This window comes from Mastigoproctus giganteus, chromosome 13 (genome assembly GCF_048544385.1).
Source record: "Mastigoproctus giganteus isolate SK-2022 chromosome 13, ASM4854438v1, whole genome shotgun sequence".
NCBI lineage: Eukaryota > Metazoa > Arthropoda > Arachnida > Uropygi > Thelyphonidae > Mastigoproctus > Mastigoproctus giganteus.
Window position 1 is genome coordinate 130,056,521 of NC_143587.1, and position 72,089 is coordinate 130,128,609.

Consider the following 72,089-nt stretch of genomic DNA (forward strand, 5'->3'; position numbering starts at 1 on the left):
TGCCCTCTTTTGAATGGAATCTAGAAGCCTCAGAGAAGTTTTGGGGGAAAGTGTGAAGTGTATTCGTATCAAACGGCACCAGGGGTTTTCCCCCATCTCCGCGTAGTATACATTGTCATGTGAAACAGAACACTGTTGAGGCCAGAGATTTAAAAGTGTATAGATTTTGTACATGTGTATGTCGTGTACCGTTGTTCATCTCGTCATTTAGCCGCTGGACCCCTACTGAGGCCCAACGTTGCCCACACTTGGCCCCGTGGAGGCAGACCAGGTACACCAGTATTACATTATTTACTCTGGCAGGCCCTGCCACCTAATTTCCTGAGATTTCAGTGCCTAGGGCCTATGTAAAAAAAAAAAAAAAAAAAAAAAAAATGGGGCAGACACGAGAGGTTTAGATAAGGCCGAGATATGTTTTAAATGAAGGTTAGGTTTAATTTTCCACATTGAAGTTTAGTAGCTTGCAGTGGGGCATTCACGGTCGGTAAAGGTAGAGTGGGGGAAGACGGAAGATTGGGGGGAACAGGTAGAAGTATGGGAACGAAAGAGAAGGCGATCCCAGGAGTGTCACTGGAGCAAGCCCCACCAGGGAGAAAAGGGGGGCAGGGGAGGGGATGAGACAGAGGCCCATCTCTTCCCCTTACCTGCCTAGGGATAGGGTTTTAAAAGTGAACTGGGAAAAGGTGCCCAGTTCAGAACGCCAGGCGACGTGCTGCAGCAGAGTTGCTGTGGTCATGTGGTTCAGTCGTTGCGTCGCACATGGGAGAAAGAGTCCCGTCCAGAGAGAGATCATTGTCTAGTAGGAGTCCGCATATATGGTGTCGGATCGTCTATCATTTGCGATGGATGTTCAATCCTAGGAGAGAGAGTGAGGTCCCACCAAAACGGCTACAGTCTGGTTCAGTTTGGATGCTCATGTGCAGGGAGCTTTGGGCTAACGGCGTGCATTATTGATTGCAATTTGTGTTCTCCTTCTTGCAAATAAGTCTTGTGTTTGTTTGGATTTTTTGGCGCACTAGGCAAATAAGTCTTGTGCAAATTTGGCGAGCGCACTATATTCATCGAAGCTGTCCAGGAGATGGTGTTCTCGGTCCTGAGGTAAGTAAGTTAGTCTGGTGATTAGGATTCCACGTAGGTCGTCGTATAGTGGACATTGGTGCATCAAATGTTGCCAGCTCTCGCGTTCCCCACATGGACAATGTGGGTCCTCCATAAGCCGAAAGGCTGCAAGTTTTTCATTGAAAGGTCCGTGACCCGTCAGGATGTAAGTGGAGTGCAGTCCTGGGTGGAGCCAAGGCGGTGATTTAGGGTACACTTTGTGTATGTCCCGAAGAAATTTCCTTGTCACTTCTCCTTTGGTGCTGTTTGTCTAGCGGGTTTGCCATTCTTGTTTTAGATGCCCCAATAATCGGGTCTTTTCTGTCTTTCTGTCATTTCTAGGTTCGATCGTGTACCCCATGAATGTGACGGGCATCCCTTTAGATAGGTAGTATGACAGGCCACACCTGACAATCTCCAGGTCCAGTGGGAGAACCCCAGCCAGCACCTGGAGCGCATGCGTACTGACAGTCCTGCATGCACGGGTTATTGTTAGAAGGATTGATCTCTGGATTGAATAAGAATTCTTTTATTTACGGCCATGGCTGTCTTGTGGAACCAGATTGGAGCAGCATATGAGATTGCTGGTATAAATGTAGCCTTATAGTAGAGAGAGAGTGTTCGCTTTTTCAGGCCCCAGTCACGCCTTGTAACACGGGCAACCAGTGCAGAGTAGTTTCTAATTTTTATTCTTAGTTGCTTGAGATGAGGTTGGAAGGAGAGATTGTTGTCAAGGATGACACCTAGATATTTCATTTGGGTGGTAAACTTTATCGTTTTTCCTTTTATTTTAATTTGCGGAGGTCTTCTGATATTTAATGATCCTTTGAGAAGGATCGACGTTGTTTTTGTCGTTCAATTTGTAGGAAGTTTTCTTCTGCCCATTGTTGTAGGATCTCTAGGGCATGGTTTGCCTGTATCTCCAGTTCGGCCCTGGAGTCTGCCGCCACCATCAGTGCAAGGTCATCTGCGAAGGCTTGACACTTTACTTCCCCCAAGTTGGTGTCAAGGAAGTCGTCGAAGACTATATTCCAAAGCAGGGGCCCAAGAACGGACCCCTGCGGGCATCCTCTGGATATTTCTTGTTATTCTTTGGAAGGGTGCTACGACTTCAATTCTTTGGGACAGGTATGCTTTGATAGTATTGTAAAGGTTTATGGGCGCATGCGCTTTGCGGAGTCTGCCAAGGACGCTTGGCCACCAGAGAGAGTCGAACGCCCTAGCAAAATTCACAGCGATCACCAGAAAGTATTTACTTTGGCATGCATTGACAGTATTTATAAGGTTCCTGATGGCTTCGATTGTTGACAGTCCCGGCCTGAAGCCATATTGGTTTGCTGCCTCGAGGTTTGCTGTGGAGTAGTACTGTTGAATCCGCTTGTATAAAAGTCTTTCATAGAGCTTGCAGTTTTGGGGGCACCGACCCAAATGTGAGAACAATATTCTATGGTAGGGCGGATTTGCGATTTGTACAGAGTGAACAGCTATTTACAAGAAAAGTAACGCCGAGAGCGAAAGAGAAAACCACGTTTTTTTTAGATGCAGAGGAAACAATATTTGTAATGTGCTTGTGCCAAGAGATGATTATCATCATCATTATCAGTTTATTCAACAAACACCCCTGTATAGAAATTATCGAGGAGGGGAGGCTCATACGTACATCCAACTAAACTTATTACAGTGAAACATAGAATAAATTATCAGCAAATACATAAGAAAAATAAATATAGAGTAACAATTACATAGATACAGAAATAATACATTCATAGAAAACTTTTGAAGTCAGGGTAATCCAAAAGAGATATCATCTTGCCTAGAATTCGGAGCCAAAGATAATCTTTGGATAATCATCGGAAAAGAAGAATCTTTTTGCAAGATATAAGACTAGAGTGAGTTTTAGAAGGATTGAAATCAACTAAGTTGTTTTTGCCCCACTGGAGATCGGCATTTAAGGAATTGGTAGCAGTTATTCGAGAAGTTGAAGCTGATTGAGCAGGGCAAGGTTTCTCAAAATGGAAGGTGAAATGCAATGCGCTGTAATTGGCAAAACTATGGACAGGATTTCAATGGTAAAAAAGTCATTAATATACAAGAGGAAAAGAGTGGGGGGAAAGAACTGAACCTTGGGGTACACCAGCATTAGTGGTGAAGTTAGAAGACAGAGAGCCATCTACCATCACCCTCAGTGAGTGATCAGAGAGAAAACTGGATAACCAATTACTAAAAACAGTTAGCAAACCATAAGATGGAAGCTTCTTTAGAAGACCTTTATGCCAAACACGATCGAAAGCCTTCGAGTTGTCAAGAGCAACTGCTTGTGTTTCACCGAACCTTTCCTTTGAATTTGTCAATAAATGGGTAACATAAGCCAGAATATCTCCAGTGGATCGACACTGACGGAATCCATACTGGCGATCGTTGATCAGACGGAAAGTTTCTAGGTAGTTTAAGAGTTGGCGGTTAAATGATTTCTGCATTACTTTATGAAGGGTAGAAGTAATTGCAATGGGACGATAATTGGATGGGAGGGATTTGTCACCTTTTTAGGGACTGTCTGGATATGAGCAAATTTCCAAACAGAAGGAAAAAACCCCTTTGGAATAAGAAAGGGAAAAATGCGGAAAAGAATAGGAGTAAGTTCAGGAGCATAGGTTTCGAGAACTAGTGGAGAAATACTATCGGGACCTGGAGCTTTTTTTGCATCAAAATTCATAAAAATCCGTCCGACATCCTTTTGACGGAAGACCACAGGAGGCATTGAATGGGGCGAGTTGGGAATGGTGGAAGGTGTTTTACCAAGATTATTAATACATGATTTGGAAGAAAAATAGGAAGCTAGCAGGTCAGCTTTATCCTTGGGCGAAGTGAGAACAGAACGATCTGGTTTTTACAGAGGTGGAAGCAGAGATGGGCAAAAGTTGCGGCTAATAGCCACCGCAAAAGACCAAAATGCTCGGCTAGCATTAGGACAAGAAGAAGTTTAGTACTCTTAGATTGTTCAGAATGTAGTTGGGACTGATTAATAACTGCTTTACAATTGTTGCGAGCTTTGGAAACAAGCCAATTACGATATGCAACATTCTCCTGAACTTCCTTAGCACATTTATTGAAAAATCAAGGTTTAGATAAAGGACAAGATTTTAAAGTAGAATGTGGGATAATGGATTCCATTCTTACAAGAATAATTTCACCGACACGATCTGAGCAAACACTGATATCAGAAGTTTTGAAACTGTAATGCGACCAAGGAAAAGAAATCTCGCAGGTCATCCCATTTTGCATTCTTGTAATGCCAAACAACACGAGGTTGGGAATAGCCATGAGATAAAGGCTCCATTGGAGAAGAGACAATCACCAAGTTATGATCTGAGGCGCCTGAAGGTCCACTCGCTTCGACCGTGTACTTAGAAGGGTGTTTGTGAGAAAAAGATCAAGCCTGTTGGCTGTATAATTGGATTGTCTGATATTCTTGTAGGTAAATGAACAATCTGTGCAAGGTCATTAGTACTTGCAAAAGGTACTAAGGTGCAAAAGTGTCAGCATCTCGACCAGCTGTGTTGGTGTGACTAGAAAACGGAAGCCAGCTGGAGTTCTGAACATTAAAATCACCAAGGAAAATTACCTCACTGTTAGGAAAGTTGGACTGGGAAAAATCAAGTTGCAAAGAGAGGAAGTTAAAGAGCTCCAAGTGATTAGTGGAGTTGGGAGAATGGTAGACAACAGATGAATTTGACACAGTGAGGTATATATGTACAAGTACACACCTTTGAGGCGAAAGGAATCGTACAGCGAATAATTTGGGCAACTGAGATGAGCAGTAGTTGAATCAACAGATAACTGAGATTCTGTCAGAAAAAGAGTACATGGGGTTTGGTAGACTGCAAGTGGAAATGTACATCGGTAAGATTAGAATTGAGACCACGTATATTTGTGAAATGAATTAGGAAGTGTTTGGGAGGTTTGGATCTTTTCGCAGATAAGCTTAATCTATTAGTTTGACAATTCATGGTGTATTCAATAGTAAGAAAAAGTGGGAGGGAACATGCTGTATGAAGTGATGAAATTTTTGGATATGGCATACACATGGTAAGAATATACCTCCTTGACATAACGTGGCCTCGACAATGCCCCCCGCATACACCCTACTCGGACTCACTCCATTCACTATCTGGCAGGGGAGAGGTAGCAAGATTATGCACTAACTGATCCGGAAGCTTCCTAAAGAGTTAGTAATAGGTTCAGTCCGGTGTACTAACTAGCGGCCGGCCTGTTAACACCGTTTTAGAGCTGTACCCTCGAAATGTAAGGAAGATTGGATCTCGCCTTTATTTCATCATAACCTCAAAAGTCAGTCATACTGCGTGATGGAAGAAATTGAGAAGGGTTGATCGGAACTTAGCTCTGAAGACTAAACTTGGGTTCCACCGATTCAAGCCTCCAGTAAGCAAAGTGGTGGTATTGGGCCGGTTGATGAGAGTCCTCTACCACCTAGTATTGCCTGGTAACACAGAGGGGCGGCATTGCTCCGTGTGGTATTGGCGGCTCACCTCGACCCCTGCTTACGTTGGTTCAGACCTGTGTGGTCACCCAATGTGGTTGTGCATGTGGGGTTTGCCCTTATAACGTCATACTAGTCTACAAATGGATTTCACTAGCTATCGAGTTGTAAAAATTCCTATAAAAGTATTCCGAAGATGGCTAACTCCAGATGAGGGGGAAATCGAGAGAAGAATGCAAGAATAAACGCTTCAAAGCCACCGAAGAAGCTTCCCATGTCGACAAAAGAAAGAGTTCAAAAACAAAGAACGAAAAAAAAAAAAAACAGAGTTTAATAAAATCTGCTTCTCAAGATTTCGATCAACATCAACATTCTACATAGACTTCTCATCAAGAAGGTAGACCATAGACATCACAAGATTATAATTAAGAACTTCCTGAAAATTTCTATCTAGAAGATTTGAGTTCAAATGAACTACCTGAGGATTTTCAATTGATTCCTGAACCGGCTAGACAGAGTATACTGCAATATCCTGCTTCGATTGGATCATGCAAAAAGAATATTCAAGATTGTTTCTTTCATGCAAGAATATTAAGAATAAAAGCTTCAAAGCCACCGAAGAAGCTTTTAAACTAAAATCTGAAACGGTGTTCAGTTAACTGACGACGAACAGGAACTTATTGAGTACAGATTTGTGCGCAAAGAAGAAGCGGACAATGTGTTCTGATGGTGCTCGTTTATATTTGAAAAATAAATCTGTGAACGATTTATAAAATCGCAGTATTAGACGCCGGTGGATTACCGTATGAATTTACTTTACTTATTAAGTATGGCAACCCATATTTAATAACCACTAATATTGGCGTGTCCGAAAGTCTGGCTAACGGAGTTTTAGGAAAATTGGTATGTATTGAATATGACGAAGAGACTAATTGTATTAAAACGCCTTTGGTTGAAATTTCCAGGATCATCTGCTGTGGGTTGACCTGCTAGAACGAAGACCTATCGGTTTGCTATGGCTAGAGAAATCGATTTAGAAGCCGTACTGATCGCAAGACGTACGAGTGTTTCGTTGAATAAAAACAGAACGATCTCGGCTAAACGAAATCATTTTCCACTGATACCGGCTTGTGCTATTACCATCCATAAATTTTAGGGAGGTACTTTCAATTCCGTAGTTTATGAATACGAGAAATTTCATAAATAACAACTAGCTTATGTTGCATTATCTCGAGTTACCGATATCAATGATTTTTACGTTATTGCTGCAAATGGAGAAAAGAAATTTTATCATGGACTGAGAAACACTGCATCCGCTCTTGCATTTCAAGCTGAAATTACCAGGTTATCGAGTAATCCCCTATTTACCATGCAAGATACTTTATACGAGTTCATCAGTAAACGACAAGATCTTTTCATTCTTACGTTAAATTATCAAAGTTTACGTGCTCATTGTGACGATCTCACTGATGCAGTCACACAACAATCCTATTTACTTCTACTTTCTGAAACGTGGCTAAATAACAAATAAGCATACCTAACTTCGATTGGTAGTTCAGTTCAAACGAGATCAACAAGCTGGCGGTGTAACAATTTATCATAAAAGGAAAACGTACTCGTTACTTCCCATATGGAAGTGATTTATCGACAAACTGTTGGCAAATCCGTGAGTTGTTAGACCTGTTGGCAACAGTTTGTTGGCGAATTTGCCAACAAACTGTTGGCGAATTCGTTAGACCTGTTGGAAACATTTGGGCAGCTGAATGCCTTCTTCCTGATGGCCAAACGATATTGTCGGTAGTCATTAACATTTCACCTAACCAAAAGATCGAACATATCATTGAATTCATCCATTTCGTTTTACTTTCTTACACGATTGATGGAGCTGCATTGCTACAACAATTTTCTCACAAGAAATGCGACCGAACACCAACGATATTTAGTGGAGATTTCAACGTTGATTTTGCAGATACTCAATCCAAACCCGACTGTTTCTAATAAAATAAATTTGGACTAATGTTAAATACTTCTAGATCTGTATCTACTACTAATCATGGTAGTATAACTGATTGTTTTAAAGATATTTAAACTCTTTACAATATCAAGTGTATGGTATAAATCAAGTGTATGGTATCATATTTTAGCTATCACAAACCCATTGTAAGTAAATTACCTATTGAACATGGATTGCAAACTGAAATTCATGAAACTGTCGGAAAAAAAAAATGCTTTAAAATGTTAAACGTGTTCAGATTCTTTTCATGCTAAACCCCTTTAACCTCGTCCAAGCCAAGGAGGTTTTCGCATTAAATAAAACATCTTTCGCGCGTGCAGGGTACACAGGGTGTTTTTCTTTTTTTTTCTATGACGTGTACCGTTTTTTCACAAATAAGTTAAGTTGATGTCAAGAATTGTATTATTGAACGTATTAAGTTAGGAGTAAATGCTAGGAATTTGTACACTAAATCTTCACATTTTGGCAACACTGCCTTCAGTCATTTGTTCTTAACCTTGAAAGCTCCATGCAGTACCGTTAACAGTGTGACCTCAGTTTATTTTTAAGGTTATCGTACCAAATTTGTCCTGAGAAATGAGTAAAATATCTTCAGGCAAGTGTTCGAACAATCCGAATTTATTTTATATTTGTGGAAGTTACGTATTACTCAGGCAAAGACATTACAGAATTTACAAAATAAATGTGTACTGTATTGTGCTTATTTTGGAGTGGCCTCTGTGACCAAGATAAGCAATGGGCTCAATTCTTATGATTCGGTGCGAGCTTACAAAACACTGATGACTATTACTTTCGCTAAGTTAACGTAGAGGGATACACTGCGAAGCGTATGAAAGGCATTGTATATCCTAATATTCAATCTGCCATTAGATCAATTCCACAGGGAGATAACTTTCTGATTCCATGCCCTCCACTTATATTGGAGAATGTAGCAGCAGACAGTACCGACAGTGAACTTCTGAAGATGAAACTGAAGTCTACACGTCTGGAGACAAGAGTCCAGCCCTCAAATGTTTTCACAGTATGAACTCAACGATCTAGTGAGATTTAAATTTACCAAATGAATCTGCAGAACTCTGATTCTAGACTTCAATAAAAAAATATATATATTCTAGAATATGGGATGCTTTTCACATGGTACAGCAGAGAACGAGAACTAGTCCCCTACATTTCTGAGGATGATTCTGTTTTTTTTTTTTTTTCAGTAATATAAATGACTTAATGAACTGTTTAGGAATTAGTTAGAAACCTAAACAGTGGAGGGATGAAAATAATTCCTTAACTTTTTATTGGCTCAAAGAGGAGTATCAAAAGTGTGTTGCTCAACAATGGAAACAAATATTGGTCAATTCCGTATTGACCCATATTTCAAGGAAACGTGAGACCTTGAAGTAGTTGACAAATATTAAGTATGAAGAACATGGTTGGTTGGTGTGTGCTGACTCTAAAGTGATAGGCATGCTAGTTGGACAGCAAACTGGCTACTCGAAAATGCCTTGATTTTTGGGTGAGTGGGGCAGTCAAGCGAGGACTAAGAATCGGGATGTCAAGGTCTGGCCAAAGAGGGACATTGTTGCCTGGGTCAAAGAACGTAGTTCATAAACCACAGGTAGACTACAAAACTGTTCTCCTACTCTTGAACAAACTGGGTTTGATGAAACAGTTTGTGAAAGCTTTACCTCAGAAAGGCACCTGCTTCAACTACCTTTGTACTAAATTCCCATCAATCATCCAAGAGACTAGGTATTTTTGTTGGACCTCAAATTCGCAGACTGACGAGGGACCGAGATTTTAAAGGAACTAAGAATAAAAGAGAAAAACAGGCATGGATTAGCTTCAGGTCTGTTACTGAGAACTTCATAAGGAACAAGAACGATTTAGACTACAAGAATATAATTGAAAATTTTGGCAAACTTGAAGAAGCTGGGCTGCAACATGAGTGTCAAAGCAGCACATTTTTTACGCTCCCGCATAAACTACTTCCCAGAAAATCTAGGAAGTGTTACTGAAGAACAGGGTGAGAGGTTTCACGAGGACATTAAAGACATGGAGAAGAGGTACTAGGGCAGATGAAATTTCCATATGATGGCTGATTATTGCTGGATGCGAAGAGGGATTGTAAAATAGGATTTGTAAGAAAAATCAAAGAAACGAAAGTTTGACCCATCGTAGATTAGTTTTTAAAATGAGGCAAGTGTTTAGTGGATTTTTACCACACTGTCCTTTTAAATAGTATTTTTAATATGAATTTAAATATAAAGTCCCGTTAAAGTAGCATTTTGTTATAATTTCAGTGCACAAATTCTACCAAAATTAATAAAACATTTTGAAAAATCTTGCGTGATTTTTGAAGAAACCTGACGCAATGGAAATAAACGGAAGTCATTTGTCTCACCATTTTCGGGAACCTATCTCCGATGCATCGTCCCAGATAATCTCATAGATAGTAGTGAGACTCATGTCCGGGGAATATATGGGACATAAGTGTTACATATTGCTGAAGCAATATGTAACACCTATGTCCCATACGAAGTGTATACAGATCTTAGTCTGTTGGGGAACCCATGCACATGTTTTTCAATCTCATTTGGTGGTTTTGTTCAAAATTCGGTTCACGGTCCTTTGTCCTCGTCAATAAAGTAACCGGGGGTCCTACCTACAGTAATGGCTTAAAATTAATCCAGATAGTTTTTGGATACCAGTTGAAGCCATACCATGTCGAATTCTGGCAATAATTCCGAGGAGCGGTAGAGTGTACCAGTAACAATAAATATGAAATACACTTCACAGTACATTAATAAAATGTTCTCTTAATCTGCAAGACTATGCGATCATAAGAGTTCAATACAAGTTATATGGCGATGAATATTATCATTATCCGTATTGTGTTCATATGGATTCCTCATAGAGAAAACTCAATGTGCAGCTGAGCACTACATGTGGAATTGATCACTCCGCAATGTTGGGAGTGACCAGCAAGAAATGGGACATTGATTAGCAAATATTTCCTGATCGTGGGCGAATATGCGGTTTACAGAATTTCAGAAAAGATGAATTACCATTGCAGCTCCATCTACTTAGTAGCTTATACAATTAGCCCTTCTCCCAATGTTTATAGTGTCCATTTGCTCACGTACGTTTTATGGCTATGATAGATAAAACATGAACCTTTGCAATTTCATCAACATATGGAGAATTTCAAGAAACAACTGGCCTTATGAGTGCTCTAAAGAATAGCCTCTGATGTTTACATACGTTTAATATATGTTTATTAAATTAATTTAAAAAGTTAAATTTATTAAAATGCCAAATTAAATTTGGCATTTAATTGTTTGGTATTACATTCCAGAAAAAACCCACAGACAAGAAGTGCGGTGGGTTACCCATAAATTCGCCGTTCAGTTTATGGCTCCAAGTCTAGACATTCAATAAGCCGGAAAGCTAAAGAGAAAAAAAAAAAGTTGTTAGACTTGCATCCCAGGGTTAAGAAAGTTCTTGTATGAATTCTAGTCTGGTTCGCATAATTTAAAGTTTGGGTACAGCTAGTTGAGGAGAAACAATATTTGAATAACAATAAGGCCCTGGAAGACTATAAAACATAATGGAAAAAAATAAAATTCAAAGCTTCAATGATTTAATTTAATCTATAGCACGTAAATGAAATGATAAGGAATAGCACCAATTGCAAAAATGTCAAAAGTATTTTGTCAATATACTGCTGAAATTAATATAAAAAAAAAAAAAAATCCTTGTTGCACGAGAGCCCGTGAACATACCTCTCGTGAAGTGGAAGAGGACGCTTGCCTTTTCTATAGTAATAGATGTGGAAGAACTGCACCACTTACTATGTACTGATATCGAGACTGCATTCTGTAATAGATTCGTGCAGCAATGAATTTTAAGGGTAGAACAAATTTGACAAACGTTCCATTGTGCCCTGAATGGTTGGGGCGAGGTAGTTAATAAAAATATTGCTTCGAAGACAAAATTACGTTGTTACAAGTATACATTAATGAATAAGAACTTGAGTTTCCTCGAAATCACGTAATTTTTTTAAAAATATTTTTGCTTACTGGTAGTTATATCATTTAACGACATTCCTTTGTTGCTTTTCAGCGCGGTGAAAATGCGAATAGCGGAAGCTACCAATCATACCTATACCCTTTGACAACTCTTGAATCAATCAGATTGGTGACGACTCGCACCACAGCGGATTGTTTTGGATATGCATAACAGCCCATGCTATTATAAGAAAAGTAACCCAACCGAAGAAAGACACTTAAACTAAGAAATGCCAAACTACTCGCAAATCATCTGCGAAATACCATTCGCTGAACACTATCATAGAGCTCAGCATATTAACCACTAGTAACGAATAGGTGCATCCATTTCCAACGTTCCGCCTTTCCTGACAATAGCCAAATTCTGAATTAAAATGTAGATATATTTTTAAGTGTTCAATCAGAAGTTTCAGCTCTCAAGATACTATGAGGAATGTGTTTGATGATGTTTAATTACAATCTCTCACGAACACCACTACATTTCTATTAGCGATTTACAATTACTGCCTTAATTGAACGATAATGGAATATTGTTTGTTTGAAATATAACACTGGCTGAAATTAAACATAGAATTTCTGAAATATAACCTGTAAAATTGCACCCTTTTCATAATCAGTATTAAACGGCGCTTGTTCATAATTACATTATTGAATGACTTTCACAACATTACAGAATCACGCTATAAAATAGAACTGATTTTCATACCTTTGGCATTTTAGGTGTCCAAAAATGAACCGGTTAACGTTTAAAATACTAAAAGATCGTTTGCAAGATTAGCCTTCAAAAGTTTCTTATAGTGCTAAAATTATGTGGCAAAGTATTCACTCGGGTAGAAAAGTGACATGCCCTCTGGCGTTAAAAATTTATAAACATGACCATAATAACACCAATTATACATGTATATAATTACACCAACTATACATAATAACACTAACTATACTTTGCTGTGGTCACAGAGTAACTTTTAGGCTCACTTCAAAAAATAAAACTCTTCTTCTCTATAGAATTCAAAGCCAACAACAACAAGATCATTCATTTTTGAGCACTATAAGACATTTTTGAGCATTATAACGCCTTTGTGTATATAAGAACTACATCTACATATTAGGGTGGATAAGGGTACAGAATGATTGTAGCTCTTAGATGGCACCATAAAATACTTAGATGGTCTACTAGCACAGTTAATATTTGTATTCTTGCATCCTTGATTGATAACCTCTTACACTGATTTATTACTTTAGCATGTGATGATGTGGACAGATTGGCTGCATAAAATTACAACTAATTTAACCATGCGTAACAACTCAGTATCGTGCACCTCCCTCCAGACTTCGTTAGATCGAATGCATTACGGTAAAGAATTTCCGTATACGATCTTCAAATCCCATCCATGACCTTTTTACCAGATCGCTGTGTAGCACAACTTGTTTCCGGGAGTAAAAGAGTAGCACAACTGCAACCTAGAATGATGTTGTATTAGACTTGTAGGTTAATTAATCTTTATTGTAAAAAGTAATTTGCACAACATTCCCTCGCAGAAAACGTGGCCAGATTTTATAAGATATCGAATAATTATATTCGATATCCTGTAAAATTATGGTGGTAGAGAGTAATTTCGTGGTAAGAAATTTTTGATTACATGATGAATCTGGGACGGTTGGAAAGGTAGTAGTTGTGCTATGTAGTTAGGAAGAAGAATATGCTCCTGGAGTTTAAGGAAGTTAGAGGCTTACTCAGCTGGATTGAAATGATGAAACTATATAGTCAATTGTTTTTTTACTGTTGACACAACGTAATATACATGCCTTTGTAAAGAAGTTCTGCTGTAGAATTCCATCGAATCCCTCTATCAGTTGGTATTTGATAACTAATTGAAGGATATCATCATTATCGGTACCTGGAAATATTTGAAGGCTGCTTATGGCATCGACCCTTTATTGCTTTCTGATCTTAATGCTCGCTAAAACATCTTAGCGATTGAAGCTTGCTGCACCCACCCGTACAGATTAAAATATTCTGGAAATTGAGTAAGATGGCATGCACTGAGTGAGAGCCTTTATTAAAGGTGACAGTGAGTTGGTAGTTCTTAGTGTAAAATAAAAATAAATTTTCAGTCTCTCTTTCAGAAAGGGTCAGATGAATTTAAAAAAAAAATAAAAGTACAGTAAACTCACATGAGTTCACCGTACTCGCATTTAAGCACTCAGTTATATAAGAACTGTTAATCAACAGTAATGTTTAATTAACACCCTAATGTTTACCATCATGTGATGACCAGATTATGATTTATTCTAAGCGAAACGTCCTACCTGTCGCAATTTTCGAACTTCGACTTTTCCACAGGGTGTAGAAGGGCAATGATCGTGACCACTGTGGTAACTATGAGTGCTGCCGATTTCCGTTATTGACACAGATCTGTCCTTGGTTTTGCTGATGATAATACAGTACGGTACATTCTATTTTCTGGGATGACAAGCCTTACGCTACTCAAAAAACCACAATTGCTTTATTACCTTAAATTCCTTAAATTTATATAAATTTTGATTTCAAATAGGAGGGAACTTCTCCTGTATTCTGTCTTATCGCATATGAAAATCTGCTTCACCATTCCCAATTTTAATTAATACCCATTTATTCATTTACAAAACGAAGGAAAATGATACTGTGAGGCAATTTTCTGTTTTATTTGCGATGTGTTTCGCTTCGGCAGCCGTTAACTCTGTACAAATCTCAAATCCACGTATTCATGATTTCAACATCTTCACAGTCCTCTCCCATGCCGGGTGGAAAAGACCCGGGATTGAATCCTGTCAATGACGAGGAATTTTTATGAACATTTTTCACAAGATGGCTGAGTTATTCGGTCTCAGGCGAGGGTGGCTTTGTTTTTTTTCTTTCGGAGGATGACAAATTAAGGAATATATTATTATTAAGTTATTGATTTGAAACGTATTAACGTAAATTTACCAAATTCTTATCACCGAGTTACTGGTTGTTCTGTTTCACTGCAAGCTTCATCATAATTCTAGTTATTTGAAGAATTGCTGCTAACCTACCCTGGAACGTGTTCTGTCACTGGTCAACGGTGTTTCGAACGTCTCCGTAATCAAGCGATCACTTTATTCCAGCGGCGTCGATGCCTAGAGAACATCTTTCTTCAAGCAAGATGATGCTCCACCCGACATCACCACACCCATCAGGAACTTGCTCAAGGTCGTAGATGTTTATCGATGGCTATGTCATAAGTCAAACTGTTTCCCACTCTTTGCCTCCTCTTTCGTTCGATCTGAACTGTTGTGACTTTTATGAGACTATTTAAAGGAACTCGGCTACTCTAATGATGTATGCAACGTTATCTGATTCAAATATAATCATCACGTATCATATCAGTAACATTATCCCAGACAAGCTACTCCCAACGTGTATCGGGCGATAATTAGGTTTTTAAAGTCTATTAATATTTGGTTTACCCTTTTAAGCCGAAAATTCCCAATTTAGAGAATAAAATGATGATGTTATTCCTACTTTACTCTTCTTGAGTTGATTCCGTTGATCTCTTCTATTGTGTCAAAATACGGAGCCCATCTTTAATAGCGGTAAATAGAATGACGGATTTATACCGTTTCCCCAACTGAAGTTGTACAGATAGGTTTTGTAACTGAAACCATATGAGCACATCGTTGTGAAGTGAAAATAATCTGGGTTTAAATTGTGCTTATATGGTCAATCAGTTCGATTTATTATCCGATACCGACCACTTCTAAGTAACTTTCGTAGTAGTACAACACAGACGTGAGTGACTTAGTATAATGGAGAGCAGTTTAAAAATGGAAGTGGCCAATCTCAGGAGGAGGTAATTAGGATCTTGAATGGCCTTCCTTGTGTGATATCTCGATTCTTGAGACCGTTTCCAAACCGCGACGAATAGTTGTGGACCAATCAAGCGTCATAATACTTATAGATGATCACTATCTGTCCATAATGTCCCATGGTTTTGATTTCGCACATCCGGTGATTAAATTAGCTTGTTTCTAATTCTTCAGTTTCATTTTCTGCCTACACCAAAGCTCGCAACAATTGTAAAGCAGTCATTAATCAGTCCAAACTAGAGTTTGAACACTTGCTTCTTGCCCTAATGGGAGCCGAGCATTCTGGTCTCTTGCCAAAGCTATTGGCCGAAACTTTTGCACATCTCTGCTCCTACCTATGTCTAAACCAAATGGTTCTGTTGTCACTTCGGCCAAGGATAAAGCTAACCTGCTAGCATCTCATTTTTCTTCCGTCTCATGTATTAATAATCTTGGTAAAATGCCTCCCACCATTCCCAACACGCTCCATTCAATGCCTCCTGTGGTCTTCCGTCAAAAGTATGTCAGAATGAATTTGACGAATCTTGATGCAAAGAAAGCTCCAGGTCCCGATGGCATTTCGCTACTTGTTCTCAAAACCTGTGCTCCTGAACTTACTCCTGTTCTTTGCCGCCTTTTTTCACTTTCTTATTCAAAAGGGGTTTTTCCTTCTGCTTGGAAATTTGCTCATATCCAGCCAGTTCCTAAAAAGGGTGACAAATCCTTCCCATCCACTTATCGTCCCATTGCAATTACTTCTACTCTTTCTAAATAATGGAGAAATCAATTAACCGCCAACTCTCAAACTATCTAGAAACCTTCCGTCTGATCAACGATCGCCAGTATGGATTCCGTCAGTGTCGATCCACTGGTGTGATATTCTGGCTTATGTTACACATTTGTGGACAAATTCAGTGGAAAAGTAGTTTTCAAAGATGCCCTTGACATCTCAAAGGCTTTTGATCGTGTGTGGCATAAAGGTCTTCTAAACAAGCTTCCATCTTATGGTTTGCCAAACTGCAACTGTTTTTTGTAATTGGTTATCCAGTTTTCTCTCTAATCGCTCACTGAGGGTGATGGTAGATGGCTCTCTGTCTTCTAACTTCTCCGCTAATGCCGGTAACCCCCAAGGTTTAGTTCTTTCTCCCACTCTTTTCCTCTTGTATATTAATGACCTTCTATTGACTGGAAATCCTATCCATAGTTTTGCCGATGATAGCACATTGCATTCCACTTTCCATTTTTAGAAACCTTGCCCCGCTCAATCACCTTCAACTTCTCGAAAATCTGCTACCAATTTCTTAAATGCCGATCTCCAGGTAATTCTCCAGTGGGGCAAAGACAACTTAGTTGATTTTAATCCTTCTAAAACTCAGTCTTGTCTTATATCTCGCGAAAAGGATTCTTTTCCTATGCTTATCTTTGGTGACACTCCGATCTCTAGGCAAAATGGTATGTCTCTTTTGAGGATTACCCTGACCTCTAATCTCTCTTGGCACAAGCTCATTACAAATATTGTTTCCTCTGCATCTAAAAAACTTGGTTTTCTCTTTCGCTCTCGGCGTTACTTTTCTTCCAAACAGCTGTTCACTGTTTACAAATCGCAAATCCGCCCTACCATGGAATATTATTCCCACATCTGGGATGCTGCCCCTAAAATCTCTCTCAAGCTTCTTGATTCCATTCAGAAGTGGGGCAGATTATGACTCATCTCTAACAGAGGGAAGACTCTGCTAGAGATGAGTCATAATTAATGACTCATCCCGAACAGTCTCTCCACTCGCTGTCTCATAGACGTACTGTTTCTGCTGAATGCCTCTTCTATAGATACTTCCATGCGTACTGTTATTCTGAATTGGCTTCTATAATTCCCGCTCTCTTTTTTTTTCAAACAGTCCGAACACGTGCCGCCACTAGCCAACATCCATTTACTGTCCAACTTCAAACTCACAGAACCAACTTTTCATCTTTCTCGTTTATTTATTCAACTGCCGTTTTCTGGAACAACCTTCCTTCATACGTATTTCCTGAAAATTACAGTCTACAGATGTTCAAGTCCAATGTCAACAAATATCTTCTTTCATCTTCCCCACCTCCAACCAAGCACGGTACTAAGTACTATAGGTTCTAATACCTCTCGTGTTTGGGGTTTACATAAAAAAATAATAATAACCTTTCATTTTATAGAAAGTCTCTGACCTTATTTAATTCCGTTTTAAATTCATTATCTGATTATTCTGCAAAATAAGTTATTGAAGACATCTCGTTCTTCACAATCACTTCTTCCTGTGAGGTCCCACAGGATTCTCCGTTGCTGTTCTTTTGCAACCTTTCTTGGTTGCCAAGAACAGCAACTTCTAGGTCTGCTGTTCTTAGCCCATATACAAGTGGGAAGCTGCGCTTTGGAGTGATAAGTCACAGTACAGGGTCTGTCAGTTTGACGGTTATGCGTGGGTGTAGCAGATGCCTGGAGAAAGCTGCCTGCCGTATTGCCTCGTCTAGGCAATGCATTTAGCGGAGGCAACGTGATAGTTTGGAGCTAGCCTTCATGGTTTCTCCTGGGACCATTAGTTTTTTTGTACAAAACCATTAATACTGATGTCTATCTCGACATCCTGGACAATAATGCTTTACCTGCGTTGCGGCAGCACATCAGGGAAGGCCCATATCTGTGTCAGAGGTATAATTGTTGTTTGTTATTGGGTTGTAGGCGAAGGACAGAGAATAAGGCATATTGCGCTATATATAATGTCTGTAAATTGCGTGTGTTCTTTGGTTGGTTTCCTGTTTGCGGACGAAAACCTCAGTTTTTGGGAGGAAAAACTATACTACCTTCGCTTGAGACCGACTAACTCAACCACTTTGTGATAAAGTCCTATAAAAATTCCTCACGCCATCGACGGGATTTGAACTCAGGTCTTGTCACCCCCACGTGGAGAGGATGACGATCCTACCAACTGTGCTACCCGCTAGGGCCAGGCATGGAGGAAGTCCCTGACAATGCTCCCTATCATAGTGCTCGCATTGTGACAGATTGGTTTGGGGATCGTTTTTCTCGGCCTTTTAGCTAAGATAAAAGTGTAGATTGGTTTGAGGACATGAGTGTTGAAAAGTTAGGCCGGCTAGCCCAGAGCCCTGACCTCAATCCTATAGAGAATCCCTTGGGGTGAATTGAGGAGAGACTGCTCAAAAACAGAGCTGACCTATTCACCGCCATGAAAGCCGAATGACGGAAAATATCGTAGATATTTACAAAAAGCTGGTAAAAAGAGTATTCCACGGAGACTAGATGCTGGCATAAAGGCTAAAAATTTCAGCACACAGTCTTGATGCAAATAAAAGGTTATTTATAGATATGCAGGTATCCTGATATTAATAGGCAGTAAGGCAGCGTATATATAATTAGTGACTCTGTCACCGTAGCGTATGTTATCAAATAAATAAAAAAAATAAAATAAATTTATCCTATGTTTCGTGAGAGAGAGAGAATTTGTACAAAGACGATCTATGATCGTTTTACGTTCTTCTCGTGTTCGTATAGAGAAATACCGTGTTTAACTGATATCTGATACCAATTAACAGCAGCACATTCCATTATGTGTGCGTTTTGCTTACAATTACTCTCTCCACATCAAGGGATATAACTATTTCTAACCTCCAACAGCAATATTTTACCGACATATTGAAACATGAAAATTATTGACAACCAAAGTTTCTTTACGGACATATTTTTAGCTGATATAAAGATAACTGAACATAGCATAATAATATGAAATAGGATAAGCGTAAATCCAGTAAATATCTTTAATTATGAATACTTTGATTCATAATTAAAGATATTTACTGGATTTACACTTATCTTATTTCATTGTACCACGGATCTCAGTACAACAGACCCATTTATACTTAGCATAATTCCATAAAATTTAACAGAAAAAGTTCTAAATTTAAAAAAAAAAAAAAAAAAAAAAAAGAAACAAAATTATGTAAAAAAAAATGCGTGGATAGAAAACAACTTGCCGGAGAGGTGCCTCAGAGTTCAGGTGCCCATGAATTAACGGGTTTCGACTACTCAGGTTGTCTGTCCAACTGTCTAATAAAGTTTTGAGACTTTAGAACCTCCACATATTTTTTGCACTACTTATAGTGAGCACAATTAAACACATGTATTTGTTTACGGCTATGGCAAGACTATTCGACAATAATTGTTGGTAAGATCGGGCCAGTGTATATCGAGTACTGGAGTGTACGATATTAAATGAATAGTGCAGAGCGCCTTCATTATTCAGTTTACTTTTGGATCTGTCACCATATCTGTAAAAATTGAACTGTAAAACTTCCATCAACCAAAATTTAAATCCTATTTTGAAATATGCATAAATAGTGGTAAGAAACTGTTCTTGCTCTCCGTTTCCGCGAGAACCCATGCGGCCGCGAACTTAAACATTTCATCTGTTTTGGCCCCAACCAAAAAGGTTGGGCGACCCTATTATAACACTAAAATTAATCTCATATTTCTTATCAAAGTCTATCATGAGATCCAATGAGGATGGATCTGATCTCTTTCTGTACCCTCTCCATCAGGTGGGTGCGGAATTTGTGCACAAGGCACTAAAGGTGATAGTAGACCCAGACTAGGCTGCTTGTGCCTGGGGCAAGCGGCTGCCTAGGTGTTGGCTGCTCCCTTGTGGCAAGGTGGACGTACACAAGCGATGCACCAATACAAAAAGCTTTGCAGAGTTTCTGCACCAACACAGACGTGCAAGGTGGAGATGGGCTTAGGCCTAGGAGCCACCCTTGATACAGGTAAAACATACATGTGTTCATATATAATATAGTATCCTATATATGTATAATGAGAATGCTAATGTATATAAATCTTCTTTGTAAGTTTTGTATATAATTTGGAAATAATTGTGTGTACAAATAAATGGAATGTACCCTCTCCATCAGAATCGCTCAATACGTCATCATGAATGTAATGTATGATAACAGCATCAACATAGTTATCAGAACGAAAGTATTTAAGAAAATGTGCTAAATTACTTAGTGAGTTTCGATGATTCTGCGATCATCGAAAATACTCCAAAAGCAAAAAAAAAAAAAAAAAAAAAAACCCCTGATCAGAAGTTCCTTTTTCTAGGTACAAACAATAATGATGAACTCGTTTCAAACTCCTCCAGAAGATTCACTTGTCTTCTGCAGCGATATTTCTAGATTAATTATAGTCTTAGAAGCTTCTAAACATGAACCAAATGAGTGGAACCGTACATGATTTCTTCCAAAATTAGCCCTGAAGGAGAGGAGTTTTTTTACAGGAAGATTTATTCTTCTGTTTTACTGGCACATTCAGTCCCCTTAATACAAATGTATAAGAATTTGGAATTCCTTTATACCGTGAAATATAAAAACAAATTGGCTGCTTTGTGTGGACTTCAAGGTTCTCTGTATTGTTGAATCAAAAATAATGTATGATTACACTCAAATATGTTTCATACGTTATTGGGACAGCTTAGCTGTGTTTTTAACAGATGAAAAACTTGTCGAAACTGCGAGTGAAGCGGAGTGGTATGTAATTACCGATAATGAAATGACTCACCGCTGTTTATTAGAAACACTTCGGAATCTAAAGACAAAGAGGCTACTATGGTTAATGGCATAAACCCCATAATTTTAAGGGCACCTTTTATAGAGGGCATGAAACCATTCAGATTAACCATGAGGGCATCCCTCAATTCCGGTTTCACTGTACAATGTGTCGCCTCTTCCATAAAGGCGTCTCTAAGACCAAAGCAAGTAAATGCACACAACTCAGCCTAACTTCAGCGGTTGAGAAAATCGTTGAAATGAAACGCAGGGACATTTGGATAGACAGAGTAAACATAGCACGGCTTTTCAGAGGGATATTGATTAATTAATGTGGTTAATTTTTTTTTTTTTTGCTTATTTGGACTTCAACAAAGCATTTGACTATTCTGCACCGAGCCTCCATGATAATTCAGCGGTTTCCCTAATTGTCTGGAGATGCGACTGTAGTACTCTCCTAGACGGAAGGAATTTCTAATGGCTTCTTCCTTAGTGACCGAGATTAGCCAATTTCAGGCGAATAATTTCTCTCGTTAATTATTCATAGTTTTTCAGCCGCCAAAAATTCAAATCGGCCCATAAACGCAATTGTACAGACAATACAAATATGGTTTCAGTAGTTCATGCGCCTAAAACCCATCAACACCACGGATCGTGGAATATAAACTACATGTTAGAATTAAGGGTAAATCCTTAAATAGCTGCAGAGCAGTCTGACTAATGAATATTCTTCAGATTGAGCGAGTTGGGATGCATATAGGATCGGTGCTTGGACCATTATTTACAATATTCTTAAACGAGATTGGAAAAGGAACACGGCGAAGGCAATTTTTGGAAGATATCAAGAGTCGCCCTGAAGGAGTGCTACTTGGTGCTGTTCTATTACTAAGCATGGCTCTTTCCGCACAATTGGAATATGCTTTAGGGATAGTCAGAAAGTTTAGAGCTATGCTTTACTGTTCTTCGCCCCAAACTCTGGTTTCCAGTCCAGAAAAAACATCCAAATAAACTGGAAAACGCTCGCAATTTACTAACATAATACACATTGGCAGATTTGTTAGTTTTTAGGTGGTCCTAATAAGACAATTTCTTAGGCTTTGCTCTTGAAAAGGTTTTCCAGCTGGCAAATAATCCCTCCAAAAAAAAAAAAAAAAACTTATTCATATGGGGGGGGGGGGGTTAAGTTAGACAGTGGATGAGAGCTTAGGATCCAAGCTGGCCTAAAGCTCTCCGTGTTGCCGCTTTACAATAAAGTTACTTTATATTTAATATATAAAGTTATTGTATATTATATCCTTACTTTTTATTTCTAACTAAAGGTTAAGTATGAAGGTCATAACTGGCCGCTTTTTCGACGACAGTTTGATCAGCAGTTAGACTGAAAGGCCATGTGCGATTGGAATAGCAAAACATGCGATAGGAAAAGGATGCATAGACGGTCTTTTACTGAACGAATGCAAATTTGATAAGGAAAATGTTTTCACACTGCATATAAAATTAGGGTTAATAAAACAATTTTAAAAGCTTCCAAACAAAGAATAAATTCTTTTAAGTGTATTACCAGTTGCCAACTTGGTTTCAAAAAAAGTGAGACATTTTCGTTGAGCGACAGGCAATTTTAAGGAACAATGAATAGTTTAAAAAGCATGGATCGACTCTTGAAGCTTTAATTTTAGAGAGCAGGATGCCCGTTATAAGAGTCACTTCCATAGACTCCTTTAAGTCTATGGGAGTGATGCTCTTATGGAAGTATCTCTTAAACCCAAGAATAAATATTGGGTTTAGTAGAGAGAAGTGGGCGAAAAAAAAATTGAGCGAACAAGACAAAGGAGTTGGAAACAGTGTTTCTGTTCAACTTGGTGGGATTATTTAATTTTAATGCGAGGGTAGGCATAAGAGAAACTTGCTATTATCTTTTTGAATTGGATATGTCTAACGATTTGAATATGTCTAACATTACAATAAAAATAGTAATTTATGGAAGGTATTACATTAAAAGGTTAACTGCGTTTGGTAATTTAAAATTTGCAGACCAACTGAATGAATAATTTAATGTATATGTTTTAGATGTAAAAGAGCGACATTTTTGGAACCATTCAACTTTTTTTTTTTATTAGGCATTACACAGCCACTTACAGGAAAACTGCGAAACATTAAATAGTTTAGTGGTTATTTTAAAGTACATTTATTTTTAAATAAAATAACTAAACAAAGCAGATAGGAAATTCAACTAAATCTGTTCTTCTCCAGTTTCTCTTTCGATTTCAATCTCGAAGTCGAGCTGATGATAGGCATTTCCATTGAACATATGCAACGAACTGGAATATCCAAAAGGCGATCCTAGAGTATGAGACATACGGGTTATTGAGGGGATACACATAACAAGTTTCTTTACAGTTTCTGGTCTAATAGTAGAGTAGATAAACGCCACGTTTTCTAAATAAGAAAACGGATTTTTCATCCATATTTTGTTAAATATTGGATCAGTGATTGATCGCACATTTTGTAGATTTAGTTTCCTCAGATATTTACAGTTCATTAAAAGAAAAACAAGTTTTTCATCGCTTATGCCCTCCTCAAAAGGGAGCTTCTGGATTATTTGTAATTCTCTAAGTTTTGTAAATATGTCAGGAACGTATCCCCTTATTCCTTCTGGAGAAGGTTTCTGATTATCAGAGAGGGACACTTTGAGATTCTCCAGATTAGGACACGCCATAGCAGTCTCGTAATAACTAATTTCTAATCTGGTCATATCGATAGTTATGGATGTTATCCAATAGCCGACTCTTGCCAGAACAGGTCGCATGTGTTTAGCAAAAATGACTCTGTCATCTACGACAATAAGCGAGAGTTTATATGCAAGTTTATACGAATTACTCACGATAAGATTAGCATTATGACGGTCTAGGTAGAGATGCAGCCTTCTAAGTAACGGGCAGGTATTTGCAACTATAGTCAATAATTCATCGTGAGTTAAGTCCAATGAGAATTCCCTCAGTTTGTACCGAGGAATTGGCGTACCCTCGACAACTTCCTCACGGTGTAGTATATCAAAGGCCCTTCCCAATTCAAGGTTAGTTTCTTCTAGGTTTGGCAAGTATTGCAGTATGGTAATAAGATCAGCTAAAATTGGAGCTATTTTTAGATACAAAGCTTTAATAGATTCAGCAGAAATAAACCGTCCCCGAGCAACCATCGGGTAGAATAATTCTCTTTCTTTTACTGGGAATGTTAGACGAAGTAATTCCAGCTTTTGGTGTTTCAAAATTTTGTCCAATGGGAATTGTATATCAGTGCTCAGTAGCCGTAAATTCCAAAAAGTGCATTCAATGACGCTTGGAAACAGATTTAACACGCTGTCATAACCTGTTTTCTCATCAGAAAACCTTGAAGTACCAAGATGAAAGATAAGTACTGTCAGAGTGTAGGAACACGCACTTATTCGAATCAATGCGTATATAGGAGGTTTAATAAATACAGCTCCACTTAGAACGTAAACTTTTTCTAATTTTCCACTCATGAAAAGAGGCCTCAGGCTAGTTTCGTCTGGAAAACGAGGAAAGTTATAGACGATCACTGCTCGGTAGATCAAGTCCAAGAGCTTCTCGGAAAGCTTAAAGAAAGGATTACTTCTAGTAGGAATTGGTATCTTGAACCAATCGCATTCAACCCAGTAGTTTGATATCAAGTTTCGCACCACAACTTCCAAGCTAGTTTTAAGCAGGTTCCTGCTTTTGTAACTGGAGTATATATTTAACGTTGCATTGCATTCAGAAATATCATTGACTAGAGTGTAGACTTGTCTTCGTGGATTAAAGTAGTACGCCATGGCCTGGAAAATAAAGAATACGAGATTAGCAAATGTAACTATTTTGTTAGTTAAATTAGTAGTAGTAGTGTATTTAAATATTGAAATACTAGTGACTTAAGACAATCTAATGGGAACATTCTTTATTCCACAAAGAGGAAAAAAAATAGATCACAGCAAGCCAAACTTGGCTTTATGAACCAGAAGATATCATATCTTCCTGATCATGTAAGTATTGAGTACTAAGGTGGGGGAGTTTGCTGTTAGATAGGAAGCATAGATTGTAAAACCGTATATACACTTCAGTAATATTCAAAATTTCCACACAGTAAATCGAAATTTACTGTGGAATTTTGCTTTCCGGATATCGATTGAAGTCTGCAGGTGATCGCTTAATCAGCAGTAGATAAGCTACAGATAAACGGATGACGGTTTTCGATATTAGCACCTCAGAGAAGCAATACTCTCGATCCGATTGACTTTTCATTCATTACGTCTTCATTTAAAGGAGCCACTAGTTTTCATAAAAGGTAACTACACTGGCGTGCAAAAGTTAAGGACCAGTCAGATTTCCACCTGTAGCTTTTCATAGGAGGGGCCTAAATATGAGAAAAGCATACCAAAGGAACCTAGTGAGGTACAGAAATGGAGGAAACACCGGCACAACGGAAACAAAACGGTACAGAGGGATTTTATTCAAAAATGGCAACATAGCACTAGCTGCCGTGATACAAATGCAACACTGCCAAAGATGGAACAAAGAGAAGAAGTTGTCCTCAGGAGATATGGCCATCCCTAATGGCATATAGTGTGCATAGTGTTAGGGTCGGGCGCCACCTGTGGTTTCCCACATCTGCGCCATATGTACACTGTGAAGAAATACAGAACACTGTAAATGCCAGAAAAAGTGTAGTGTGGTGAATGTGTAGTTTTGTGTTGGGTTCTGTTGTATGTCCTGGCATTTGGCCGCAGGGCCCCTGGTGGAACCCCACGTTGCCCGCACACACCACTAGGAGGTAGCCAGGCTGCCCATTATTCTCTGGCAGGTCTCCGTCAGAGTTGCCTGAGCTTCCTGAACGGAGACCAATTAAAAAAAAAATAATAAATAAATAAATAAATAAAAAAAAAAAAAAATAATAATAATAATAATAAAAAAAAAATAATAATAATAATAAAAAATAATAAATAAAAAAAAAATAATAATAAAATTAAAAAAAAATTAATAATAAAAAAAAATAAATAAAAATAAAAATAAAAATAAATAAATAAATAAAATAAAAAAAAATAATAAATAAAATAAAAAATAAATAAAATAAAATAAAAAAAAATAATAATAATAAATAAAAAAATAAATTAAATTAAGTTAAAAAAAATAATAATAAAATAAAAAAATAAATAAGTAAATAAATAATAAAAATAAATAAAAAAATAAGGTGAGTGCGGCAGTACAGGGTGTACGGAAGAAGATGGGGGATGAAAGTAAGAGTAACGGGATGTAGGTAAGGGCATCCCATAAATTGACAGTGGAGCATATGCCCCACCAGGAGAAAAGGGGGAGAGGATAACTCCAGAAGGGTAGAAAAACCACTCAGCGAGAGTGCTGAGTGTGACTTATATTTTGCGGTGGAGTGGTCACTGGACCACTCCGCAAGACCACTGGAGCCTACCAAACCATATGGAAAGTTAGCAGGTAATCCTACTTTGGATGTTCCAGGGTTAGCAAGTTGATGCTGGTAAAACAGTCAAGTACAGATTTTTTTAGTTCAAGTTTGAGTAAGTCCTTTACAAGTTTCTATCCCTGGCTTGAGCTGGTTGTAGAGTCCTGCGCCTAGAAAAGAGGTTCTGTGCGTACTCAGTTAATGATTTATAATATTGTTCTTCAGAAATTAGCAGGTGCTCCTGTCCTTGAGGTATGTGTTGTAGCCTGGTGTACAGTGTTCCTCGAAGATCGTTATAAATTGGGCAGTTATAAAGAAGATGGTCCCAATCTTCAATTTCTCCACATGTACAGTAGGGGTTATTGATGATTCCCAAGGTAGTCAACTTATGATTTATAGAGCCGTGTCCAGTTATAATATATGTACAGTAGAGGCCAGGAGAGAACCAAGGCGGCGACTTTGGATAAACTAGTTTGACATCTGGGATGAATTTCTTAGTTATCAGGCCCTTGTCCGTCTCCTCCCATCTTGTCTGCCAGATTTGTACTAGCATGGCAGCTAGTTTTTTCTTTTCTTGCTTGCAGTCAGTGCGGGTGTCGATGGTATGTCCAAAGATGGTAGCTGGGATTCCCCGCGACAGGCAGTAGTGCAATCCTCGACGGATAACCTCCAAGTCAAGGGGGAGGACACCTGCAAGAACCTGTAGGGCCGGAGAACTTACTGTACAACAGGCTCTGGTAATGGCAAGCAGTATACTTCGCTGAATTGTTTCCAGTTTGCATTTATTGCGAACAATTATTGCTCTATGGTACCAAATCCCAGATCCGTATGTAATAACAGGGAGGAATATAGCGTTATACAGGAGTTTGAGTGTTCTCCGGTTCAGACCCCAGTCACACCTGCTTACTCGGACGATTAAGGCTGCATAATTTCTGATTTTTATTTGAAGGTATGAGAAGTGCGGGAAGAAGGAGAGCTTTGAATCCAGGATGATACCCAGGTGTTTTAGGGAAGTTACCAGCTTGATGGTTTTTCCTTGTACCTTGATCTGAGGTGGCCTTGATATTTGTAGGGTGCCTTTGAGAAGTATGGATTGTGTCTTCTGTGGAGAAATCCGGAGCTTGTGTAGAGTTGCCCAGTCCTGTATGATCTGTAGTGCCTGGTTTCCAGCGGCCTCGAGAGCTGCTCTGGTGTCCGCTGCGATGGAGATGGTAATATCATCTGCGAATGCTTGGATAGTAACAGGGCCCAGATCCAGATCAAGTAACTCATCAAGGACGATGTTCCAGAGGAACGGGCCGAGGACCGAACCCTGTGGGCAGCCTCTGTAGATAGATTTGGTGAGCTTCTGGTATGGTGAGGAGATGGTGATCTTCCTGTTGGAAAGGTAACTTTCTATACACCTGTATAAGTTGGCTGGTATGCGTGCCAATCGTAGCCTGCGAAGAATGCTTGGCCACCAGAGCATGTCAAAGGCCCCGGCAAAGTCAATGGTTATGAGGAGAAAGTACTTGTAATTAGTGTTGGCTGCAGCTTGGGTTATTTGGTAGAGAGCATCCTCTGTGCAGCGTCCTGGGCGAAATCCATACTGTGAATTGGATTGTAGGCCAGCTTCTGTGTAGTGTGTTAGGAGTCTGGTATGGAGGAGGCGTTCAAGTAGTTTGCTCAATGTGGACAAGAGGGCAGTGGGTCGGTATGAGTTAGGCTGTTCTGGAGGCTTCGATGGATTTTTCAGTATTAACTTTAATTCAGCTATTTTCCAGCTTTCTGGGAAGGATCCCTGGGTTAGGCATTTATTGAACAGGTTAAGCAGAAATTGGGGATTTACCTGGGCGACCTTTTTTAGTATTTCTGGTTCAATGCGATCTAATCCTGGGGATTTTTTATCCTTCATTTTGCCAAGGGCTTGCTGCAGTTCTTCAGTGTTAAATTCTTCCTCCACAGAGTCAATGTGGTAATTGTCATTATCTATACAAATTTGCTGCTGTTGTGTTGTGAGATGATCGGCGTCGCTGATAAAGAGAGTATCCAAGATATTCATCATGGATTGCTCCCATGACGTTGTCATGATTCCTTGTGGTGTTATTGTGGAATGGACTACTTCTCCTCTTGGCAATTTGTTGGTAGTAACTCGGTACACCACTCCCCAAGGGTCTCATGGCAATGCAGGTTTTGCACAGTCTTCCATGCTTAGAACAATGCTGTTGATAAGTTCTTACAGTAACATCGTCCATTCCTCTGTCACCGCCATCTTCAGTTGGTGAAGATTTTCTGGTGGTGTGGACGTGCCGCTGGCGTCTCCCCAGAGCGTCCCAAATGTGTTCGATGGGATTCAGACCGGCCGAACAGGCAGACCAACCAACCCAATGTCCTCACTTTCCAAAAGCATATCAACAGCTGCAGCGCGATAGGGTGTGGCGTTATGATCCATAAACACGAACTCGGGGCCAATGGCATCTCGGCACAGACGTACATGGGGGAAGGATGTACATTAGCGTGCACCGGTTACAGTACCGCCTTCCAGTATCTAGAGTTGTGTACGTCCATCCAAGACATGAAGTATTTTCGGTTCTAACGGCACCAGGGACTTCAATCTCCGCGTATGTTCATTGTATCGAAGACAGTTAGCTGTCAGCCAGGAGTGGCAGTGAGTAGCACATGGCTTCTTGATTAGACCAGGTTTGAGCCCGTGACCACCAAATACGGAAGATGCAGAAAGGTCAGGGAATGACCACCGCATATTGCTCCGGGGATATGGCCTTAATTGCTAATACTCCTAAAAACCAAATAACATGAACAGTACGCTGTCAAACCCAGAGATTTAAAGAAGTGTGGTCATGTGTTGTGTAGTAATGCTGTGCCCATTGTTGGTTTGATTATTAGCCGCCGGGCCCCTAGTGGAACCCAGCGTTCCAATACTTCGCCGCGGGGAGACTAGCCAGGTGTACCAGCTGTCAACATATCACTCTGGCAGGTCCTGCCACCTGTTTTCCTGAAGTTTCGGGTGGTTACGACCTAAATAAACAAAGTGATCGCGGTTGTTTTATTTTATTTACCAAGTAGTTGTTAGAAATCCAAACCGGGGGTTGTATCCTAAAATGATACATTCTAAGAGCCTAAAATGTTGGGCAGAAATTGATGTTATTTAGACTCGTGAGGCAATACAGTACACTGTAAGGAGAAAGTGTTGGGAGAGGAGGCGGAAGACAGAAGGGGTCGACAGAAAACTCCCATGAGGCATGCCCATACCCCACCAGTAGGAAAAGTGGGTGGTGGTAGGGGAGGAGACAGCAAAATATCATCTCCCCCTGCCAGGGAAAGGAGTAAAAGCAGGCTGAGCCAGATGTTCAGCCTTGGTAGCAGCCAATTGCTGCAATCATGGTCAAATATTGGTCAGTTCGGTCCTAATTTGTCACGTTTCATTTTTCCTGTTCTATGATGGCATTTTGTCTAGCTCCTGGTGATGGCACAATAGTGTCAATGCGTGGGCTCTTGTGTATGGCAATCCTCTCATAGATTGCATTTATATTTGAGATGATTAAATTTTAGTCATTGTATTGTCATGTTCAGTTTTCTTGCGTTGAGATGATCCCAATGAAATTGCCGGGTCGTGTCCAGAAATTCACGGTTTTGCATTCCTTGATGTTAGGATTAGGTGACTTGTCAGATTTGAGTTTAGTTTTCTTGCTACCAGCAGAATGCAGGGCAGATCCATAAGTTTCCGCGTTTGCGTTTCTGGAAGGTTTGTCTTTTTGATCACTGCTGCAGTTGAGAGAATGTCCTTATTTTAAAGAGATCTTTGGTAAATTGGGAAAATAGTACTAGTATCGGCCGCATGGTGCAAGAAAGCCTATGGCTTATGCTGCACCAGCCAAAAAAAAAAAACCGAACAAAACAATGATAAAAACAAAAAATAAATAACTAAAATAATTATTAAATAAAAAAATTATATATATAAGTAAATAAAATATAAATAGAAAGGAAATTAAACCTATCATCCTATGCGCTTCCCTTACCCGAAAGTACTATCCAGATGACCTTTGAATTTCCCCAAACTGTCGGCCTCTACCACCCATGAAGGCAACTTATTCCAGTAATTTATAACTCGCTGGCTAAAATAAAACTTCCTGCAGTCCAATCTAAACATTTTCCCCCGTAACTTGAATTTATGTCCCCTAGTTCTAGCATCATTTATAATCTTGAAAATTTTGTCCTCATTTATTTTACTGATGCCTCTCAGAGCCTTAAACACCTCAATCAAATCTCCTCTAAGGTGTCTAGTTTCCCAACTCTGCAACCCACATATTCGAAGTCTTTCTTCATAAGGACGCCCTTTTGCCGATCCCACCAGGCGAGTTACCCTTCTTTGCACCCTTTCAAGAAGCTCGATGTCTTTCTTTGGGTGCGGTCTCCATACTTGAACACAGTATTCCAAGTGTGGTCTAACATAAGCCTTATATAATGGGATTATCACGTCCCTATCTCTACTTGCAAAAGTTCGATAGATCATCAATAGGACATCATGGGCCTTCCTTGAAACCTGTTTACAATGCTCAGAGAATTTCATATCTGACCGTATCGTAACACCCAAGTCCCTTTCCTCCAGTACTGGGTTTAGTTGAACTCCACCAAGTGAATAGGTTTTTTCGGGATTAGTGTTTCCCAGGTGTAATACCTTACACTTTGTTGGATTAAAGCACAGCTGCCATTTTTCTGACCATTCTTGAAGTCTATCTAGGTCTCTCTGAAGAAGACCAGCTTGACAGTGATCATTAACTACTCTACCAATTTAACGTCATCTGCAAATTTAGACATCACGCCCTCTATCCTTCATCAATGTCGTTTATGAAAATTAAAAACAGTGGTCCTAATACTGATCCTCGGGGACCCCACTTCTTACATCAACCCAATCTGAGGAATAGCCATTTATCACAACCCTCTGCCTCCTGCCCTGAAGCCATCCTTCTAAGGATTTTCCCAGTGATTCCAACCTGTTCCAGCTCATAAAGCAACCACTCATGTGGGACTGAGTCAAAAGCTTTGCTGAAATCTAAATAAACAATGTCGAAATTATTCCCTAAATCCAGCTCGTGAGTAACCCTTTCGAAATAGCGAACCAGGTTTGTTAAACATGATTTTCCCTTTACAAAACCATGCTGAGTATCCTTGAGAATTTCAACTCGATCCAAATGATCCTGAATTCCACCCTTGATCATTGCCTCCATGATTTTCCCTACTACTGAAGTCAGACTGACAGGTCGATAATTTCCAACTTCACTTTTAGAGCCACCCTTATGTATGGGAGATACATTTGCACTTTTCCAATCCAAGGGAATCTCCCCAGAGTATAGTGATGCTCCCATAATTAGCCTCAATGGTTCAATGCACTCGCTTGCCGCCTCTTTAATTATAGGGTATATTCCATCAACTCCAGGAGCCTTACTGGTCTGTAGGCTCGAAAGTTTTCATTAAATAATCTTGCGAAATTTCAATATCATTAATTACATATTTTTAACTTCGCTCCCACAATTTCCTATTGCCACAAAAGGCTTTTCATTTGTAAATATCGATGCAAAATAACTGTTGAGTTCATCTGCAACGGCAGCTGGTGTATTTATTACTATCCCTTTCCCTTACGTGAAGGTCCGATCTGGTTTGTCCTGCTTTTCTTGGCATTTATATATGTGAAGAATTTTATCCCCCTCTTTGCTCTGTTTGCTAGTGATTTCTCATAAACTGCCTTTGCCTGTCGAACCTTTTCTGTGGCTCTATTACATATCACCTTGTAGCTGTTATAGGCTTCAGTACTTTTTATTGCTCTGTAACCTTTCCATGCCACCTTTTTCTGCTCAAGTAATGTGGCAACTTCACTATTCATCCAACTTGGAACCCTTCTCGTGGAGTATTTTTTAATGGTATATACGCATTCAAGGCATCTGTGATTAATGTTTTAAAAGCGTACCACAGTTCAATTGTATTCATTGTCAGCGCGATATCTACCCATTTAATAGAGGCCATGTAGTACCTTAAGGCATCGTAATTTCCTTTTCTGAAATTAAAACCCATTCCTTTGCCTTTTACTTCTGCTACCTCTCTCGTCATCATCCACCGTAGAACTCCGTGATCACTTCCTGCTACCGGTTCCTGTACTGTCAGCCCTGTTATGTCATCTGATTCATGTGTGATGATGAGGTCTAGGATATTCTTTTCTCTAGTACTTTCCCTGACATGTTGATACAAATAACAGGTCATCTAGTTGATTTAAAAATTGTTCCCCATGTCGAGTTTCCTTCCCATTTACTCCAATCAATTAGAGGCAAATTGAAATCACCCATAATAAGGCATTGACGCTTACTTGCCCATTCCATTCGCATGTAGAGGCTTTTGTCGTAATCTTCACAATCACCTGGTCTGTAGATTACTCGCATTATACCTTTGTTTCCAACTATCTCACACCATACAGACTCTATACTAGCATGTGAGATGTCTGAATCCGGGAAAGCTATCGTCGCACTCAGGCTGCTTCTGATAAGCATTACCCCACCACCCCTTCTATCTACTCTATCCTTCCTAAATACATTATACGAGCCGTACTGAAACTCATCATCCCCAATTTCCGGGTGGCGCCACGTCTCTGTAAGCCCTATTATGTCCGCGTTACTTGTTTTAACCAGCAGTTCGAATTCGCTCATTTTATTGACGACACTTCGAACGTTACTGTATAAACAATTAAGATTTACTGTTCTTGTATATTTCACAACTCTAACACAACCCTTGAAGTTTTTTAGGCTCTCTTCCCTGATATTAGCTACCCGCTCACGTGAAACGTCTTTGCCCCCAGAACATCTAAATAATACGTCCAGTTGGGGTAACAGATAACTCTTAAGGTATGTGCAAGAGTTACATTGACCAAAATGCCCGGTATGTGTCCTCTTATTAGAAGGTGCTCCTGGTCTCTGAGGGAGAGATATCTTAGTGATTAGCTTGCGGTGCAGGTCACCATAGAGAGGGCAGGCGTAAAGTTCCCACGTTTCTCGGGAGCCACAGTGGGGTATCGCCGAGTAAACCCTGAAGACTGTCTAAAGGCCTCATTGCCAATGAGCAGATAGGTGGTATAGAGCCCAGGGGCGAGCAATGACGGGTTTTTCCGGATATGCCATTTGTAGTGTAGGTAAAAATTTGCGCGTGATTTGTCCTTTGCTGGATGCTTCAAGTCAGCTGGAGGTGAGCAGAGAGGAGTTTCATTTAAGATTATTTGAAGGTTGGTCGCAAAGTGAAGGCAAGTCTCCAGGTCCATGGGGAGGGATCCTGTTAGGGCTTTGAGTGCTGACTGTTACAAGCTCTTGAGGCGGTTAGTAATATACACCTTTGTATTGTCTCCAGCTTTCTCCTGTTGAGGAACAGGATTCCAGCTGTGTATGATATTACCGGTAGAAAGATAGCTTTATAATAAAGGCTGAAAGTTTCTCCTCAGACCAAGTCCTTGCATGCTATTCTTGAAGATAGTGCAGAGTAGACTGATTTTCTTGTGTATATACTTTAAGTAGTCATCTTGATAATTACACCCCGAATCCTGATTTGTGGCGGTCGTCTGATATCCAAAGTTCCTGAGCAGAATGGATCTTTTCTTCTATGAAATTTAAGTTATTGCTTGCAGCGCAGTTTTCAAAAGGTGTCAATTTCCTGAGTAGCGGTAGTCTCCAGCTGGGCTCTGCAATCCCCAGGAAGCATCAGAACCAAGTCATCCGCATAGACCAAGGAAACGACGTCGCCGAGATCCAGGAAGCCGTCGAGAACCATTTTCCAGTGGAAGTGGCCTAAGAGCCCTGTGCGCAGCCTCTGAATACTTGTCACAGAGGAGTATGGAGCTCTAACAGTTACATATCTATTAGACAAGCATGATCTCATCCACTGGAACATGTTTTTTGGAAGGTTGGCCTTCCGCAGCCGACCAAGGACGCTTGGCCACCATAAGGTGTCCAAACGCCACGGAAAAGTATTGCAATAACAAAGAAATATTTACGATTTATTGAGGTTTTCGAGAACATTTAAGGTTGTACAGTTTTTCCTTAGACGCTTCCGTAGCCAGGTGGGCAGGAGCAGCATTGCGTCTAATGCAAGAAGCACACGCTTCTTGATAGACCGGGGTACGGGCCCACCAAATACGGAGGATGGGAAAAGGTCAGGGAATGACCACCGCATATCCTCGGAGCAATATGGCCTTAGTTGCTAATGCTCCTAAAAACCAAATATAAAAAAAAAAAAAAAAAAAAAAAAAAACCACTTTTCTTAAAGCCAAACTGATTTTGTGACTGTAGGCCCGCTGCATTGTAATGATTTTCAATCCGATTTTTCAGAAGTTTCGAACAGCTTGCTCAGTACGGAAAGGAGTGCAATTGGCCTGTACGACTCAGGAAAGTCGTAGAATGAGTCGTATGTTTGCAGTTTTCCAAGCCTGCGGGAAGCGGCAGTTTCTAAGGCAGTGATTAAACAGATTGAGTATCGCCTCTGGAATTGCTTCGACGGGTACATCCAAGGTAACGCCGCCCCAAACGAGAACAACTCGACCACCATATCGATCCTTTTCAATGATGTTTGCGGGGTGATACCGTGTGCCAACTCTGGCCAGATCATGACGCCCAGAATCTCTGCTGAGACTGGATCTACTCTCATCAGTAAAGATGACCTTACCCTTACTGTAAACGGTGTCTCCGATGGGCAGATGTTAAAGGGACAACGTACTGACCGTCGGGCAAACAGTCCAACTTTGTGGAGTGGCCTGGCCACAGTAAACCGCGATATCCTGCGTCCTGTGCAGCTGTTTTACAATGTTGTCGGTCCCTCTTGGCCCGTAGAGGTCATCATTGGGCGTTGCTTTTCGTGGACGACCACCACGCACTTGAGACGATGCTATGGGCGATCCGAACGCTGCAGCTACACTCCTCGCACTTGGACTTTCCCCATCATTCGACCCCGGGTAAAGTCATCTAGATGTTATCTACTGGCCATTTCGTTGTCTGTAGCACTGCATGAAACCAATCTTGCTCACCATTCGGTAATTTGCACATATACTGCTGCTTTTGTTTATACGAGACCTCTCATCACGATTCAAATTTTTTGAATCGTGATGATCGACCACCGTTATGCAAATCGCCATAGGCTGTTTCGTTTGATTTTGTGGTTGTAACCTTTAGAAAGTGTTGGTACTTAAGTTTTGCGCACCAGTGCATGACGATGTTTTTGGACAGCGAAATTAATCTGATCAACTGATGTTAACAAATGCAAACATTTATGCAATTGTATATTACAAGTTTAAGTTGTAAGAGGGATACGGAAGCCTATACGATACTCGAGTAGATCGCTTGGTTAGATAACACAAAGTAGTAAATAATTTATGTAACATTAGAAAGGGCTGAACTACACTGGCAATGAACAGCATAACTATTAATAGTGTACGGATTGTTGATAAGTATTATATGAATACTTATATTCATACAAGGGGCCCATATTTTACTTGGGTAGTTTTTATTTTAACTAAATTTTTCAACTCTTAACAGGTTTTTTTTTTTTTTTTTTTGATTTGGTAGTTGTTGGCGCATCGGCTTCTGTATCCATATTGCACCTCCAAAGGTTTTTGCAGTACAGTGATCCAAGCCCGAGGCGGGAATCGAACCCGCGACCTTTGGGTTGCCGGGCAGGTACTTTACCCACTCGGCTAGCCCGGTCGGCTCTCTTAACAGGTAGCGGGTCATGAATTGTAATTTCTAAGGATTCAAATGGACCGCTTAAATTGTTTATATCAATATTCGGCCATTTTGAAAACAATTTAGCCTGATATTCATTCAGGTTTCGAGGATGCTGTCGTATTTTCACTTTCCGTTAAAGAGCTCACACGTTCTCTATATAATTATGAACGGTAGCTTGGCTGGCCAGTTGAGTGCCATACCACATTCTGTAAACAGTTTATCCTCGAATACGAATAGCGAAATAAGGTGTTCCTTAAATGTGCAGCAAAGGACAAACTGCACAAAGCGTATTTGTATAGCTAGCCTGATTCAGCTTCGTTGGTATTTCACTTAAATGGACCAACTCCATAATAGTCAGGTCATCACTAAAGCATCACTGATCCACTACCAGCTTTCATGATACGCTGCACACAATCTAGACAAAATGCTTCATTGCTTCTCCAGTGAACTCAATAACGGCATCGTTAGAGTGTACGCAGAATTTGGATTCATCAGACGAACAGCTTTATGCCATTTAGCCACACTTTAAAAACCTTCTAATGCGCAATTGCTAACATTTTTCGGGGCTGGGGTATTAGAATCTGTAGTTCTTAGTACTGTGCTATATAACTTCTGCAGATTGCAATTATCAGGAAATACCTATGAAGGAAGGTTGTTCCACAAAATGAAGTTGAATGAATGAATAAGTGAGGAAGAAAAGTTGGTTCTATGAGTTTGAAATTGGACAGCAAGAGGATGTTGAGTGGTAACGGCAGTGTATGTTCTGCTTTGAAAGAGCAGGAATTATAAAAGTCAATTCAGAAGTACAGTGCCCATGGAAGTATCTATATAAAATGCATGCAGCAGAAACAGAACGTCTATGAGACAGAGTGGAGAGACTATTAGAGACGAGTCATTAATTAGCCTAGCTGCCACCATTTGAATGAATTCTAGAAGCCCGAGAGGTTTTGGGGCACCGACCAAGAAGTAGGAACAATATTCCATGGAAGGGTGAATTTGCACAGCGTGAACAGCTGTTTGGAAGAAAGTAACTCTAAACCGAAAGAAACTGTTTCAGATGCAGAGGAAGAAATATATTTGTAATGTGCTTTTGCCAAGAGATTAGAATTCAGGGTACTCCTTCAATAGAGGATATCTTGCCTAGAAACTAGTGTCATCGAAGATAAGCATAATAGCAGAAGAATCTTTTTGCGAGATAAAAAGGCAGGACCGAATTTCGGAATAATTGAAATCAGCTGACTTATTTTGCACCACCTGGAGAATTACCTGAAGATGAGCATTTAAGGAATTAGTAGTGAATATTCGAGAAGTTGAAGCTGTTTGAGCAGTGCAACGTTTCTCAAACTGGAAGGTGGAATGCAATGTGCTATCATCAGCGAAACGCTGATAGAATTTCCAGTCAGTGGAAGAAGGTCATTAATATACAAGAAAAAAATTGGGAGAAAGAACTAATATCACTGTTCGGGTTAGCATTAGTACAGGCATATGATGCAAGCTTATGCAACATCAGCCAAAAAAAAAAAAAAAACACGCTCCCATTTCACCACTCCGTTCGTTCCAAGTACCTGTCCAGCTCATCCTTAAATTTATTTAACCTATCAACTTCTACAAAAGATGGAAGTCTGTTCCATTAGCCAACCACCCGCTGGCTAAAGGCAAACTTCCGCGCATCTATCCTACATCTGCCTTGCGTCAATTTGAATTTATGCCCTCTCAAATGATTATTCTGAGCAAGAGGAAGAATTCCATCAGCATTGATGCACGCTCAAACCATTCAAGGTTTTATACATCTCAATCAGATCACCTCGCAGGTGCCTAGTCTTCAGACTAATTTAGAAAATTAGAGCAACCCTTTGTTCCATTCACTAATTTTGTTGCCCTTCTCTGTACTCGTTCCAACAGCTCTACATCCCTCTTAAAACGAGGCCTCAGACCTGTATACAGTACTCAAGGTGTTCCCTGACCCTTATATAAGGGGATAATCACTTCCTTATCCCTGCTAGAAAAATTGGTGTATATCATTGACAAGACACTGAGCTACTCTTGCAGACAGTCTGCGCTGCTCAGAAAACTTCATATCTGCCTGCACAATAACCCCAGGTCCTTTTCGTTCTCTACCACTGTCAGTGTAGTACCTATATAATATAGGACATCCCCAGAACAGAGCTAATAGCACATATTGGTCCCCTTCCCAGGAGAGAAGAACATCTGTTCATCACAGAAGAGCAAAACTATAAAGCTTTTACATAGAAAGTATTCGAAATGCGCAGAGCAATGCAAAGAATGGCATTTCAGCCCCCCCAGCAATTAAACAATAATCAATAGTAAAATTCCCCAAGTTTCCCACCACGCCCAGACGATGACTTAAACTGTCAGGATAGCAGTATTCTGCAACCTGACATGACAAACCTTCCCAGGACTACCCTGCCATTTGTAGGAACCTGGGGCCCCATGCCAAATAAGTAACCACGTAGGGGAGGGAGCTGTACAGGCAGCCAGGGGAGCAGATTAGCTGAAAAATCTCAGTAGGCTAGTAGCAAAGGGATGCAATGTAGATTGAATGAATGACAATGAATAGGCTGGGAACCGAGTGAACTAGGAATTACGGTAAAAGGGAATAAATGGCAGTTTTGGTGAAAGAAAGAGTGACATAGCATGACGGAAAGAGTGAATGGGAATGAGTGGAAGAGCAAATGTAATTGGCCGAAAGAATACAAAGTTAAAAATAACTTACATTACTCTTTATATATACTGTACCAACCAACATTTACTAACATCAACACTATCACTGCATTCTCCCCTGGCCTGCAAAAAAAAAAAAAAACTTGCGGCTAGGCCTGCACCACAACTGAAGAATAACAGTAAGTTGCGGTGCCCAGAGAGTGCAGTGCAGAAAGTAAGAGTCGAATAAATGAGATGAGAGCTAGAAGAATGAATAAAAGTGTACGCGTGTGAGAAAAGAACACAAACCATAAAATGCTACAGTTAAGTACACTAACCCTAGTTTTAATTAGTATTTAAATTTACACTACACATCATTGCATCCCGTCCTGGTGTGTGAGAAAAAGATGAATGAGTTGAATGAAAAAAAATTTAAAAAAAATGCAATTAGAGTGAGAATGCAGATTATGAATGAAGTAAATGTGTGTCTCTCCCACCCCCTCGCCTGGTGGGTTCCCCACTGCCAGCTAACATATCCCACCCCCGGAGCGGGATGGGCAGCTTAACCTTCATACCGGATTCGACACTCCTTGGACATGACACCGACATTCTGCGGCTTTGCTGCCAACGCGCCATTGGCGATCTGAACTGGGTACTAACCTGGTTTCCTTTAAAACCCCATCCCCAGACAGGGGAGGGAGGAGACGGATCTATATCCTCTCTGCCTGCCTGCCCCCCCATACTTCGCCTGGTGGGGCTTGTCTCCAATGACCTCATTAGGGATGCCTACTCCATCGTCCCTATTCTATCTGTTTTCTCCCCAGTCTTCAGTCTTCCTCCCTCACTAAATCGACCGAGTACACCCTTAACAATGCCGCCAAATTCTAATCAACGTCTAAATTCTACCGGTTTCCTGTAAATCTAAGAAAACTAACACTATTAGCTTTTATCTAGCCTCACATGTCTAAATTTAATAACATCAAAATTTTGCCCGACCTATTTGGCCTTTAACACATCTCTTTAGCGTTTAACCCCAACCAGCGATTTCCTAACAGCAATCCCATTAAGCATTAATGTCAAACGCAATTTTTTTTTAAAAATAGGTCCTAGCCACTGAAATCCCAGGAAACTAGGTGGCAGGACCTGCCAGAGCAATTTGTTGTGATACTGGATACACCCGGCTAGCCTCCACGTGGCAGGGTATGGGCAACGTCGGGCCTCACTAGGGGCCTGGCGGCCAATAAGCCGGATAAACAATGGGCACAACAAATCACACTGCACAGACACGGCCCACACACTTTCAAGTCTCTGGCTTGACAGTGTACTGTCCTCGATACAGTGAGACACACGCGGAGATAGAAGAAATTCCAGGTGCCGTCTGACACGAACATACCTTGTCAGTGTAGTACCACTGAGTTGATACGTCACTCTGGTGTTGTTGCTTCCCATATGTAGTATTTTATATTTGACAATTTTAAAGTTCATTTGCCACCTCTCAGCCCAACTTATCTATATCCTGTTGCAGCAGCAGCAGCGTACTGTCAGTGTCCTTAACAACCCTGCCAACCTTTGTATCGTTTGCAAACTTAGACATTAAGCTTGATATACTATCATCAATATTTATAAATACAGAAAACAATGGGCCCAATACTGAACCCCGAGGGACTCCACTAATAACATTAGTCCACGATGAACAGTGTTCATTGATTATCACTGTCTTCTTTCACTCAACCATCCCTTTATCCATAGCAGCAATTTGCCTCCAATGCCACACTGCTCCAATTTGTGCAGCAGTCTTCCATGTACAACAGCATCAAAAGCCTTTCTAAGGTCCAAATATATGATATCAAAAGTTATTCCCTGCATCCAGTTCCTTTGTGACCAAATCATAGTATCCAATCAAATTGGTCAGGCAAGACTTTCCCTTAACAAAACCATGCTTTGTCCGAGCTATAACTGAAGTCTTGTCTAGATGATCCTGCAGTGCTTCTTTAACCAGTGCCTCCATTAATTTTCCTGGAAAGGAAGTTAAACTAACAAGTCTATAGTTACTTGTGTTGCCCTTTGATCCTCCTTTGTGAATTCGGGGTCACATTTGCACATCTCCAGTCCGTGGGTACCTCCTACGAGTCCAAAGAAGCTCTGATAATTATGGACAAGGGTTTGCTTACTTCCTTTGCTGCGTCTTTTAATATAACTGGATAGATCCCGTCCACCCCGGGTGCCTTGTTTATCTTCAACAATTCCTTCTCCACTTTTCTCAGTTACTACAAAATCATCCAGCTCACTATTCGAGTAACTCACCTGTGGCATTCCCCTCCCTGAATAACTTGGGGAACACTAGCATTAGTGGAGAAGTTAGAAGACCGCCATCTACCATCACCCGCAGTGAAAACTGGATACCCAATTAATAAAAATTGGGCCAACCATACAATGGAAACTTATTTAAAAGACTCTTATGCCAAACACGATCAAAAGCCTTTGAATGGCTAGAGCAACTGCTTGAGCTTTTCAATTGAATTTGTCTATAGATGGGTAATTGAAGCCAGAATATCACCAGTGGATCGACACTGACGGAATCTATACTGGTGATCGTTGATCAGATCAAGTTTCTAGATAGCCAAGAGTTGGCAGTTAATCGATTTCTCTATTACTTTAGAAATAAAATTGCAACGAGACTAATTGGATGAAAGGGATTTGTAACCGTTTAGAAACTGGTTGATATGTGCAAATTTCCAAAGAGAAGAAAAAAAAGACTTTGGAATACGAAAGAAAAGAGAAATTGAACTTTATTAAGTTCAGAAGCACAGGTTTTGAGAACAAAACCTGTGCTCCTGAATGCTTTCTTACCATCAAGATTTTGCATAATGCTTTCTGATATACTTTTGACGGAGACCACAGGAGGCATTGAATGCAGAGTACTGGGATTTGAGGGAGGTGGTTTACCAAGACCATTAATACAAGAGTTGGAAATAAAGTAGGATGCTAGCAGGTCAGCTTTATCCTTGGCTGAAGTGGCAATAGAGCCATGTGGTTTTGACAGAGGTGGACAAAAATTGCGGCCATTAGCTTTGGCAAGAGACGGTATAGGTATAGGCTGAAACAATTCAGTCTCTGCTTCGGTATAGGCTGAAAATGAAAATTTGGAAACAAGCCAATTACGATATGCAACATTCTTCTCTTGAACAGTCTTAGCACATGTAGTGGAAATGTCAGGTTTAGATAAAGGAGGATATTAAGGTAGAGCGCGGAATAAGACTATTCCGACAAGAATATTATAATATTAGGATCACCCGTTATTTAATACATCTACCCGTATTTGTCTGTAAATTGCGTGTGTTCTCTGGTCGATTTGCCCTACAAGAATAATTTCACTGGCACCGATCTGAGCAAACGTTGACATCAAAAGTTTCGAAATAGTAATCCGACCAAGGAAAAGAAGTCTCGAAGATCATCCATTATACATTCTTGTAATGCACAAGGCAACACGTGGTTGGGAGTGACTGAGCGAAAGGTTCTATTGGAGAAGAGACCATCACCAAGTTGTGATAAGGTGCCTAGAGAACCACTCACCTTGACCGTGTACTTAGAAGGGTTGTTTGTGAGAAAAAGATCAAGTGTGTGTGGCTAGTATTGTCTGGTATGTAAATGAACAGTCTATGCAAGGTCGTTAGTATTTGCAAAAGCCTCAGCATCTCGACCAGCTGCGTCCATGTGGCTAAAAAACGGAAGCCAGCTGGAGTTATGAACATTAAAATTAAGTGAAGTTACCTCACTATCAGGAAGTTGGACTGGAGAAAGTAAACTTTCAAAGAGAGGAAGTCAAACTGCTAAGTGAAGTTGGGGAAGGATAGAGGCAACAGAGGAATTTGAATATGGTAAAGAGATTTTAAGCCAGAGAAGATAGAAAAGAGGAGATTCCAAATTACCGAGTCTGACAGGGAATTCCTAAGGAACATATGCACAAGTACCACCTTAGAAGGTAAAGAATCATACAGCAAATACGGACAACAGATGAGCAGCGGTTGAATCAACCGATAACTGAGCTTCTGATAGAAAAAGCAATGGAGTTTGGCTGATTAAGTGGACATCATTGATATTAGAACACAGACCACGTATATTTGTGAAATGAACGAGGTGTTCGGGAATTTTAGATCTTTTCGCAGACAAGTTTGTTCTATTAGTTTGAGAATTGAGGGGGGTATTCAGTAGTAAGAAAGTGGGGGGAACATGCTGTATGAAGTAATGAAATTTTTGGATACGGCATACGCACTACTCGGACTCCCTCCAGTCACTGACTGGCAGAATAGAGGCAGCGAGATTATGTACTAACTGATCCAGAAGCCTCCTATAGAGTTACCAATAGGTTTGGTCCGGTGTACTAACGGCCGTCCTATGAACATCGTTTTAGTAGGTCTCATCGAATGTAAGGAAGATTCGAATTTTGCCATGATATCAATCAACCTCATATTGGAAGATATGAGGAAGGTTTACTTGGATGATGAGGTCCCTAATTAACTATTCAAGTTTGCCTGGTGTGAAATCGATGCGATATTCGATTACTTACCAGACTTGACTAACTGATCACGCAAAAGCGATTCGTATGAATCGGATACAAGATGTACTAGTGTGTGCTGCAAGTGCCCTCTACTTCATTAGAGAACTTAAGCATTATTAAGATCTGATATGCGAGAGGTCAGCGTGGGCATGTATTAACAAGATTGAGTGAACCGTGGTTCAAGTCCACCTGACTGACGAATACAGAACAAAAATTATATAATGGGTCTAGGAAGTAAAATTTTCTTAAAAAAAAAAGGTAAAATTAGTTGTTTAGCATAATTTGACATCAGTAGTATACAGTTTCTCATTACGAATAAATGTATTACTGGGTAATTAAAGAAATTAATTAAATGCCATAATTGAACTAACATCCTGAACTAAGATGGTGTTAGTTATCACTGTTTGCTAGAGTGGGAAGTAATTTTCTTGTAAAGATATAGTAAATTTAATAGCTGATAATTTATTTATTTTTGCTTTCCTAATTATTTTGTGATGCTTAGGTAATTTAATAACCAGTCCAATAAAAGACACATCAAATATAGGAGATTGGCCTCCATGGCCATCGCAAGTTTGATTCCATATATTCAACTGATGGAAGGATACCTTGCATTAATACTTGTATAACTCATTTCCTATGAATAGTTGATACATTTCATGGGAATTAACTGCAAAGTTAGAATATGAGCTTCTATTCATCAAGACTGCAGGGTCATTTGCTGTAACGTAGTGTTTAAAGCAAAATCGTGCTTATCACACTTTATCAGAGAACCCGCCAGCAAAACAGATGCTACATTAATAGTAAACAATCTTATTGCAAGAATGATTAAGATTGAAATTGCGATTCGTTAACTTAATTATGAAAGCTATAACCTAGTGGTTAGCAACAGGCAGTATCCAAGAAAGTTTTCTTTACTCATTTCTGAAGATGACTTAATCGAGAATGGGGAAAAAAAACTTAAAACGTAGAAAGCATTCCTTGTGGTTCACTGATTGAGTATAGTGATGGTTTTAGGATTCGTCTCCGGAAATTTCTAGAATTTCTTCCAAAGCTTTCGCGGACAGAAAAACATTTCAAAGATATTACCGATGAATACCTTCGAAATTACTCTTTAGGTTCTTGAAAGAATCAAGTATTTGTCTATTAACAGAAGTTAGGTTAAATTAGAAAATGGTTACTTGCATCCTACCTAGTACACAATTAGCCGTGAGTAAGATTTATATTTGGAATTTTTCAAAATTCCATGTAAATTACTTGACAAGGTTTTTGTGAGGATCAGATAGTTAAGTCTTAAGCAGACAGATTTTCCGTTTAATAAATACATCTCAGAAATTCTACGATTAAAAGGCCTGAGGGGAGGCAAGAACTCACCCTCCAGACGTATTTATTTCGAATTTTAATACAAATTTTAGCGGCAATGATCTCTAAACAGAGAGGAGTGCTCCACTTTTTAAAGTTGGAGGAGAAAATAAAGATAATACTGCTATGTATTCTACGCTATACAGCCAGAACTTTAACGCGTCTGTTAAAAAAGAAAGTTTCATCAATACCATCTTTGGGATTGCTTACAAATTTTCCTCTTCGTCGAAGAACTTGTTAGAGGAAGGCGGTATTTTGGTCCATTACTTCAATGTAATAGTTAATTCAGCTCCTGATTTTGTAAATCAGGATCTGGTCCAAAGCAATGTCTTAATTCTTCCCAGAAATGTTCCAGGGAGCTGAGTAGACGAATGAAACTTGCATATCTTTCTTCGAACAACTGTCAGCATGAAATGGTCTGTCTTGCTAAAACAGCTCTCATACTGCTGTCGAAGGGGCAGATTTGTCCAGAATATTATAGTTCTTGGAAATTAGACCAGTGGAAAACTACGAGAGCGCCCCTACCAAACTTCAGTTGGGATGACATTCCGGTTATTAATGTACTCTTATTTTTCAGAACTAAATACAACCATCACTTTCGGGGGGGAGACACTGTACCACGATTCGTTACTCCATAACTTAGCTTTCCCGGAACTAAAGATAGTGGGTTGCGTACCACGCAAGAAATACTTATTATTCAATCTTCCTTGGAAATCTGTTAAAGTTCAGTAATTTTTCTTAATATTTAAAATTAATGTTTATACGACATAAATATGCTGAAAGGATATAAGTTCGTTATTAATGTCATACGATAAATCCCCCCCCCCCATCAGAAGTAACTAAGCAAAACGAGACTCATCTATGTCATTAATATTCTTTGCTTCAAAAGATCAATGACCTTACTGTTTGATCTATTCCTGGTAGATGACGTGTACGATTCTTTTTCCTTCTTCTCAAATTCCAGATGTGCGTGGATATTTTTGATAATCCGTGTACGTAATTAATGCTTCAAGTACAGGTTAAATTTAAAGTGTTAGTTCAGTTCTGTTTGAATTAACAGAACTCTTTACTGAAGAATTTAATTCAATTTTCTCATATTCTTGGATTATACTTGATTCAGCTATGGGCCAAAAGTCAGTTTGAGAAAGGTAGCGACTCTCGCTTTATCTGAGGGAAAAAAAAAAAAAAAAAAAAGTGAGCGGCATTTTTACTACTTCCTTTTTAAATCTAATTTGATCAGGAGATTTAATTTGTTTCCTTACTATTGTTATATTAGTATCTACATGCAATAAATATGCATCCTAAACTATATTCGTAAGGATAACTCAATTCAATTTTCTGTTTAAGATGTGAACTCTTAAGGTGGGGGGAAAGAGATAAACTTGGCTTGTGTTATGGACGTGCTTTCCCTTTTCTTGTTCTAAAAGAAATGCCCAGTAATTTATGAATACTGTAATTTCAATAATGTTCTGAATATTATTAATTCAGATGGAGCAAACTAATATTTTCAAAATGTCTCATCATTAATTATATCTGCATAATGGTTTCTGTGTCCAGTATATTCCATCTTAACAGAACTTGAAATACACTTTTGCATTACCATAGAGAGTTGAATAACTGCCTAAGTGTGTGTGGAGACGCGTACTAAGGAGACAACTGCTTAAAGATCATACAATGGTTGAAGAACTTGAATCCTTTTAGTTGACACTTTGTAGATAGGTTTTATCTAGACGAATTATTACGTTGAAGAATGCGTCCGTAATTTTAGAATTCGTGGAAAGACATAATTTAATACCGAAAACATGTTTCGCCAGCATATTTTTAAAAATATTTCTAAGGATACTAATAACAACGAATGAAGCAGAGGTATATATTAAGCTAGAAATGAATATTCAGAGAAAGGCCAAAGAAACTAAAATATCTTACCACAGATTATTGCCACTTCCTTCACCTCCCGTACCCAAATACTGTTCTTAACCTCAGTAGGTACTCTGCGGTCTTTAAAAAATCATCGAATTCCCACAATTCCTTAGTGACTAAGGTTAAATTAAACAAACTTTTTGGTGTCAATAAATCCGGTGTCAATACGATATTTCTAAATGAAATACCAAAATAAACTGTGGATAAAATTATCAGCTCGTTGGAAATGCGTTTGTCATTATTCATATTCGAAATGCTTTTAATGATCTTTCTCTCTCTCCCTCCCCCATTTGTGGGACTCGTTCACGTGATCAGCATGTGATGTCTTCCCTTTCTTTAAGAATGAAGGCAATTGTGTCTGTAAAGTGTTATTATTATTTTGAAATATTTCTTTAGAAGAATCATACATTGAAGCAAAACATTAGTCGATTCCACTTTTTAATTAAAAAAAAAAAATATATATATATATATATATATTAATGGCGCACGTAGTACGTAATGTTATCAGGAATTGGAACAATTAATGTAGGATTCATTTCCTTTCTATTTGGAACTGGATTGATCAAAAAATAACTTTCAAACTGGCATGCGCTTGGTGGTGTTGGACTTTACTCCACTCCGTTCATTACAGGACGTAGCTTTAATGCAAAACTAACAACTTGGATTTATGAAAGACCCTAGATACACCCGTGGAACTAACGAGGGTTGGGCGCACATCCTTTGCGATTCCCCAATTACCACAGCCACAGGAAGCATCCGTATGACTAAAATAGGACCACTTCCACGAGGTGATGAGCACCTTTTTATATTTGAAGAGACCTACTACATGACATTTTCGGACTTCCCACAACAGGTTTTGACACGAGCCGAAGGACCCAAACAGTGACATCCCCTTGATTAGTGACTTGTTAATTAGGAGGGCAAATGATTCTACCTGTCAGAATAAGTTCCCTAATCTATGTAAGATTATGAGAAGTGTGTTAAATGATGGAGAGACTGTGTGTGTGTGAGAATGAATGTTTGAATATGAATTTGTATCTGAGGGTGAATGGGTAAGTGAGTATATTAGTATGAGATAAAAGATATTGAATTACATGTTGTAGACGTGAAATTGTATATATTATAATATATCTGATATCATATTATTATAATACTAATTCTAATTATAGTGTTATTAGCAATGTGTATGCAAAGTGGAGGTTACTGCGTGTGTGCTTTACACATTTACATACTTAAAAACTTAGAGTGTGTGTGTGCGAATATAAACATTGAGTAAATACAAGTTTTGAGTGAATGTCCAATTGAAGCTCTCTGTCATGGCACCTTGGTAGGAGCAAGCATGATAGCAAATATCATGCGTGAATGAAAATGTTCAGCTATAGCTCTTTATAACGTCCGCCACGGCTAACTGCTCGAAAGAAAAGAGGAATGAAAGAATGTGTGTACTCTCTTGTTGAATAAATGAATGTAATTTATGTTATGATGGGAGATCCGTCTGCTACATGTGAGTGAATTCGTTTAGAGTGGGAACATGTGTACTCTTAATCTGCTAAAAACAGAAGAAAAAAAGTATTCAAACGTTGAACTGGCCGACATGCACCTCGCGTATGGAGCTGCGGACTGTAACGGGTGCGCCGCTCTGCGCTTGTACCAGGAACGTTTCACGCACAGGCGTGCTTCTCGTCATAAGATTTTCGCACGTGTACACAGAAGGTTACGTGAGACTGGTTGGTTCACGACAGGTACCATGAATCGGGAGCGAACGACGAGGACTCCAGACAATGAGGAGAATGTCCTACGTCTTGCAGAAGGCAATCCGAGTACGAGTACTCGAGCGATAGGCCAACGATTGGGTATTTCCCAATCCACTGTATGGTGGATACTGTCAACAAACCAAATGAGTTCATACCATCTGAAACGCGTCCAATCATTGGAGCCTGCGGATTATCCACTCTGGAGGACTTTTGCTACTTGGTTTCTTCAACAGAAACGGTTCGCAAATGCTGACTTCCAGCGGGATCGCTGTTCACGCGACCTTCCGTTCAACGTCCTCTACCGCATGACGAAGGCATTTCGGACCCTGCAATGCTATGTGATTCCCATTCGTCTTTGTGCCCCCTACACCTCCTGCAAGTTTGTCGCACTGGTAGTGAATCACCCTGTATATGTGGTGTCGTGGGATTTGCTGACACTGGCTACAGCTGGTCTGGCTAGTGTAGGATTAAACTTATGTACTAATAACCATAGCGGCAATCTTCTATCAATAACAAATCTTCTATCAAAACTACCAATAAAAACTTCTAGAGTTTTTTTTTTTTTTTCTGGGTGTCTTCCCTGGCAAGTTCAGGCGACACCCAGGGTTCCCCCCAGTCAGAGACCTTTCATACCCTAATGCCCGGCTCGCCCTCGTGGTTCTAGACGGAAACTGGGCGACTTTGGTGTTCCACGGGTCCTGGGGTCAATTGGCTGATGGAACAACAGACCAATATAAACCAACACTTCATGAAACAGACTAAACTATAAACACACACACTCTCTGGGCTTTACACTTTGTATTCTATTACAATATTTACAACGCAAAGTCGAGGGAGACCCCTGGATCCGTTTGACAAGAAACGCTATACACTGCAACTTTCAAAGTTTGGGATTCAGAGTTCTTAGTGCCTTTTCAGAGTTTCGGGTATTGGCTACAAAACATATACTATTATCAGATAATAGGTGGCGGATGCGATTGGCTGTTATCTTCTTGGTGGAAGCATATGGAAGCCTTAAATTTTAAAACTCGAATGTTCTGAATTGATGTTTATCTTCAAATAATTTTCTGACATAACTAGTCAATCAAATTTGAAGCTATTTATGACAAATTATTATTTTTTATTTTTAATAACAAATCTAACCTTTCTGATCCATTTTATTTAATGTACTAGGAATAAATTAAAATCTTAAAAAAAGGATTGTTCAAATAAAACTAATCTTTCAAAAAGCAGTTCAGAGACCTACATGGTTAAAAGTGCGTCTCCGAACCAGGCGAGACAAAATTCCTCTGCTCATGATTACCTGTTGTGTGATGGTCTCTCACAATTCATTTTCTAAGTGAAAGCGACTACGATTGAGCTCTTTCATCTGGGGAAGGGGGAGGGACGTCAAGCTGTAAATATTCCACTGTTTCGCTGTAATGACAAACTCAAAAGAATGTTAACATTGCCTTCCCTCTGCTAGGCATGGAATGAATCATTTTCGGTGGTGGTATTTCGAATGGTCCATTGCTGACTTATGAGATTGTTGTCTTGATGGTACTAGTAGCACCACCATTAATCGCTTGTGATGACTCTATCTTAGACACATTCCCTTCTCCCCTGCTGAAAGCGTGTCAGAAGCTCTGTGCACAAATCCACAACGGGCACTGTTCCTATGGTTTTTTTTTTTCAAATCCTTCGCCTGATAGCGACTCAGTTAGTCGATATCAGGCGAAGGATGCGTGGTGTTTCATTATAGATTATATACTAAATCGAAGCCTAAGAATCAATTTCCTTAGCGCTTAATTTAAAACAGCGGGACAATAACCAAGCTCTGTGAAAATCACTACATATGCAGTTGTATGGTAATCCATGTCGCTATGTGTGAGCAGAAGAGCTAAGTCCTTTTCCAGCGGTACCATTTTCATTTTTCCGTACTAACGGATTTTAGAAGGGATCCAATACACACTTTGCTCATTTTAGGCAACTGGTACTGATATTCTCGTATGGGGACAGTTTTCTCCGTATTTCACGTTTTCTCTTATTTTCGAAGGCTCTGTCACCTGGAGGGCATATCTGAACATTCCTGAGGACCAGATTTATCTCATACTGTAGACTGGAAGTTGATTGGCTGTTTCAAGACGATAATGTCATAGCTTATAGAGAGCAATTTATGCAGGAATGGTTTGAGGAGCGACGCAGCCGCATGTAGCATCTGTCATGGTTCTAGCAGTTACCAGATATCAGTGTCATTGAGAATCTTCGGGATTATCTGAAACCGTGAGTGCAAGGGAGGCCCCAGCAACTAGTGAAAACTAGATTCATGGTATATATATATATAATAAAAACATTTCATATTAGGGCCATTAGACAATGACCTCAATTATCCATGAGTATTGTGCCCATAAATTGCATGTGTTCACTGATCAATTTGTCTGTTTTTCCTGAACAGAAAACACAGTTTTTGGGAGAGTGGAATTTTTTATCTTCACTTGAGACCAACTAGCTCAGCCACGGAATGAAAAAAAAAAAAAGCCCATAAAAGTTCCTTACGTCATTGGCCGGATTCGAAAGCGGACTTTTTCCAGCCAGTGTGGGGTGCACGCTGTTTAAGCCACTGTGCTATTCGCGAAGAGAGAGAGATTCATGGGACAGTCTGAAACAGCAATGGAACGACATCACAAGGAATGTCGTGCACGTTTAACCGAATCCGCGTAGGATTATTTATAGTAAAAGCCAACAGCATGATTTTTTGTTTATTCAGTAATTTTTGTAGATAATCCTTAATTTTCTTTGCCTCTATTTTTATATAGGTTTGGTTTATACTGAGAGATAGATATGTGTAAAAGGTGTAAAGAATCTCAAAATTTTCCATCGAGGGTACCCTTAGATACCCAATTCCTATCCCTGTATATGCTTCAGTAATCTGGCCATGGCAAATCCAAACATACCTCAGAATCTTCATAAATACAGAATAAGTGATATTTAGATGACTAAACTGAGTGGCAGATGTGTTTTTTACGAAATCCACATCGATAATATAGTCAAGCCAGGGTCCGACACCACGAATTCAAATCGCAGCCATAAATATCTCTGTATTGGAAAAAATCGGTTTTTCCACTTTCCTCGCCACAAATAACATAATTTCTGAGTCTATATACGGGGTGTCTCAAAAATATTGGTACAAACGTTTAGGGGAGGTAGGTAACATCTAAAGGAATGCGAATCGCATAGGAACCCATAACTGGAAATGTCACGGGAAAGTAGTAGCAGAGGCACAAGAAGCAAAAATGATACAAGACAGTAATTAGTGGCAAACATTTATTTCACATAATATTAACAATGGAGTACGAGATGGATGCATTTCATGATGTTACAACATATGCTCGAAGTTTCCACCATGAGACGCGATGCATGCCTGACGTAGCATGGATTGGCGGACACGGTCGAACACACCTGGAGTTTCTTTGACAGTAGCAGCAGCGCAGAGGAGTCTCGCCACGAGATCCATTTTCGTCTCCACAGGCAATTCATACACGATAGATTTGAGGGCCCCCCCACAGAAAGAAATCAAGGCTCGATAAATTAGGTGAGCTTGGGGGCCAGGCAACAGGTCCACCACGGCCAATCCAGCGACACCCAAAACGCCTGTTCAAATGGTCAGGAACACGCCATCCATAATGGGCAGGCGCCCCGTCATGTTGGAACCAAATGTTTCGTCTCACATTTGCTGGAACATCGTCAAGTAACCCTGGTAGAACTTGTTCAAGAAAGATCCGATATTTAGCTGAGTTCATGCGGAATGGTAACAGGTATGGGCCGACTAAGCAGTCACCGACCATACCTGCCCACACATTTATTGCGAAGCGATGTTGTGCCGCATGAGGGCGCACTCCGTGTGGGTTGTCGTGAGCCCACACATGAGCATTGTGCTGATTGAATAAGCCTTCCCGATTGAAATAAGCCTCATCCGTGAACAAAACATAGGCTGGAAAATTCAAGTCTTGAATACTTTCTTGGAGAAACCACTGCGCAAAAGCCACACGTGCAGGATGATCTTGGGAGAGCAGTAACTGAACCCTTTGGAGATGAAAGGGGTGTAAGGAATCGTCGTGCCAGACACACTGTACACTGCAACGAGACACTCCTAAGGCATGTGTGCTGGTAGTAGGATTATTCTGGACGGCATTCAACACACTTTCTTCCATGGCGGGAGTTCGCGTCGAACGTGGTCTGTCCGCACTACTCCTGTTACCTCTAAATGACCCATAATCGCACAAATTTTGATGCAAACGCGCAAACAGTGGTCCGTTATATGTCTGTCTCGGAAGCGTTCTCCATAAATTCGTTGAGCGGCTCGTCCATTGCCCTCTGCTAATACATCGAGTGGTGCATGTCTGCCAGCTCACAGTTTGTATATCGATGCATGCTCTTCGTGCGGCGACTTCTGCTTGAATGAGTAAACCAGAAATTTTCCCTCTCGCGAACTGATGAACAGCGTCACCGTAAGCCGTGTACAGACTTACGGTGACGTTTCCGGTTATGGGTTCCTATGCGATTCACATTCCTTTAGATGTTACCTACCTCCTCTAAACGTTTGTACCAATATTTTTGAGACACCCTGTATAACAGAAAGTTATGTATATACCAAAATTTCCACTTTCCAATTTCTCTCACTTCATTTTGATTTGATTCTTGTAGGAGATTCTCAAAATTTTCCTAGGATATTTAATTTAGTATGAATGAAGTCTTCTCTCAGAAATGCCCATCCCAATATCCTTAAATTAGTGCTGTGTTAACCAGTTCTTAATTTTGACCGTACATGTATTTTTTATTGCGTCATAATGATTTTAGATTTTGAAGTCCTGAGGTAGTTTTGAAATTCCTGACCATAACAAGTATCATGTTCGATCTCCCATCTTAGCTAATGATATCTCACCAAGTAAGTAAAATTTCTGCTTCTTCCAATGGTTCTCCAACAGTCAGCATAATCTTCCCATCTATCTTTATAGCTTCGTTTGTATACTTTTGTATGCTTATTTTTAATCGATATTTTAAAATTAGGTGTTAATTACGGTAGTAATCTCCTATAGCTCTTCTCACCTACTAAAGATATATCATCTGCATATCGCAGATAATATAGATTTACTCATTTTTCTTCCTCAGATCGTTACGCCCAGATTCCATCCTTTCAAAGCTTCGTTTATAATGTGATCTTGAAGCAGTTGAACAGGATCAGCGATAATATGCTATCCCGTCTTACACCTCTTTCTTTTTTGATAGGTTGGCTGTGTTTCAATTTCAACCATTAAAAAGTAGGGTGTCTTAATTAACCTTAATATTCTATCTTCCACGATAGAATATTAAGAATTTTGATATTTTTGAATTATTTTTCAAAAGGGTTCAAATGAGTAAAAGGGGTTCTGCAGATCGAAGAAATCATAACAGCTTATTTTACTACGTTCTGTATACTTTTGACTTGGCTTGTAACATGCATTGTAGTGCTTCTTTTTCTCCTGAAGCAGGCTTGTTTTTCATTCTTCAGTGTAGTATTTTTATTTAATTTAGTTGGATTTTTAGGTTCGGTATTTATTAATATTTTGCCGTATCAATATAGATTTTCTGTAATCACTTGGTTATTTTTAGGCGTTTCATACTTTTCGGTAAACCTTGGAGACCCCATTTATCACGTATTCTCTGCCTTTCTTTCTTAAACAATTCTACAGTTATTTACCATTTCTGAAGATTTTCCTCATCTCACCTTATCCTGCCAAAAGACGTTTAAATCCTTGAAAGGGGCAACTCGTATGGTGTGACCGTACAAGGAAAGACTTCGATTATGTGGGCTACAGAGCTTGGCAAACAGGCACCTTAGAGGTGAACCTGATTGAGGTTTATAAGGAGAGGGGTAAAATGAATGAGAGCGAAATTTTTGCCAGTATAAAGAATTCCAGAACTAGGGGGCCATAAATTCAAATTACAGGAGAAGAGGTTTAGACTAGACTGTACGAAGTTTTTTTTATAATCAGCTAGTTTGTTGATCACTGGAATAAGTTGTCTCCACAGGTAGTTGAGGCTGAGTTTGAAGAAATTCAACGGTCAACTGGATAGTTACCAACGTAAGTAGGGAAGCGCATAATTTGTATTTTCTCATGTCTTTTGATTTTATTTTATTGTTATTACCCTTTTGGCCAGTGCAGAAAAGGCTGTGGCTTCCTTGGACCGACTTGAAAGCAAATGTATGAGCTTATGCAGCATCAGCCAAAAAAAAAAAAAAATCACATCATTCCCTCCAAATGCCTGTCCAGTTCCTCCTTAAATTTATTCAACCTATCAACTTCCACAACGACAGATGGAAGTTTGTTCCAGCAATTAACCACCACTGGCTAAAGGCAAATTTCCGCACATCTATTCTACATCTGTCTTTTCTTAATTTGAATTTATGTCCCCTTAGGTTCGTAATCTGAACAAGTGGAAGGATCCCATCCGAATTCAGCGTGCTCAACCCATTCAAGGCCTTATATACCTCAATCAGATCACCGCGCAGGTGCCTAGTCTCCAGCCACTGCAATTTGCAGAACTTAAGCCTCTTGGTAAGAGGATCCCTTCATTCCCCTCACCAATCTTGTTGCCCTTCTCTGTACACGTTCAAGTAAATCTACATCCTTCCTAAAATGAGGCCTCCAGACTTGTACGCAGTACTCAAGGCGTGGTCTGACCATTGCCTTATACAGAGGGATAATCACCTCCTTTTCCCTGCTAGCAAAATTTCTATATATCATTGACAAAACCCCATGACCTGCCCTGGCAGCCTGTCTGCATTGCTCAGAGAACTGCATATCTGCCTGCACAATTACTCCCAGGTCTTTTTCATTTTCTACCACCTTCAGTGTAGTACCACACAGTTGGTACGTTTCTCTGGGGTTACTTCTACCCACATGCAGTACTTTGCATTTGTCAAGGTTAAACTTCAGTTGCCACTTCTTAGCCCATCTGCCCAAATTATCTAGATCCTGTTGCAGTAGCACACTGCCATTACTGTCATTAACAACCCTGCCAACCTTTGTATCATCTGCAAACTTCGACATTAAGCCTGATATACCTTCATCAATATCATTGATAAATATACAAAACAACAGAGGACCTAACACCGAACCCTGTGGGACTCCACTAATAACATTAGTCCAAGAAGAGCAGCACCCATTGATTACCACCCTCTGTCTTCTCGCACTTAACCATCCTTTTATCCATTGTAGCAACTTACCCTTAATACCACTCTGCTCCAATTTGTACAATAGTCTTCCATACGCAACAGTGTCAAAAGCTTTCCTGAAATCCAAATATATGATATCAAAATTATTTTTTGCATCCAGTTCCTTTGTAACCACATCATAATATCCTATCAAATTTGTCAGACAAGACTTTCCCTTAACAAACCCATGCTGTGTCTGAATTATTGCTGCAGTCTTGTCTAGATGATCCTGCAATGAATCTTTAACCAGCGACTCCATTATTTTACGCGGAACAGAAGTTAAACTAACTGGTCTGTAGTTACTCGTGTAACCCTTCGATCCCCTTTGTGAATTGGGGATACATTTGCACATCTCCAGTCCGTGGGAACCTCCCCCGAGTCCAAGGATGCTCTCATAATTATGGCTAAGGGTTTGCTTAGTTGCTTTGCCGCCTCCTTTAATATAACTGGATAGATCCCATCCACCCCAGGTGCTTTTCTTACGTTTAACTTCAACAATTTCTCTTCCACTTTGCTCTCAGTTATTACAAAATCATTAAGTATCTTGCTACAATTTGATAACCTTCTGCCATTTTCAAACCTTAATAATTCCTCACGTGTGAATGTAGATGCAAAATACTCATTCAGTTTGTTTGCTATCTGAGCAGGATCATCAACAGTCGAACCATCGATGTCAAGTGGACCAATCAGATTCATCCCCTTCCTTTTAGAGTTTATATAAGTAAAGAAATCCTTGCTGTTTTTCTTAGCATCTTTTGCCAAGGATTTCTCGTAATCTGCCTTCGCCTGCCGAACCTCCTTTGTGACCTGATTACAGATTAACTTATATCTGCCATAGGCTTCTGAGGATGAGGTTTTTAGTTGGGAGTAGATTCCCATCCCTACTTACAAACATTCGCTTTGCAGCAGCCACTCCTTGCAATTTTAGCTCGAAGATTCCATTCAGAAGTCATGTTTCTGTATGAGTTCAGTGTCTTTTGAGGTGTTACCTGGTAATTGGCATTCCCCTAATAGAGATAGTTTGTAAGATATGTTATGAGTATTTATCATACTTAGGTTCAATGGGGTTATCCACAGACAGTTGTTTCAGAGATCTAGAGAAGCCTGCTATCCCTACCAAAGAAAAGAGGAATGACATCTTTCTTATTCTTTCTCCGGTGAATACATTATCCGGTATCTAGTGTTGGAACTGCTATAGTTTTTGTTCTGAACCTCTTTGCTTAAGTGATTGGTGTTCTTATTTTCTGGTAGGGACCCCAGAAGAAATGTTCTGTTTATCAGGATTCATAGTATTTATAATTTTGGTTCAGTGCCTATGACTCCAGGGATATACAGACACTATACCCATACCAACCTGAATCTCCCCCCTTGGACCATGAAGGGGGCAGCATGGCAGTGACAGTTGATCGTTGCAGGGAAACCCACTGGCCGAGCAACCCCTCTTGTTGAAGCAAGGGCAAGAGTGTCGGTATATTGAAACTGATCCTCTCAGCCTTCTCCTTGCCGAGTTTTCACGGTCACAGCGCATGGCAAATGCACCTGATTCGTATGGGGGTAGCCTGAAACCTAGGCAAGGAGTTTGTTTCCAGCGATGCTAATCTGGAGGATCAGAAGCAGCATCTTTAGGTCTACGCCCACGTAGATTTGTCCATGTAGATCTCCCATGAAAAAAAAAAATCATTTGTATCTCTTTAAAATCTTAAATTAAAATTTTGATTAAACCAAGGATTTGCATGAGTTAACATTAAACTACAGAAAGGAAGCGCTGAAAACTGCAAAAGTTCGTTTCTTTATACTGCTATTTAAAATTAATTTTTTTCATTAGGTAGTTTATCTGCTTATGCAGATAATTTCGCCTCCGAATTATTTGAAGTTCGCACAAATTTCTATATGTGGTACACTATAGCGTTGCGTATCCTTTGTAATTAAATACAAATGTTTTGTAACTAACTACAGCCTTTCCATTCTTATTTTCAATCAGAGTACGTATATACTTAGTGTGTACGGCTCTAATTTATACTGGTGAGGCTTTTATTTGTACTATATTTTTAAATCAAGCGCATTTAGCAAAGGTACACTAATCTTTGCATTGGTCATTTGCTTCTCGTCTCTCACTGTGTGTATTTCTTCATATTGAAAGGAGATTGTGTACATGTGCCATAACAAAAAATTCAGTAAAATGAACTAAATTCAACCAAGTCAATACTACTTTATTCATTCAGTAAGCAACAGTGAAATAGTTAAAGCTCAGCTCCACATTTAGTTTTTACTTATAACTAACAACTAAGAAAAATTAATAGAAGTTAACGCTATTGCTTATCTCGTACGATTTTTCTTTCGAGGTCAATCTCAAAGTCTGGATCATGATACACGTCCCCATTGAACATGAAAATAGAGTCCTTTACTCCGGACACTGCTCGAACAGAGTGCGATATACGCTCGAGTGGCGGGGTGCTCTGTGCAAATGTCTTGATCGTCTTCGCTTTAATGTTACAGTAGGAAAAGATGGCTTCTTCCAATTGAAGAAAGCCATGGGAGTTCCACACCCTGTACAGCATTCCATCATGAAATGTTTGCACATTAGCCAAGGTTAATTTTTTCACAAATTTGCAATTAAACAAAAGAAACATTACTTTCTCGTTGCTGATGCCATTTTCACAAGGAACTTTCTGAATTAAATACAGTTCGCAAAGATTTTGAAATAACTCGGGAGTGCTGTCAAATTCTCCTTCTGGCAAAGGCAATTGGTTTTCAGAGAGAGATACATCAAGGATCTCCAGTACAGGACAGGCCATAGCAGTTTGATAATAACTAATATTTAATGTATCCATGTCAATCTTTAAGGATATTACGTTACTTCCCAAACGCTCTAAAACAGGCAAGACTTGGTCATGAAAGGAGAGTGTCTCATCCTTGCATACGATTGCTAATTTATAGAGCATCAAGTTGTCTGCCTGTTTCAAGAGAATTTGATAATAACGGTGCTCCAAGAGGATCCGCAGATTCTCAAGTTTTGGACAAGTAGTTGCAATTATTTTCAACATTGTTTCGGAAGTTAACAAGAGTGAAAAGAATTTCAGTTTGTATTGACGAATTAGTGTACCGTTGTCAAGTTCTTCTCCGTGTAGACGGAGAAGGGGTTCTCCTAATTCAAGGTTGGTTTCTTCAAGGTTTGGCAAGTATTTGAGTATAATGAAAATGTTTTCCATAGCTGGAGGTTCTTTAAAATATAAGGATGTTAAGCTTCCACCAGAAATTAAGGTGCCCCTTGCAATTATTGGAAAGAAATCCCTGGGGTCTCTAACTTGAAATTTCACATGAAGTTTCTCTAGTTTTCGGAATGACTGGAGGCAAGCCAACGGGAATGGTATGTCAGTGTTTAATATTTTCAAATTCAAACGAGCATAATGAAGGAGTTTTTGGAGCAAAGTTTCCAAACTGCCTTCACCATGTTTCTTATTAGTTTTGATCCTTGACTTATCAAGATTAAAGATAAGCACTGTCAGCGTGATGGAGTATATACTCAAACGAAGTATTTCGAATGTAGCAGGTCTCACCATTTCTGTTCCGGGTAATGAATAAAATTTCTCTAATTTTCCAGTAATGAAAATAGGTCTGAGAACAGCTTCAGTTGGATAATGAGGAAAACTAATTACGAGCAATGCTCTGTAGATTACAGCCAGGAGTTTCTCATCAAGTTTATGAAATGGGTTGTTCTTCTTATTAGGAACTGGTCTTTGATACCAGACATAATCCTCCCAACGGTTGTTTTTTAAATATTGCACGGTAGTTTCTAGGCTTATCTTAAACAGAGTGAGGCTGCTGCGTTTGGAATAGACCTCCACCACGGAATAAAGGTCAGCCGTCGAACTTCGGATTGTATAGAACTCTCTCCGCCGAGTCGCATAACTAGCCATAGCCAAAGCCTGGAAAAGAAAGAACATTAGATTAGTGTCTGGTTAATTATCTCTTAATCTATTGATTAAAGTCAGTAAAATATAAGAACATCCGCGAATTAAAATGCTTTTTTCGGGTGATTCCTTAAGTTTTTCTATTTTTGAAATACTGTAAACAGAAGTTTAAATCATTGCTTTAGTGCAGAAGGGTCAGTTGTAGATTTGAAGAGGGAAAATTTGCTATGCATAGATCCGGTGTTCCATTAAATTCCCTAAAGCTACGCAATTTCCTATGGAGGATGCATCTACTTCCATGTAGTTAACACTATATTCATTCATTTGGAAATGTTATGAAAGGGATACCATAGGGACCAAACGTAGTGGTATCCCTTTCATAACATTCGTCCTTGAAGAGTATTCAGCGATAATTGACAATACGGTATGGAGTGTTTCTTGGTCTATCATTTTCTCCTGATAGACCAAAAAAAGACTGAGGAACTTGAAGTTGAGATCTTTGGCGGATGAGCCTTACCAGCTCAAACCGAGTGCTTCATTGTGTGACTGTTAGTATTTGTCCACGCTCGCTTGTGAGCTTTTCCGGAATGATGTATGGACTATAAAGAATGATTTTTTATTTATTAGAATATACTTCCTCTAGCTGATTGGTTGTACAGAGCTAGATCCATCTTTAGTTAAGTCTTGATTGAAGTGCGAAAGCCATCGCATTATCTGCATTCGCTCCTCTTGATGCGGTTTTTCATTTGGACACATCCCACTGCTACTCTTGGACCCATTTCATTCGTTGTCGGAATATTTGAGAATAACGCAGTAAGTTTTAATTCATCTTAACGAACGATTTAAATCCCTGTGGGCGCGTTTAATAATTTCAATTAATATCCACGTAGACCATAATTGGCATACGTAATAACGGCATCACTTGACTTGACTGTATGTTGTAAGACTCCGACATTCTTACTGAACTCTAATAGACAGTGAAAGATTTTGTAAATCTTAACGTAAACCACTCATTGGCTTAAATGTAGATGGCTATCGCAAACAAGTTCTGATTAATTGATTCTAAGACAAAACTTAAGCCATTCTGCTCTTAGAATTATTAGTTTTTATACGCAAGAGAAAAATATCAAGATACACGTATCATAGTATACATACCTCTATATCAAATTATACAGGAAGGCTTAGATTTCATTAAGAGTAAACAACAAAACTAACGTAAGTGGCAGGTTTGGACTTTAAAATAGGATCATGTGAGATTGAGTACCGAACAAAATCTTTTCTCGAGCACTTTACAAAGCTATTAGGACAGCTAGATATAAACTGACAAGTGAAAAATTTAGGATGGAGAATATAGCAGAATTTTGAGAGAATATAGTTTATATAAGGGCTTTCTTAATGAAGAGACTTTAGAATTGGTGTCTTGGTGTATGTCAAGAACGGGGTGGCTTGAGTATAGCGCAAGAAGTAAACATGAGAAAAAACTTTCAGAAAATAATGTATGCTGTAATTTGAACTTTAAAAATGTAAGGTTTAGACGAATAGGAAAGAGTCACTCAATAGTTAAGCTTTCATTGAGCAACAAGTTTTGTTATGTGGAAAATAAAGAATATTGAGTACGAAAGAGGAATCTAAACTTTGGCGGCAAAAAAGTGTGCGGAATTTGTCTTCATGGAGAAGAAAGACGTAGTTAAGAATCGAACAAAGTTTTAAAATGATACCTATTCCGTCAGCCGCGTTTAATATAAAGCAATGTTTAGTATGGAGGAAATTAGAAAAGTTTATGCTTCAGTTGACGGACATGTTTAAACGGGATGCAATATGACACGGGCTTCTGTGAGTCCTTGCTGTTTAGTAATAGGCCGCAGCAAATGAATATTTCAGGCAGAGCTGAAGTAGCCGACACTATTCAGCCAGAGAGATCGAAAGATTCTACCTTGACCTCTTACACCACTTGAATATTAAGGTGGTTTAATTAGCTGTTAACTAAATCATAAATTAAGATAATACTAAAGGGCCGGCTAAAGTAAATAAAGGCATAGAAAGCATGAATAAGATAATATAATGTTCAAATCTCACTTGCCACCATCATTAAATGATATACTATAGGTTTATTTGTATCTGGTTTGACAGATTTCATAGGCCAAGTGGTTTAACTGACAATTGTTGGATTCATGTAATATGTCCACTAAACGAGATAATGGCGATATTTCTTGATCTAACGTAGAATCTTGTCATACCGAAAAGTGAAGAGAATTCAAAGATGACACAGGCTTATTTCGTGTGGCGAGGCAGAAAGTGGCACTTTGCTTAGGAAGTTTGCTCATTTACTGTTGAAAACTTAGTTTCAACAGCTTGTGCTTTTATCTCGCTCTTTCTCCCACACTCCCATGAACTCTAGCGAAGTCAAATTATTCAGCTGGAATTTATACAAAAAAACATTGCATATATATAATTAATCTTGTTATATGGAATTTAAGATGCTTTTTAATTAAAAAAGTGAGTACTTTAGATGTCCCTGACAAAATCAAAATTAAGTCGAAATGGCGCATAAATGAAAGACCTTTGCCCAGAAAATAATGTATCTACACGGCTGACATTCACTGAATTGTCTAAACTTTCAGTGCTGTTGGGAGGGGAGGGAGAGAAGGTAGAATCACCATCTAGTTATGGGAACTTCCTATTTGGAGGTTCCGTTTTTGATTTCACTTATACATGAAGTATGGCTTCCTTCACTTATAATTATAATAGTGATCGACTTAGCACGAGTTGCAGTAATTAAGTTTACAAGATGGCCAAATTTTGGTAAAACAAAAGTTTGGTTATCATGGGTTAATGTTTTTGCTAGATTTCAGAAGGCCTTAACTTGGATACAAGTATAAGCAATAATCAACTACACAACTTTAACTTCAAACAATGTTATTCAATATAGTCATGTTACGCGAAGTAAGGGAAAGAAAAACCCTTAAATTTGTCCTAAAGTTTCATTTTCGGTAGCTGTAATTAATTAACTTGATAGCAGTTGTCGGTCCTGATCGGTAGAAACCAATTAGATAAACATCATAAAGATTGTCAAGATATCGACCTTGCAGAATGTACGAGCAAGTTCTCCACAATTTTAGAAAAGTAGTCTGGCTAACTTGCCAATTTTACAGCGAAGTCACTTAAACACTGCTCCGAAGCAATGCGTGCCTTATTTGAAGTAAAATTGTAACTGGACATGTCATTTGAGCTCACAGATAAATATTTCTTTTATTCAGTGATTCTCTTGCTTTTTTTTTTTTTTTTTTTTTTTTAACTCGAAGCACCCTTTGAGTGAAACACTATTTGACCAACAGGTGACCAGCAGTAACTTACGGTTTTTTTAGTAGCCGAGTATCAACCGAAATTAACTAGCTATCTCAGTTTGTTCTCTTTATAAGTTCAGAGTTGTCATGTACAACTTCTTCCTCTTTTAATATAATCTTTGATAGAAAAACTTTTATTCTCCACTTGTCGTCTTGTCGTCCCCCCCCCCTCATAATGCATTAGCATTGGTGTTGGTTATTCGATTTTGCACTACTTTAGAAGTTTGAAGTACTATCTACTATCCTACCCCAAAACCGCTTAAAATTTGTGATCAGCATGCGACATTCTATAATGATTAAAATAACTTATTGGAACACAGGATTCGTATTACTTCAAAAACTCTGACTGCATTTAACAGTTTCAACCTTGACCTGGCTACGAATCACAACAGCGAGCAAAGCAGCGGCATGTTGATGATATTCTTTATCACGCATTTACATATGGTATGCCTTTATAACATAATTGTACATCGTAAGTGGGTGAACAGCGGTTTTTGGAGCGTTGAACATTCGCCCACCCAAGCTGTATTCACTCGTCGATTTGCATAGTGTGGTCAGGGAAATTCACCAAAATAACTCATTGAAGAAACCAGACCCCCACACGCCCTGTACTAGATGCAGCAAGGTCTATGGCCTGTGAGAAGATTCACAAACAGGCTTTATTAGTTACGGCCTGCTATTAATAATTCATTAAGTCTAAATGCTGACAATTATGTATAGATTTGTTTTCGTAAAATGGACGCACGTATGGATATTCAATATCGAAATGCGTTCGGGTACGAGGACTAACGGTTTGTCTTCTCTTCATGTTGAAGAACTTTGGAAAATGTTTTTGAGAGCATAGCAGCGTGGATCATTTTTTTTCCCTATCAGTTCGCTTACTCAATTCCCCCTACCTTATGAAAGGCAAGGGGAATTGTTAATAACAACTTAAAGATTCGCGAAAATACCAAAGACAGTTCTTAGAAGGGAACTATTTTGGACAAGGTGTAAGAAATAAGAATTACTGTTTACAGAATGAAGTATTCGTTGATCGAATACTCAAACCACATCAAAGAATGCACTTACAACAGTATTTCTAGAAATTTTGATGACAAGGATTAAAATCGTGGTTTATGGTAAACTAAAAACGAATGTTCATAGAGGTGGGATCTTACCATGTTGACTGCCAATTTTCACTACACTCGTATCAATGAGAAAGATTGTACGCAATGAATCTCTCTCTTGCTTACGCTCTTTAACAAATGTTCGAATTCCCACAATTCCTTTAGTAACAAACGTAATATTACAGGTGAAATGATTTTATGGATTACAGAAATTTAACTACTTATTCAATTTATCTGATATTTCTGAATGAAATATAAAATGAAATTATGCGTAGATTTATTTACAATTAGGAGTTGGCGTTATTCTTATTGAAAATATATTTTATAGATCTCCATCCCAACATTTGTAGGAGCTCATCACATGATTAGCACATTCTGAACAACGATAAGGTCACAGCGAAATAGTAGTGGTATTAATATTAACCATGCAGTGCAAGGAAGCCAAAAGCTTTTGCTGCATCGGCCAATAAAAAACAGACAAGAAAATTCAAATTATACTCATCCCTCCTCACGTAGGTGAGGAGGAATGAGTATGCCTCCAGTTGACCTTTGAATTTCTTCAAACGGTCAGCCATAACTACCTGCGGTGGCATTTTGTTCCAGTAATCAACAACTTGTTAGGTGATGTTCTTCAGGGCTTCATAACTTCAGTCTTCCTGTAAGATTAACTTTTGAATCAAAACTCGGTATTTATCGATACTTGACTAACACGGAGTAAAAGTAGCTCATAAAGGTCTCTACCATCATAATGGTCTCTCATAAAAGTCTGGGAAATATCTCGCAAATTTGGTGATCCGAAATGAATCCAGGTTTCCACTCAATGAGAAATAGCAGCCACACCCTGCTATGCTGACACCGTTAAACAAGAAGCCCAGTGATCAAATGCGACGGCACAGTAGTAGATGCATTTGGGTTGACTATGGTTCAAGTTCTCGTTACTGCTCAATATGACGATGTTCTTGTATCTAGTTTCTCTATTTTTGAACTCCTCCGATCCTATTTGGCCATTCTAGAGTATAAACGGAAATTTTATTTAGTTATTTGTTTTATTTGCAAAGAGAATCGCCAACTCAGTGGCCAATTTTATATTGCATTTTCCAAATATGTTGCTGTTAATAAGTTTTTAAAAATTTATTAATAAGAGCATCCATTTTTAAATTATTTTCTTTTCTTTTATTGATCCCTAATAATTACTTCCTTTAAATTGGTAATAAAATATTCTTGAATTATCGACTGTATTCGCAGACTTTTTAGAATGTTTGCATTGTGATTACAAGTCTTCTTAATGACGCGAAGTATTTTTATGGGCTTTTTCAAAACGTATCTAAGTTTAGTGAGTCTCAGTAGCCTGAGTAGAGGGTTCATCTAGGGATACAGGCAAATTGACCAATGCACGCAATTTACAGGCACAATATACTCTCTCCTCATAGTCTTAGTTGCTTTGGTGATCAACATAAACATCTCTATTGATTTTAAAATATGGAATTCAGTAATTTTATTCTTATTCAGTGGTACAACGGATTACAGAAATAAACTTGCTTAATAAATAACAGACATCCGAGTATAGTTTTAGAAAAATAAAAGTTTTAGATAAGAAATACGAATGGTTCATTTTATATAAAAATATTCATACGATTCCATAGCTTTTTCTCGTTGGTTTCAGTTAGAAATAAAGTAATTTGTTTAGCTGCGTTTCTTGTCAGAGACAGGTCCATTCATTTTGAAATACAGTAGAAATTAAACAGTACAGATGTTGCAACTCTTCTACAGGGTATACAAGGTCTAAACCAGCGCCAACGGACACGACCACTGTTTTTCACATCATATATATATATATATATATAGCCTGCCCTCCTCCAATAGCCCATCCAAAAAGACCTGAGTTCGAATCCCGTCCCGTCAGTGATGCCAGGAAATTTTATGTCTTTTTAGCGACGTTGCTGAGTTAGTCGGTCTCAGGTAAAGACAGTATGGCTTTTCGTCCAGCAAACCAACTACATAATACACGCAATTTACAGACATTTTATGTACAGTGCAGTAGGGTCTAATTTTCTGATGCTCCTAAACCCTACAACAACAGCCATACAAATTCAGAATTACATTTAATATTAATTCGCAACTTGATGGATATGCCCTCACGGGTTGATAGACCAGTTGGTAGAATCGCCATCCTTTCCAAACTGGATGGAAAAGACCTGATAATTCAAATCCTGTCAATGATGCAAAGAATTTTTAGGGGCCTTTTCACAACGTGTCTGCGTTAGTTGGCCTAAGACGAAGGATAGCATGGTTTTTTTTATCACGGAAACTTTGGTTCTTCGTCCAGTAAAATAGCAAATCAGTCGTAGAACGCATGCAATTTACAGACATAATATATAATTCACATTATGGCCTAAGTCTTTGATTCTCCTAAAACCTTACCGTGTCACTGAATTTTTGTTGGGTATGTACAAAGCGAAATTGGAGTCACATACGAATAAGTCATTGCAGGCTGATTCATCATTTTAGTTGGTGTTTCCTTTAAGAAAATATTCAATAAAAAGTTGTAACCGCTAATTTTACTATAAGCGAGTGACTAAGCAACTGACTTAACCTCGGATCTCATGATGCTTAAAAACCAAATGGATTTGGGATCAATTTATTTGACTTTTATGCCGGAATTAACTACATTTTCCTATCATTTATGCAATACGATCATTTCTAGATATTTATAAAGTGAAATCCAGTGCCATTGTAATAAGATACTGAACAGTTAAGACTTTGTTTCAGCTCAAGTTTATTAGCATTTAATTATTCTGGAGTGCATTCCTCTGTTATAATTTGTATGGTTGGATTTCTCGGGGCTGATTTGTGCTGTACGCAAAACCGTCACGTCTGTGTAATTGCACGACAGTAGACAGCAGTCTTAGCCTCACTAGTCATGGAGTCACATTTCAAGCAATTACATGTTCCAGTATATAATTATAATGAGAGCAAGCAGTACCCAAAGAGGAATATGATAATCTCGCCTCTTTTTCATCCTATAAAACCAAAGACCCAGAGGTTTCTTGAAAGGAGATTACGATCAGGTAAAGGAGTTCGCTATTTGCATAGGTAATAATTGGTGGCAGTGGAGTAGAAATCTGAATCATTATTCGTGTGTCAAGTGGCTACTTTGATGACCTGTAACAGTACAAGACAATAGCGTCATTGAAGATCGCTTGAAAGACAGGTTTTGGTAAATGGAGGGTCGTGTCTCTTAGTATTTATTAATAAGTCTAAGCACCTGTTTTCAATATAAGGAGCCGTTCTGAATTATTTCGCGTGTAGGTTTTTCGAGAGCGTGATAAAGCCCATCCCATAGGAAGTCCGGTTTGTTCATGTCTATGTGAGCTGTAACAATTTTCTTCTGTAGGGTGAAGTCATCGGCGGTCACACTGTGGGGTTAATTGACGTTTTTGAGAATCGGTTTATAGTCTATCGTTAGGTAGTAACTGGCCAATCTATTTCGCCCACAACTCGCTAATTGTAGGATGTTCTATATTTTAAAGAAACAATCAGTTGCATCTTGTGAACTCCTCTGACTGTTTGGTCGTCTGGAGTACATAAAATTTATTAAATTTTATTTGTAACATAGTTTGGTGGGATTTCCACTCAGCATATTCCTAATATATACATTATGGATTTTCAGTTCAAGTGAAATGTGAATTGAGTATGGTACCAAAGTTTGCTTTTCTCTCATCAACCTACATGGTTCCAGTTACGAAATCGGAAAGAACTTGAACTCTTCTTTACAAAAAGAGTTAAGAAAACATTTTTGTTCTTGTACCTGAGATCTCTGACTTTACCAAACTTTTAAAATCCGTTCTTATAGTTGCCAGCAGGAGGCGGTTGTCTTGTTCTTGCTCCAAGACAAGATTTTATTCCCCGTAAAAGACTAAAGTTCATGGAATACAGAATTTAAAGCTGTAAAGGTGTCCATCCATCCATCCATCCATCCCTTCATTAAGGCTAAGAAAATTGAACTGTTTTCTGGCTATAAAATTCTACACTGACCAAAACAATTAGAGGATTATGGCATGTGTAAACTCTGTGTAAATATGATGACATACATACCTCCTAGTGTAGTTGAACGCAATTTTCGATCTTTGTACGTCGAAAACTTTGAAAGAAACTCTTATTTATTGGAGCATAACACATTAGGAGCAAAGACTATAAGCTTGTAGGAACAGTTTTTGCCACAGTTATGATGGATACGCGCGCGAACAACTTGTTGGCTTACTCTCCAGCAACTTTAGTACGGTTCAAAGGAAATTTTTCAAAGGAAAAAGTAACAAAACTCTACAAATTTGTAATAGAAAATACGTATTATATATTTTCAGGAGCTACAAATCTGAAGCAGTTTGGAATGCAAAATATCTAGTTTCAGTTCCAGTTATTTATTTATTTTTTATTTATTAGCAAAAGCAAACAAGTTTCATCATTGTGAAACTAAATTTCTCTTTGAAACAGCTAATTAAACTTATCAGTCAGAGTTTTGTGGGACATCCTTCTCTTGAAGCATCCAGTGGCGATTTAATAAACTTCAGATAGTTCCCCAATCTTTCTTAAAGGACAAAAGGAAGGTGGAATTATGAGCATCACTTTCTATTTACTTAACATTTCCTGCCTACGAAGCATACAAAGAATTTAAGGTCACTGATAATTAACACCACCCACGTGGATTTTATATGTATTGGCACGCCCTTATTACATAAAAAAGAAAAAGCCAATAGTATAGACATTGCGACAGTCTTTTTAATTTCATTCACACCTCCCTGAAAGTCAGCTCATTGGTATTAACGTTATCACATCCCTCTTGACCATATTTGTCTATCAGGTTAGGATTATTACACTTCCTTCGGGGTATTTAGTACAGGGTGTTCTGCTAGTAAATTCCAGCATGTAACCAGAGGGGCGATTAAAAACGCATTACTTTTCTTAGTAAGGTGATTCTTGTCATTCATAAAACTACTGTTTGCTAGTCAAGGGTTAGGACCTGCGTATTGCTATCTTATAATGGCACGTGAACAGCCTTTTTAATATCTCTGGGTGAAGTAGACTGAACTGTATAATGAGGAGAGGCAACGACAGATTGCTGAGAATGTGAAAAACGTTTCTTATACTAGTATAATAAAATTCTTCACTCTGACTGAGCGCACTAAGTGATGGCAAATAGCCGCCTAGCAAAGTAGTGTAACGTAGCATAAACATGATGAGAGATTGACACATGCATATTACGTATGCGCTTACCAATACTGTGATACACACTGCTCGACAAAATTAACAGACCACAAGGAAAACGTAGTGTAGCTCGTGCAGCTTGCAATGAAGCGGGAGGAAAAAGTGGTGTACCTTGAATATGAGGAGACAACGATGAAATGAGGAGAGAACAGGAAACTTCGGACAGTTATAAGGGATGTTTTATAGGGGTTGTATTAAATCGCCAAAAATTACAGAAGTCCCATTACAGAAGTCGATACAAGATGCTCGAAAATATGGTCACATGACATCAGTACAGCATATGATCTCTTCCAACGGCTAAACAGGCCTGACAGTGGCGAACCAACTTCGTTATAAGGGTGTCTATAAGATTATGTGGCAACAAATCCCATTATTCCACCAGCGCAGACCTTAGCTCAGCAAGTGACCGAGGAGTCGGCTGTCGGCTTGTAATGCTATGCTCAAGGGCATTCCACACGTTTTCGATCAGGTTAAAGTGTGGTGATCTTGTTGGCCACGGCAGTCGTTTGATATCTTCAGTTTCAAGATATTCCTCGACCGCTTGAGCTCTATGTGCAGTGGCGTTGTCGTGCATGAAAAGAAACTCGGGGCCAACTGTACCCCTAAAAAGTTGCACATAAGATTCAAGGATCTGTTATCGGACTTCTGCGCAGTTACAGTACCCCATCAAAAACATTAGGAAGGCTGCGGCCGTTGATCATTATTTCTCCCCACACAAGAACAGCGCCTACACCGTAATTGTCCCTATCTCTGATGTTGGGGGGATGATAATGCATCCCTCGTTGTCTCCAGATGGAATAATGTCTACAATCTGTTTGTAGGCTAAAACGGGGAGAACAGAATTGCACCCCATTTTTCAGGACTCCAAGTCACATGTTTGTGGCACCAGTTTCGACAAGCTGTGCGGTGGTTTGAGGTTAATGGAACACAAATCACTGGCTTCCTTGAGTAGAGTCCACTTCAATTCACTTAACGCAGTCCAGTTGGAAATGTTTTCACATGTGGCCGTAGAATTCTCAATATACAGTTGATGACAGGACATCGTAGGTTTTCGTCTTGCTGTTAGAGGCAAATAGCGGTCGTTCTGGTTGACGTAGCCCTTGGGTGACCTTGGCCAGCTCTTATTGTAAGGTTCCTGTCTCCCGAATCTGCATCCATAAGGTATAAGGTATGTTCGTGTCGGACGGCACCTGGGATTTCTCCCATCTCCGCGTGTGTTTCGCTGTATCGAGACAGTACATGTCAAGCCAGAGACTTGAAAGTGTGTGGGCCGTGTCCTATGCAGTGTGATATTGTTATACCCATTGTTTATAATCTGCATCCATAGTGCGGAGACGACACTGCTTGACACATTAAGCCAACGTGCCACCTCCTCTTGTGACTGCCCAATCTTCAAGGTCGTCTAACGGCACGCCATATCAAAGAAGCATCTAAACGAAGGTGAGCTGCCATCCTGAGTACTGGAGAAGTAGTATCCCTCTGAGCAAGACAAAAAACGGAAGTGAAGGTGATGTGTGGTCGCAACCCGTTTTTTTTTATAGGCAAGAATGAGTTTGCAGCTCATGTAAGGTGGCAGATCGATATTCGGAATTTGCATGCCAGGATGCCTGTTATATCAAATATTCATCTCCGGTGACACTGTTCACAAGAAAATATATATATTTTTTTTTGGTGAAAAACATTTTTTTTCTGTTAATTTTGTCGAGAAGTGTACCATACCATCTGTGCCATCCCTACGACAGCTCTAATCCAATGAATTTCAGTAACCCATGAATTGAATGTTGTGTCTTCTCCCTAGTATAAACCGATTTGCCATCTAGTGTTTCCTTTCATTTAGCATCATAAGGTTAGTAACAGGACGTGCCACCTACATAGCTGACAGAGGCATACACTCACAGGAGAAAAAACTAGACACCTTCATCAGCATTTAATTGGCCACCTTTTGGCTGAATAACAGCCCGTATATGTCGTGGCATGGATTCCACTAAGTATCTAAGAGAGTATAGCTCCACAGTTGACCATTTTCCCATCAGGATATTTGTAAACTCTGTATTGTATTTGTGTAGAGAACTGTGAACCCGAACTACCCTTTTCTACCTATCCAGACATTCGCAATTGCATTCATCTGAAGAATTGGGCATTCTTATCTGAAGAATTGTTGAAATTTTGGGAATATTCCTAGAACCATTCAGGTACAATTTTTGATGTTTAAGCCATGCGTTCACCCTACCATTGATGCAAAAAAAAAAAAAAAAAAAAATTGGTGACTCGTCGGACAAAATGACCTTTTTCCGTTGTTCCACAATCGTCTCTTGGCGTTGATAACACCTCTTCAATCGTATCTTTCGATTTTTTATTACAGAAAGAAGAATTTTACAAAGATTTTTTTCATGTAGGCACACGACTACCAAATTCCAGATTCTTCAACTTCCTCTGTATAATCCGGTTGGAAATTTCTGTACCTGGACCTTCTATTCTAACTAACAACTCACTTTAAATTCCTGCTGTATCGTTCTTGGAGTGCCGACTTTCTGCCGCATTTCTTCATTTTAAATCTGCATTCTCCTTTCTTCTTCCACTCGTATTCATTCCACTCTTGAGATGATTGCTTTCGATACAAAGTGAAAGTTATTCAAAGCGGTTTCCTTCGTTTTCTCAATTG

General features: G+C 39.2%; 2 protein-coding genes across 2 annotated transcripts; both read right to left on the reverse strand.

The window, feature by feature from the left end:
• Positions 1-23,246: 23,246 nt before the first annotated feature.
• LOC150076439 (uncharacterized) lies at positions 23,247-46,905 on the reverse strand. The gene is made up of 2 exons (XM_090387546.1): positions 46,823-46,905; positions 23,247-24,938 (listed from the first exon to the last, which is right to left on the reverse strand). The coding sequence occupies exon 2, from the start codon at positions 24,933-24,935 to the stop codon at positions 23,337-23,339; it is 1,599 nt and encodes a 532-aa protein (XP_090243672.1). The 5' UTR covers positions 24,936-24,938; positions 46,823-46,905; the 3' UTR covers positions 23,247-23,336.
• An 11,155-nt stretch (positions 46,906-58,060) lies between these two features.
• On the reverse strand, positions 58,061-64,287 carry LOC150076440 (uncharacterized). The gene is made up of 2 exons (XM_090387520.1): positions 64,217-64,287; positions 58,061-59,730 (listed from the first exon to the last, which is right to left on the reverse strand). The coding sequence occupies exons 1-2, from the start codon at positions 64,217-64,219 to the stop codon at positions 58,114-58,116; spliced, it is 1,620 nt and encodes a 539-aa protein (XP_090243646.1). The 5' UTR covers positions 64,220-64,287; the 3' UTR covers positions 58,061-58,113.
• Between the last annotated feature and the right edge of the window lie 7,802 nt (positions 64,288-72,089).

Excerpts from the sequence above, each read along its gene's own strand:
- LOC150076439 (XM_090387546.1), bottom strand. The coding sequence starts at position 24,935 with ATGGCGTACTACTTTAATCCACGAAGACAAGTCTACACTCTAGTCAAT.